At 42.6% G+C, this 71826-nt stretch overlaps 3 protein-coding genes and 4 non-coding genes across 14 annotated transcripts in view; 6 read left to right on the top strand and 1 right to left on the bottom strand.

Moving 5' to 3' along the window:
• LOC120019153 (40S ribosomal protein S7) overlaps window positions 1-152 on the top strand; it is a 5045-nt gene extending 4893 nt beyond the window's left edge. For all 4 annotated transcript variants that reach the window (XM_038962445.1, XM_038962442.1, XM_038962444.1 and 1 more), the window contains exon 7: window positions 35-152. In XM_038962445.1, coding sequence (XP_038818373.1) covers window positions 35-112 — 78 coding nt within the window. In that variant the 3' untranslated portion in view covers window positions 113-152. The remainder of the gene's footprint in view (window positions 1-34) is intronic.
• A 57068-nt stretch (window positions 153-57220) lies between these two features.
• On the bottom strand, window positions 57221-59507 carry LOC120019150 (ribonuclease H1-like). Of its 4 annotated transcripts, none has more exons than XM_038962435.1 (8): window positions 59434-59507; window positions 58994-59095; window positions 58763-58887; window positions 58375-58584; window positions 57954-58053; window positions 57814-57868; window positions 57586-57670; window positions 57221-57420 (listed from the first exon to the last, which is right to left on the bottom strand). In XM_038962435.1, the coding sequence occupies exons 2-8, from the start codon at window positions 59056-59058 to the stop codon at window positions 57236-57238; spliced, it is 825 nt and encodes a 274-aa protein (XP_038818363.1). In that variant the 5' UTR covers window positions 59059-59095; window positions 59434-59507; the 3' UTR covers window positions 57221-57235. The 4 variants fall into 4 exon arrangements, with proteins under 4 accessions (XP_038818363.1, XP_038818362.1, XP_038818360.1 ...); XM_038962434.1 differs by having other exon boundaries at window positions 59425-59503; XM_038962432.1 differs by having other exon boundaries at window positions 59393-59458.
• LOC120019151 (40S ribosomal protein S7) lies at window positions 59498-63384 on the top strand. 2 transcript variants are annotated; one of them, XM_038962437.1, is made up of 7 exons: window positions 59498-59572; window positions 60347-60432; window positions 60537-60608; window positions 61063-61143; window positions 61680-61744; window positions 62641-62791; window positions 63267-63384. In XM_038962437.1, the coding sequence occupies exons 2-7, from the start codon at window positions 60358-60360 to the stop codon at window positions 63342-63344; spliced, it is 522 nt and encodes a 173-aa protein (XP_038818365.1). In that variant the 5' UTR covers window positions 59498-59572; window positions 60347-60357; the 3' UTR covers window positions 63345-63384. The 2 variants fall into 2 exon arrangements, with proteins under 2 accessions (XP_038818365.1, XP_038818364.1); XM_038962436.1 differs by having other exon boundaries at window positions 61063-61206.
• LOC120019775 lies at window positions 60743-60967 on the top strand. The gene has a single exon (XR_005472383.1). It is a non-coding gene; the product is annotated as a small nucleolar RNA SNORA73 family (small nucleolar RNA).
• On the top strand, window positions 61378-61602 carry LOC120019768. Its single transcript, XR_005472375.1, has one exon. It is a non-coding gene; the product is annotated as a small nucleolar RNA SNORA73 family (small nucleolar RNA).
• Window positions 61901-62125, top strand: LOC120019773. Its single transcript, XR_005472381.1, has one exon. It is a non-coding gene; the product is annotated as a small nucleolar RNA SNORA73 family (small nucleolar RNA).
• On the top strand, window positions 62828-63052 carry LOC120019771. The gene has a single exon (XR_005472379.1). It is a non-coding gene; the product is annotated as a small nucleolar RNA SNORA73 family (small nucleolar RNA).
• Window positions 63385-71826: the final 8442 nt, after the last annotated feature.

The raw sequence follows: 71826 nt of genomic DNA, 5'->3' as shown, positions 1-71826 counted from the left end.
GCAGTGGTTAACCAGTGGTTGCCTTTATTTTCAGGTTGAGACCTTCTCCGGTGTCTACAAGAAGCTCACAGGCAAAGACGTTGTTTTTGAATTCCCCGAATTCCAACTGTAGAGTGCAGATGACAAAATAAATGAGTCTACTCTCAATGTCATTGCTCTGTATTCTCTGGGGATAGGGTGGTCAGTCATGCCAATCCCATACATGATGGTCTAGCCCAGGGCTCCAACCCTGTTCCTGAAGAGCTAGCCTCCTTTAGGTGTTTTCCTATCCCTGTTGTAACTAACCTGATTCAGTTTATCAGCTAATTATTAGAATGGGGTGCGCTAGATGAGGGTTGGAGTGAGCCTACAGGACGGTAGCTCTCCAGAAACAGTTGGAGAGCCCTGGTCTACAGACTAATATCCTTTCAGGAAGAAGGACCATTAACTTGAGTAACTGAAGACTTGGAGCAGCTTTGATGACTGATCAGTTGTATTGCCACATCCTACAACTTGTGGTGCTAGGGGGCTTTTTCAGATTGCTTTTGGGCCTCTGTAATGGTAGTTTTCAATGGGGGTTTTTGCACACTGGAAAATGTCCTGATCCAATTATTAAATGTTGAGTGGAATTGACAGGTAATGTATTTGCTTGTGTATAAATCCACCATGGGATATGTGCCCAATATAGGCTATTGTTCACGACAGTCAAGTTTAAGCTTATGTTGTGCAGTGTGAGGCCACTGAGGGAGCTATGGGGCTGCGTGGACCAGCCGTCCATAAATTAACATGGCAGGTATTGCGGCTATACGTTGTATCCTTGTGAGGAATGCTAAAAAATAAGCAGTGGAGTAACCGTAGGTTTTGAGGTATGATGGGGGTAAGACTGTTGTAATAAACATTTGGCAAAAAATCAATGGGTAAATCACTGGCTGCAGGATACATAGCCTGGATGTGAACATGTCCTTTAGCGGAATTACTCGCCCTTTGACACTGGAGACGCTCAACGATCAACCGTTTGACAGTTGCGCTCTGAGTGATGAGGAGCTTGTTCCTATGACAGCTGAAACAAGTGGGTTGGGCAACGCCCCCCTCATATCGTGTGATTCCTGATGATAGTTCTTGATTTTATTGACTGATTGCTATTGTGTGGGATGGTTGAGCCGAAGCCTGGATACTCGGGACTCCTGTCATAACTTTCCCATTACCTATCCAGGCAGTCACCCACCTACGACTCAACATGTACTCAGGTAACACCTCCATGTCAGATACTCCGTGTAGTTACACTATTGCATTCATCAGTTAAAGGATCTGTTAAAGCCCACTGAATGCTACTCCTGCTGTTTGGTTAATGTTTTGCATATGGGGGAGTGCTAGACTGAAGGACAAAGGTTGAAAATTAGCCTGTTGCCTAAAACCGGCACCTTTCCTGAAAATGTTAATGTACACTGTCCCTGAAAAAATAAAGGTCTATGGGCTTGGGTAGAAAGACTGGTATGTGGTTTCAAATGTTATTTAGTTGTATGTACCGGATACGCATGGTATACATCGTACAACGAAACGCTACAGGTTCCTTCTGGACAATGCAACAACAATAAGAAATACAAGATAAGAATACAAAAAGAAAATTACTCTGTAGAATAGAATAAACATTTTAGCATCATTATAGTACAGAAAGGCACAATTCTCCCCCCCAATATTTACACGTAAGTGGGGTGGGCAGTGTATTTTGAGCAGTATAATATGAGTCTGGCAGCAGCAGTTGTGCTTGTGTGTGTAGTATGAATGTACACTTGAGTATACCAAACATTAGGAACATCTTCCTAATATTGAGTAGCCTCAATTCATCAGGGCATGGACTCTACAATGTGTCAAAAACGTTCCACCGGGATGCTGGCCCATGTTGACTCCAATGCTTCCCACAGTCGTGTCAAGTTGGCTGGATGTCCTTTGGGTGGTGGACTGTTTGGGTGGTACACACGGGAAACTGTTCAGTGTGAAAAACCCAGTAGCATTGCAGTTCTTGAAATACATTTTTTTGTCTAGCCCATTCACCCTCTGAATGACACACACACACAAGCCATGTCTCAATTGTTTCAAGGCTTAAAAATCCTTCTTTAACCTGTCTCCCACTTTATCTACACTGATTGAAGTAGATTTAACAAGTGACATCAATAAGGGATCACAGCTTTCACCTAGTCAGTCTATGTCATGGAAATAGGTGTTCTTAATGTTTTGTATACTTAGTATGTGTGCGGAGAATAAGGACAGGTGGTCAGTCCAGTTCAAGTGTTCAGCAGGCTTGTAGACAGAAACTCTCTGAGCCTGTTGGCCCTCATGCTCCGATAAGGGAGAAAACAGCTCATGGCTGCAGTGTGTGGGGTCCTTGATGCGTCGTGCCTTCCTCAGGCACCCTTTAGAGTAGATAACCAGTCAGATCCAGTTGCATCTGGTGGCGCTGGTCAATGGTGGGGTTTGTCTGGGCTACAGCGACGCCCACTTTGGCAACCCACGGAAGAGGATTTTATGTCATTATTGAACTGTCTGCCAACAGTTCAATGGGGCTTCTGTCATACTGAAAAGCAATAATCATTAACTTCAGTATAGATAACACTGGAATATAACATTAAAACAAATAGGGCAACATACTTTACCACAGTTGCTTTTGAAAAATGAAAACGGCTGTCTATCTCATTTGGGGATCTCTCTTTAACACTTGAAGTGCACACATATAGGCAGATGTGCCTATATGTTTCAATCCAGAATCTCATTCTTATTGCATACCATTGGTAATGAATATATCAAAAAGAGCAGTCTATAGAATGGGTTGACCGTAGTATGTCGTACCTTCACAGGTTTGGGAAGATCTGCTAACATGGGTGATGGATGGGAGACAGCGTGTCGACTGGACATGCCCTAAAAGCTGGAGGTAACATCAGAGCTCACAATTTAGCACATGCCATAGAACTGGGTGATGTTCAGTAGGTGGAAGTGGTTTGAGACGGAGCAGGAGGCTGAGTGGCTGTGGCTCATAGTAATGGCCCGATCAGAGCAAATGTAATGGCCTCAAACTCAAGGAAACCATGTGTTTGATGTATTTGATACCGTTCCACCTATTCTGCTCCAGCCATTACCACGAGCCCATCCTCCCCAATTAAGGTGCCACCAACCTCCTGTGAGAAACACTCATCTTGGTTTACATTTCAAAACGTTCTGCTATGATGTGCCATTTTGTATCATCTGGTGATGTGATACGTTGCTCCACTGGTGGATAGGAAGGGCATCCTACAGATACCATGTTATGAGGGGGCCGTCCTCAGACATCCTGGAGTGATCAGCCAAATCGAGATAGACACCAACCACTTGGTAGCCTGGCGGTTAACAGCGTTGGGCCAGTAACCGAAAGGTCGCTGGTTCTCATCGTTGAGTAGTTGAAAAATCTGTCTGTGCCATTGAGTAAGGCACTTAACCCTAATTGGTTTTCGATAAGTGTCCGCTAAATTATGTAAATGCAACCACTTCAAAGGTAGAGTAACACATGTGCATGGACACACACGCTGGTACTCTCGTTCACCCCACTGTACGAACAGATTTTGAGGCCCTGCATAGTTCCAATGTTAAGGGCTTGGTTACATGCTATGACAGTAACAGGTTGGGTTACAAGGTATCACAATGTAACAGGTTGGGTTACAAGGTATCACAATATAACAGGTTGGGTTACAAGGTATCACAATGTAACAGGTTGGGTTACAAGGTATCACAATATAACAGGTTGGGTTACAAGGTATCACAATGTAACAGGTTGGGTTACAAGGTATCACAATGTAACAGGTTGGGTTACAAGGTATCACAATGTAACAGGTTGGGTTACAAGGTATCACAATGTAACAGGTTGGGTTACAAGGTATCACAATGTAACAGGTTGGGTTACAAGGTATCACAATGTAACAGGTTGGGTTACAAGGTATCACAATATAACAGGTTGGGTTACAAGGTATCACTATGGAGACATCAACATAACTTCTCTGTGGTAAACACATTGGCCCACTGTACCGTCTACTGAGATGAAAGTCCTCCCACCAGACAGAGCTTGTGCTACTCTTACTGCATCGTGTGACTTCAACACACAGGAAACTTCCCAGACTCCTGTAAGATAGAAGCATGCTATCTGACCCCTGTGGAGGAGGGGCAGTATGTAAATGGCAGGTGGAGTGGCGATCTGGGAAAGATGTGGCAGGTCCTTCTGCCCCTCCAGAAAGTATGTCCAGCATTTTCCTAGAATTCACTCCATTTGATTCAATGCCTGGGCCTGTCAGAGTGCTGATCGAGGATCAGTTTTGCCTTTTAGATCAGAATAAATAAGATTACATGGACATGGGAGGAAGTGATCCTAGATCAGCACTCCTACTGAGACTTTATCAATATGGGCCCTGTTCATTTTCATCCAGAAAGTGTTTTTCAACATCTTAATCAGTTCAGTATTTAAATGTACATATTCCAGACAGATGGGTAGATGGCAAATATGTGTGTTTCAAAGACTATTAGTTAGGTAAACAATATTGAATGTGTATGTATAATAATTAAATCAAATCAGGTCTTGGCAAATGTGAGGGTGATGTCTGCCATATCTTTGAGCGGTGTTGCGCTGTACACTTTACTCTATTGTATTTGAATCACCCAAGTTTCTGTGAAAGCAAAACGCCATCGAAGTCGACAGTCGATCCAGCCAACGTATTTCTTTTCCTAATGCAATTGCACCTGAATTCTGCTTCAGTACCAAAACAACTCCTACCCTACAAGCAGTGATGACAATAACAGATTTGTCAGGTCACGGCATCAGGTGATGAAGTAGGCAGCAGGACTTGAAATCCGTAACAGTGGACATTTGCATTCATGGCTCATTTCGTCATGCAAGTATGGATGAAAACAAGGTAGACCTTACTAAGTAGACCTTAGGTAGACCTAACAAGGTAGACCTTACTTCTGAAAATGTGAGATTTTCAGAACTGGCTCATTGGATCATGTTTAGGTTACAATGTAGGCCTAGGTACTAAACATCCCTGAAAGTTAAATCAGACAAGCTACCCTACTTAAATGTAGCCTAACTTTTATTTTGACCATGTATGCGACAATCAGTTGGAAGTAGACCGAATTAAAACAGCCTAGTTAGGTACAGTATCTTTGCAACATTGAGTTGCCTTTTGTTACAGACAGGTAAATACTGCCATCTAGTGGATAGGCTTTAGTAAAATTTACGTGCCTATAAACTGCAATATTTTGATTCATTTTTAAACGGTTTGAAAATACTGTTATTGAAGAGAAAAAATATTTATATCCAACTTTTTTAAAAGGTTTGCAGGCATGTATAGCCTGATCATTATTATCAATATCAAACTATAGGTCCAGGCAGGTTTGTCTATAACAAAACAAAACAACTAAAACAGATTGAGCCTTCAATCTCCTATTTCATGTGGATGAAGCTGGTGTTTCTGTGATGCTGAAGACACTGACATAGAAAACTGTATGGGAAATGGGCCTAACTGCAATTTAGCATAGGCCTATTTATGTATTCATTCATCTGGATAGCCCTTTCTTCCCCATTCATTTGAGTAAACATTTTCAGTGTTGCCTACACACTAAATTGACTAAACTTCCAAAAGATATACTGAACAATATCGTAGTCTACGGGCAAGTGTTCTGGAGGGCTGCTGATAATAATGGGGTTTGATTGTAAAGCAGGTTTGGAAAAAGCCTTCCAAAGCTTTTGGGTTTGTCTGAGGTTTTGAGTTTGTCTGAGGTTTTGGGTTTGATGATGACTAATGAATAAAAGCGTAACATGCTGACTAGACCGGGCGTGCGCGTGCGCCATCTCGCGCATGTTGATTTTGTCCAGCCACACCAGACGCGATGAGGACAAGCAGGTTGAAATATCAAAACAAACTCTGAACCAACTATTTTAATTTGGGGACAGGTCGAAAAGAATAAGAAATGTATGGCAATTTAGCTAGCTAGATAGCTTGCTGTTGCGAGCTAATTTGTCCTGGGATATAAACATTGCTTTGTTATTTTACCTGAAATGCACAATGTCATCTACACCGACAATTAATCCATAGATAAAAGGGTAAACCGAGTTTGTTTCTAGTCATCTCTCCTCCTTCAGGCTTCTTCTTCTTTGGACTTTATATGGCGGTTGGCAACCAACTTAAAAGTGCATGAAATATTGGGCAATGTAAAAAAAGAAATTAGTAATCTAAGCGGGCATTTGCTTGAACATAATGCCTCAAAATCTAGGCCTACCATTTTCTCAGTCATTCACAATCATCAAGTTAGCGCTGATTAATGTGATGTCCTTTGCAGGTATCTAATCAGACATGGACCTTTTCGAATTCCTGAATTCTTGTAGGCAGTAAAGAGGGATGATGATGAGGAAGAACCGGTGGCCCAGCACAAAATGGAGGCCAAGAAAAGGAAATGGAAGATTAGTGCCAAGAAGTCAGGGGAACAGGGCACTGACAAGGATGCAGCTCAGAGATTTAGGCCTATACCATGGGTTCTCTATATCTGTCTGTGATGTGCAGGTTGTCATCTGTTTTCAATGAAACTGTAGTCTAATTGTAGTCAAATAGTGTAGTCAGTATGAAAGGTTACATGGATGGTTTTATTCAAATAGACCTATAAAACAATTATATTAAGTCAGTTTCAGAGTATAGTATTGAGAGAGAAACATATAGATTTCTCTTACATTTTCTTGTACTTTCTCAACGGCACTCACATCTTTAGGATTCAGGAATAAACACCTGGGCAGAGGATCTGTAATCGATCTCCTGGAGAAAAAAACCTCTTAAGGCTGCATTCGCCCCAGGCAACAAGGATGAGATGGTTGAGTACTGCTACCCAATCCTCATATCATTCCTGTGCAATCTCACTGATGAGTATGTCATATGTCCTGTGTTTCTGTCGTCTGTGTGTGATATGTGCAACATTTTCCAACATTTATGCAGAAGGAACTAAACACCAACTAAAAACTGAAACATGTTTATTTTTTAATTTTATTTTTTATTTATTTTCGCTCTATAAACGATTCAGAAATCCTATACGTTTCCCCATCGGCCTTTGACATTGGATGTGGGAGTGATGGTATTATTTAATTGAATTCAGAGAAATGGATTAGCCGTGGAATTATGGTCTAATATTACATTCATTAATCTGTCATATCAGACTTGATCCAAGTTTGTCGCAGACAAGAAAAACTATGTTGATCAAATGCTTTCCGTTCATGATCTAAAATATCACAGCTGCATTGACAAACTTTCTTCTGTTTGTTCCATACAGATGACCAAGGAACAACTTGTCAAATTGTGCAAGACCATAGTGACTTTTATTAATCAGACCACTCTGCATATCCTACTGCCGGCCCTGGACTGCATACTGGGGGTGACGGGCTTTGATGAGGACGACACTGACTTACCCAGAAGGGGCGAGATCCTTCGCTGCCTTTGACCAGGAAAGACTGGAGCTCATCGAGGAAGTGAAGTGTATGGAGAAGAAGTGGCACCAGGGCTGGTGGTTTCAGGTCCAGCACGCCCTCTTCAAAGGGGTATGTTCCCCACAAGCTGTTAATGTGTGTGTTGATATCGCTGATCATTTCTCCATTGAAATGTACATATTTCTCAGCTTTCTAGCAGGTGCATTCCACGCCATCTAATGCTGTACAAAATGTTGTATCAACTCACATTATTTGAGCAGATTTGAATTAATGTTGAGGGGGAAAAAATCAACCAAAATGTGAATTATAGTTACAATACTAGACTACATATTTCGTATCTTAATCTTTTGTCACAGAGAATTTTCCTGCTGCATCAGGAGCCTCGTGAGTCCCTGAAAAAAAGCAGTTTTCTTTCTCTCCATGCGGGGTAGTCACTGGGATCAGGGCTTGCTATCAAAATCATTCTCTCTCGCTCAAACGCTAGTCCTAGGTCCTATTCCTGCAACATTCAAATGTACCAAAATGTGTCTGAAATGCAGCCATACACATCAACAACCGTCATTTTATATAACTTAATAACACAAGATAGATATTGGTCTCCACTAGGCTACGACATACAAGTGTATCATAAGGTCTAAATTGTGGCCTGAGCTGGTCTAGTGGTTAGGGTGGCTGCCTTCTGAATGCACACTTCAGCATTGGGTTTGATCAAATATGGACAGTCCGAGGATATTTTACCCTTGATCTTGATAAGAAATGACCATACCAGAAATAGGAAACAAATAAAATAATAACAGTAGGCTACAACAACATTAGTTTCCATTCATACAAAGGGGCGGGTAAATTTCCACAGTAGATTTGCTGTGGTAAATAATAAAATACTTGATTTCTATTGTATGGAATGTTTGCCAATAGACACATCACCATTAGTATGTTCAAAAAGGACTAAGTTGTTCTGATTACTACCAACCAGAGGGCAAACATATTTTGAAACTTTGGTTGTAAGCAGGACTGTAGTACTGACATCATTTTTATATCATTTTTTTTAATGACAATAATGGTTGCAATTGAGATCAGCTGTGCGGGCGAATTTAGCTTGAATTGATGGTTTAACGAGACATCAGCTGGCGATAATCTAATCTAGTGCAATTGATGGTTGTAATACGCCTCTTGTTATTTGATTATATTCCAATAGGCTACATTCTGTAGGCTATCCGTTAGCCAATCCATTGTCACATAATGAACGGTGTGAAACCCCATAATAGGCTATAGTGTATCCCTGGCTGAGTTGATGAGCTGATTTGGGCCATCAGTTGATTGACAGATCAGTAGGCCTACTGTAGAACGATAAACGTTCCCCCAGTGTAGATGCTCATCCATATTTTATAGTTAGGCTATGTATAATTTGGCAATATTGTTCTGGTCTTTGGTGTGGATTGAAAGCCTGTATTCTGTGGCTTTGATATTCAATTTTGTAAAGCTGTGACAAAATGACTTGTGCCTATCCAAAGATGATTTCGTTAAGCTGAGACACTTTTCTTTGATGTGTAAATGATCAGACTATTAATTTTACGTCTTGAATTTTGAATAATAAATGCTATTAACTTCTGGTCCTAATGTAGGATCAGGCTGGTCACTATATCGTCCAGCACTGGGCGCAAACTCATGAGGTTCATGAGCATTCCCCAAACTATAGCCCTAACCTTAACCACTCTGAATGAATGCCTAAACTGGTAACCTTTGAGTTGTTTCTGTTTTAACCCTGTAACCACACGGTATTAACCCTGTAACCATGCTGAAAAAATTTTACATTCATCCATGAGTCAAAGGTCAGATTCAAACTGACTCTGGCATATGTGTACTGGAGTCAGTGGCTGTATCTGCTGGACCACACAGGCACTGAGGAAATCAATAATTTGTTCTGCCTATTATTTGCCTACAACATATAATAAAGCAATTTACTATATAAAAACAGATTTTCCCTAACGAATAATACATATACCTCTACAAATATGTCCATAAGAATTCACAGATGTGCTGTAGCCTGCACGTAACCTAAGGTACATTGTAGGATGGTGTGCATTGTATACAAACACAGCTTCCAGCTGCCCCTGGCTGCGATTCTAAGTATTTCTTCAGATATTAAAATCTTCCTGCCACAGGATTATTTTGCTACTGTGACAAAAGAGGTCAAATTAAGATCTGACATCTATAACAATGTTTGTTGGATTTGTTTTCAAATAATGTATCAGTAAGAGATTGATTTGATCATGCAATGCTTGTTCATTTTGAAGTTCCCAGAGCTCAGTGAAAGTCCACCTAGAGATGTCAGACAGTATCATCAGCAGTGTCCAGGAGCAACTGTCTGACCATGAGATCCTGCCCTCTTGCCCACCTGAGCTGACCGTTGGCCTTATCAAGGAGGTGAACAGCTCAACTCTGCCCTCTCTTTGACTATCAGCAGAACCCTTTCAGGGCGGTCATCCCCTTTTGCCTCTGATACTCAGACAACTGAACAGATGGTCAACATGGTCCAGAGATTTTTCGATGATCACACAAATCCAATGGACCAATTATATGTTGAGTCCTGCATTCCACCTGCAATAGAGGAGGTGATGACTGTTTTTGAAGACGTTGGATGAATTGATAAAAAGAAGATTGGGAATTGGCTAAGCTACTTCGAGAAGTGGCTGTGAAAGTTTAAATGTTGGCATCTGGCAGTGGCCTTGCAGTGGATCACCTGCATACTGAAGACTCCTGTTCCAGAGGACCTGAACATACACTGCCGTTCAAAGATTTGGGGTCACTTAGAAAGTTCCTTGTTACTGAAAGAAAAGCACATTTTTTGTCCATTAAAATAACATAAAATTGATCAGAAGTACAGTGTAGACATTGTTAATGTTGTAAATTACTTTTGTAGCTGGAAACGGCAGATTTCTTATCGAATATCTACATAGGCGTACAGAGGCCCATTATCAGCAACCATCACTCCTGTGTTCCAATGGCACGTTGTGCTAGCTAATCCAAGTTTATAATTTTAAAAGGCTAATTTATCATTAGAAAACCCATTTGCAATTATGTTAGCACAGCTGAAAACTGTTGTCCTGATTAAAGAAGCAATAAAACTGGCCTTCTTTAGACTATTTGAGTATCTGGAGCATCAGCATTTGTGGGTTCGGTTACAGGCTCAAAATGGCTAGAAACAAATAACTTTCTTCTGAAACTCGTCAGTCTATTCTTGTTCTGAGAAATGAAGGCTATTCCATGCGAGAAATTGCCAAGAAATTGAAGATCTCGTACAACGCTGTGTACTACTCCCTTCACAGAACAGCGCAGACCTGTTCTAACCAGAATAGAAAGAGGAGTGGGAGGCCCCTGTGCACCACCTAGCAAGAGGACAAGTACATTAGAGTGTCTAGTTTGAGAAACAGACACCTCACAAGTCCTTAACTGGCAGCTTCATTAAATAGTACCCGCAAAACACCAGTCTCAACGTTAAAAGTGAAGAGGCGACTCCGGGATGCTGGCCTTCTAGGCAGAGTGCCTCTGTCCAGTGTCTGTGTTCTTTTGCCCATCTTAATCTTTTCTTTTTATTGGCCAGTCTGAGATATGGCTTTTTCTTTGCAACTCTGCCACAACGTGCCATTGGAACACAGGAGTGATGGTTGCTGATAATGGGCCTCTGTATGCCTATTGCAAGGCATTGGTGAAAAACCTTGACTCTCTGCCAAGTGCCAAGTTCAAGACTAAAACCTCAAAGACTGTGAGCGAGATTGTACTGAGAAGGTTCAGTAGCATTACATCTGGTTTGGTTCACACTTCCCCTACATTTAGTGCCACTCCCAGCTGAATACGTCTGGCCCATCTGACAGGATCCTTGATTCTGTGACCCCTGGGCTCTTACAGACCAATGTGGATTCTGAGGTATCTAAAATAATTAACAACTTTAAAGATGATGTCAAAGACATTGTGAAGCAAGCTGAATCAGATCAACCAGCAAGCACCCAGAGATATCCCCAAGTGGGACATTGTATGTAAAAGCGGAAACCATTCCATGCAGCTCGTAGACTCTGCGGCAGTCTTCAGGCAAAACTCAAATAATTATTCCTCAGAATGAATGGAGCTACAGCCCAAGGGGAAGCATTTCTGGAGACAATGGACTCCAGTGCTGTGCTCCCAGAACACACTATCTCCAGTGCTGTGCTTCTGGAGCATGCTGGCTCCAATGTTCTGCCTGGTTCAACTCTGGATACTTCTTCACCAAGTAGGAGTGAATCCCCCGTAGCAGAACTCAGCTCATCTTCTCTGTCTGGTAGAAGGGATTCAGCTACCTTTGTAGCAGAGGAAACACCAGAGCAACCTGAATCCAGATTAGATCATACTCAGAGCCGCATCTCTCCTCTTCTCAGTAAGAGTGAACTGCAAGAGGTCAGCTGGTCTCGGTGTTCTACACAAATGCCAGAGTGAGAACTTGCAACTTTTACTGGCTCTCTATGATCCAAACCTAGAGTCCTGCACCAAATAGGTATTATCTCAGACTGTGGCCATGTACAGTTGAGGTGGCAGATTTAGAATGCATATCCTCTGTTGCAGAGAGTTCCTCTTACAACTCCCTTGAAGTCGGTGACTTTTTGAGCAGTTTCATGTCTTACCTAGAAGACATGTCTTTGTCCAGTTCTTCATCCTCTGTTATCGAGAAGCTCTCAAGTGAAGAGTTCCAGATGAAGGCGACTAACAAGGTCACTTAAATACTGACCAAATCAGTCAGTAGCTTACCCAGATCGAGCCAGTCAACATCTCTCCACCAGACAGATTATCAAAGGTCACCAGCAACATCAATCATGTCCTTGAAGCATACAGCTGCAGCAGCTTTTGAAATGGTTGGATCAATTGTGAACCACATGAAGAGCCTTTTCTTTCCTGCAGTCTTCCACTGCTACTTTATGGCACGCAGACTCTAAGCTTCAAGAGCGCGATGAGAAAATCTCCAAAGCTACCGAGGCCGCACCCGAAGGCTCCCAGACTGTTGTGAAAGTATCTGAGAAGAAGATCTGGACAACTGCAAAGACTGTTTTCCACAATCTGAAGATGAAGATGAGAAACTATTTCACACTGAAAAAACAAGCCAAAGCAATGATGGCTCAAGCCAAAGAATCCCTCAGCCATTTTTTGGTTTCCATTCAGAAAGAGCTGTCGAGATCGTAACAAATGGTGACAGCAGGAGAGCCTTCACAAATAGAGAATGTGGTTGAAATGATGCTGGAGTACATTGAGAATATAAGCAGTGATTGTGGTGAGGAACTGGTCTTGCGAGAGCCACAGGGGCCTTTTTCCTCAGTCAAATTAACATCATTAGCCAAATCAACATCTTCAACCAAATCAAGGATGTCGGAGTGGGAATTTGCACTCCCTGGCACTCCAATCTCTTCTGAATTACCCGAGAGAACTCCTCTGCCATTTGTGAGATGCTTAGTCATCGACTGAAAAATGTGGTGTGTGATGCCAGGAAGTCCATGTCTGCTACAGCAGATACCATGAAGGAGGTATATCCAGAGGAAGAAGGGCAAGTTACATCTCACCATGATCTGACAGCCAGGATAGCTAGATTGGAGGAGCTCACATCTCAGGGGAGGATTGGTGCTCTCTCCCGTGATCTTACTCACCAAGTCAATTTCATCATTTCTGACAGCAACTTGACCCCTCTGGTTTTGACAGTGGCGGCTGGAAAGAGTGCATTGAATACAGTCCTTAATTAGCTGAAGAGGAAGGAGGATACAGGGAAGGCCACAGCTTACGAGCTGGTTTGGCTGTTTGCAGAGGAGTCTGTGAAGCGCCTCTTTCTTCCTAGCCTTGTGCCTTCATTATCGTCAATGACTTTGGCTCAGGGAGTCAGTGTGTTGGCTAGCAAGTCCGAAGATTGGATGTCATGCACTTCTTCCACATCAATATTTTGTGGCACAGTTAGTCTGTATATTAATAAAGTTATGGTAAGCCAGATCATGGACTCCGTGGTTTCTGATGCTCAAAGCAACCAAGATATCAGAATCTCTCCAAGAATCTCTGACAGATGTCACTGACCTTGGCAGTTTATTGAGTGGCAATTCTTCCCCTCAGCTGTCTCTCTCCCGTGTCAGTGAGACCTCCACTGTAGCACGACGCTTTAGAGCCAACATTGATGAAGAGAAAGAGGATACCACCAGTCGTTCTGGTGTAGCTCAGAACATTGTTGGTGATCAGATTACAACCAGCCCGGATGTTGTCAAAGATGCCCCACCTCCAACCCCATCCTCTGAAAACTCAGACAGTGATGATGACTTCACCAGCCTCATCAGCATGCCTGTGTTGAGACATCTGTCGAAGATCACAACTCAAACTGATCTGTACCCAGTTGACGTTGCACTCACGTCACAAGACCTAATCCCAAAGGTCCTATCTGTCTTCTGTGCAATGTCAGGCTCCTCTGAGACCCAAGCATATACAGAGAACCTAAAGATTCATAAAGTGTACAGGGCCATGTACAAACATATGTTGGAGGACTTTGGCTTGGAGAAAATCCTTAAATTGGCCGTGTCGACTCAGGACTCATTTGATACGATTCTTGTCAAGTCCTTGAGTAAAGAACTCCTCGACAGATATAATGAGGCATCAATGGCCGCCAGAAGAACATCGTTGGACGCCACCAGACCTGAGGCTGTTCCTCTAGCTGAGGATGTGAAGACTACCAAAGTGAAGTTGTCCTTCCTACAAAGGCTTGCCAGAATGATCAATGTGAGTAAACAACTCTATCGTGACGGTACAAAATATGAAACCATCCATTCATTTATAAATCGGTCTGGTGTGTTAGTTTTGGTTATTATTATTATTATTATTATTGTTTTTATTATTATTATGTTGTTGTTGTTGAGTTGTTTTTTTCTCTTTCAAAACTTCCCCCTCAAAGAAGTGCATGTTTTGTCCCCCCCTAGCACTACACAGCTGATTTAAATAGCCAACTAATCATCAAGCTTTGATGATTTGAATCAGCTGTGTATTGCTAGGGCAACAAACTAAACGTACACCCAGGCACCCTAGATGGTGGTATGGTTAAGGCTATCAATATCTTATGATTAAGTTGAGTGGGCCCCGCCACCCTCAACCTGCATTAATCCCTTTTAAAGGGGTTATCACTGATTACTAGACTTAGAAAAGACAAGTTATTTTCTAATATGATTTGTTACACAAGAAGTCAGAAAGGCCATCAATTCATACAATGATATTTAATCAATTAGCCAATAGGTGGGCTGGTTACTTGCTCTTTGAGGCCCTAATACATGTCATATCTGAATATATCCAATGGGGGCAACATATTTACATTGACGGTTTAGTCATTTAGCAGACGCTCTTATCCAGAGCAACATGGGCAAGGTGCTTTGCTCAAGGGCAAATTGACAGAATTTTTCACCTGGTCGGCTCAGGGATTCGAACCAGCAACCTTACGCTAATGTACCAAAACAGCTGTATGATAATGTACTAAAACAGCTCTGTGATAATGTACTAAAACAGCTCTATGATAATGTATTAAACCACTCTATGATCATCTAATAAAACCGCTCCATAATAAGGTACTTAACAACTCAATGATAATGTACCAAACATCTTTATGATATTGTACTAAAACAGCTCTATGATAATGTACTAAACAACTCTATGATAATGTACTAAACAACTGTATGATATTGTTCTATAACAGCTCTCTGATATGTACTAAAACAGCTCTCTGATATGTACTAAAACAGCTCTATGATAATGTACTAAATCACTCTATGATAATGTACAAACAGCTCTATGATAAGGTACTTGACAACTCAATGATAATGTACCAAAACAGTGCTATGATAATGTACTAAACCACTCTGTGATAATGTACTAAACAGCTCTATGATAAGGTACTTAACAACTCAATGATAATGTACCAAAACAGCTCTATGATATGATACTAAACAACTCAATGATAATGTGCTAAACAACTCTATGATATTGTACTTAACAGCTCTATGATAAGATACTAAACAACTTTATGATAATGTACTAAACAACTCTATGATATTGTAATATAACAGCTCTATGATAATGTACTAAACAGCTCCATGATAAGATACTAAACAACTACATGATGATGTATTAAAAAACAATATGATATTGTACTAAAAAAGCTCTGTGATATGTACTAAAACAGCTCTATGATATGTACTAAAACAGCTCTATGATAATGTACTAAAACGGCTCTATGATATTGTGCTATAACACCTCTATGATAATGTACTAAAACAACTCTATGATATTGTATCAAAAAAGTTATATGATAAGACACTAAACAACTCTATGATAATGTACTAAACAGCTCTATGCTATTGTACTAAACAACTCTACTATATTGTACTAAACAACTCTGTGATATGTACTAAAACAGCTCAATGATAAGATACTAAACAACTCTATGATATTGTACTAAACAGCTCTATGATATTGTACTAAAACAGCTCTATGAGAAGATACTAAACAACTCTATGATAATGTACTAAAACAGCTCTATGATATTGTACTAAAACAGCTCTATGATAAGATACTAAACAACTCTATGATAATGTACTAAAACAGCTCCATGATAACATACTAAACAACTACATGATGATGTACTAAACAACTCTATGATATTGTACTAAAACAGCTCTGTGATATGTTCTAAAACAGCCCTATGATAGATACTTAACAACTCTATGATAATGTACTAAACAACTATATTATGTTGTACCCTAACAGCTCTATTATATGTACTAAAACAGCTCTATGATATGTACTAAAATAGCTCTATGATAAGATACTAAACAGCTCTATGATATTGTACTAAAACATCTCTATGATAATGTAATAAAACAGCTATATGATAATGTACCAAAACAGCTCTATAACACTGTACTAAAACATCGCAATGATAATGTAATAAAACTGCTCTATGATAATGTACTAAAACAGTTCTATGATATTGTACTAAAACAGCTCTATGATATTGTACTAAAACAGCTCTATGATAATGTTACAAACAGCTCTATGCTATTGTGCTAAAACAGCTCTATGATAATGTACTAAAACAGCTCTAAAAGGCTTTGGTATGTCAAATGTGAAAAATGCGTCAATGTGCCCTTGAGCAAGGCACTTAACCCTAATTGCTCCAGGTTTGCCGTTGATAATGGCTGACCCTCGCCGTGATCCCACTCTCCAAGGGTGTCTCAGGGAGAGTAGGCATATGCAAAAAACAGATTTACATTTCACAGATGCGTATAATACACACTTGTACGCTGGGAAATAGACATCACGTATAGGCACATGACTGGGTCATTTTTTGCTCCAATTTCAATGAAGATCTGTGATCTCGCTTCAAATGTGCAACGGAGTCATTAAGAGAGATTTCACCACTGAATATTGTGTAATGTCTGGTGCCAGCATATACTGTTTAGGTAAAGTTGAAGTGGGAAGTTTATATACACTTAGTTGGGGTCATGAAAACTTTTTTTTCAACCACTCCACAAATTCTTTTTTACAAACTATAGTTTTGGTAAGTCGGTTAGGACATCTACTTTGTGCATGACACAAGTAATTTTTCCAAAATTGTTTACAGATAGATTATTTGACTAATAATTCACTGTATTACAATTCCAGTGGGTCAGAAGTTTACATACACTAAGTTGACTGTGCCTTTAAACAGCTTGGAAAATTCCATAAAATGTTGTCATGGCTTTAGAAGCGTCTCATAGGCTAATTGACATCATTTGAGTCAATTGGACGTGTACCTGTGGATGTATTTCAAGGCCTACCTTCAAACTCAGTGCCTTTATGCTTGACATCATGGGAAAATCAAAATAAATTAGCCAAGACCTCAGAAAAAAATGTGTAGACCTCCACAAGTCTGGTTTATCCTTGGGAGCAATTTCCAAACACCTGAATGTACCACGTTCATCTGTACAAACAATAGTACGCAAGGATGAACACCATGGGACCACGCAACCGTCATACCGCTCAGGAAGGAGACGTGTTCTGTCTCCTAGAGATGAACGTACTTTGGTGCAAAACGTGCAAATCAATCCCAGAACAGCAGCAAAGGACCTTGTGAAGATGCTGGAGGACACAGGTACAAAGTATCTATATCCACAGTAAAACGAGTCCTATATCGAAATAACCTGAAAGGCCTCTCAGCAAGGAAGAAGCCACTGCTCCAAAACCACCATAAAAAAGACAGACTACCCTTTGCAACTGCACATGGGGACAAAGATCGTACTTTTTGGAGAAAAGTCCTCTGGTCTGATGAAACAAAAATAGAACTGTTTGGCCATAATGCCCATCGTTATGTTTGGAGGAAAAATGGGGATGCTTGCAAGCCGAAGAACACCATCCCAACCGTGAAGCACAGGGGTGGCAGCATCATGTTGTGGGGGTGCTTTGCTGCAGGTCAGACTGGTGCACTTCACAAAATAGATGGCATCATGAGAACGGAAATTATGTGGATATTTGAAGCAACATCTCAAGACATCAGTCAGGAAGTTAAAGCTTGGTCGCAAATGGGTCTTCCAAATGGACAATGACCCCAAGCATCCTTCCAAAGTTGTGGCAAAATGGCTTAAGTTGTGGGCGGAACTGAAAAAGCGTGTGCGAGCAAGGAGGCCTACAAACCTGACTCAGTTACACCAGCCCTGTCAGGAGGAATGGGCCAAGATTCACCCAACTTATTGTGGGAAGCTTGTGGAAGGCCACCCAAATTGTTTGACCCAAGTTAAACAATTTAAAGGCATTGCTACCAAATACTAATTGAGTGTATGTAAACTTTTGACCCACTGGAAATGTGATGATGAAATAAAATCTGAAATAAATCATTCTCTCAACTATTATTCTGACATTTCACATTCTTAAAATAAAGTGGTGATCCTAACTGACCTAAGACAGGGAATTTTTACTAGGATTAAATGTCAGGAATTGTGAAAAACTGAGTTTAAATGTATTTGGCTAAGGTGTATGTAAACTTCCGACTTCAACTGTATATGTCCTCTGACTGAAACATAACATCATTGAATTAAGCATGGTGAACATAAGTGTTTTTATGTTTGATAACACATCCACCCTACTTTGTTTGTCACCCTAACAATGTTTAATCTAGCATTGATAACAGCCTGTAACAAGCAATTTATTTTCAAAATATCTTTCCAAATTGCTGGTTTACTATCAGAACAGGAGCAGAAAGAGTCACGTGTCTTCTCCTCTATGACAATGCCTTTCATGTCCAGTAGGAGTCACTACAGCACCAGGAAATATTGAAATCCAGCAACTCCCTCAGTAGTGACGCTATCATGACTCTATGCCTCATGTTAAATTGTTCAGATGCAGTGTAAGTTCTCCTCTGAAATAGAGTCGTGTGATTCCTGAAGTCCAATATTGCAAAACAGTGTAGTCCTAGACTCCTAGTCCATACTATAGCATGTCATGCAGGGCTCTAATCCTAATGTAATCAATAGGATATGTCATGCATTGGCTCATTCTCTATAATCCCTCAGCACTAGATGGAGCAATTACATCAAGGTTAGTGCACAGCTCACTGAGGTGTGCGAGCTGTCGATGGTAGGAGGAGAGCTGGCCCTTTATTTCACGTTAAGCACCAGCTCTCACTACTTATAATGACGGTATCCATTTGTGGTTCACTCCTTTTCTCAGAGATCTTCCTCCCCCCTTTTTTTTCTCCTCCTTCATGTTCCTCCTTTCTCCCCCTCTAAGCTATGTGACGTTTAGCTGTGAGACAGAAACATTCTCCTTACCGGCACATTGGTTCAAAGCACTGATCTCCTGGCAGGGACAGGCACATCCATTTTAACCAAGACTTTGTGGGTGTTAAAAGTCCAACAAAACTCAATAAACGAGGAAGTTTTAAAATGTCTATTGGAGGAAAGGAAAAACAAAAAGTATCCTCTGCAGTGTCAATCTCATGAATATGGTACAGTAATGATTTTTTTTATAACCGTTCTTTAACTAGGCAAGTCAGTTTTAAGAACATATTCTTATTTTCAGTGACATCCTAGGAACAGTGGGTAAACTGCCTTGTTCAGGGGCAGCACCGCATATTTTTACCTTGTCAGCTTGGGGATTCGATCTTGCAACCTTTCGGTTACTAGTCCAACACTCTAACCACCTGCCACCCCGTTGATGATGCTGGGTAGGGTAAGTATTGAGGGGATTGGAGACAAATCTAATCTTGACAAAGCACAGCTCTCTCTCTTTCTCTCTCTCCCCCTCTCTCTCTCTCGCTCTCTCTCTCTCTCTCTCTCTCTCTCTCTCTCTACAGCTCGCTCTCTCTCTCTTCATCTCTCTTACTCTCTCTCTCTCTTTCTCTCTCTCCCCCCCCTCTCTCTCTCTCTCTCTCTCTCTCTCTCTACAGCTCTCTCTCTCTTCATCTCTCTTCCTCTCTCTCTCTTTCTCTCTCTCCCCTCTCTCTCTCTCTCTCTCTCTCTCTCTACAGCTCTCTCTCTCTTCATCTCTCTTCCTCTCTATCTCTATAGCTCTCTCTCCCTCTTTATCTCTCTATACCTCCCCCCTCTCTCTCTCCTTCATTTTCCATTGAAACGTTCCTTTTTTTTTATATAGCTAATAAAGAGCCCTTGAGTCAGGTAGGGGATGAATCACCGCAGGATGCTTTTCTGCTCTTGTAGCTTTCACATCCCATCAATGGGTCCGGGCTAGGCTGGGCATACTCATTCACTCTCATTGAGGCCTGAAATACACTGCTTTCAAGTAGCTTACCGCCTCTGTCAAGGGTTCTCATGGTGTAGGAAGATGCACTAGGTATAGTGAAGAGCCCATATCCCAACTCAGTATAAAAAATATGGCTCTGGTGATTGACACACATGCATATATGTAGTAGAGGACAATAATATAATTCCATACATGTATTCTGTTCCAGAGAGAAGTGAACTCATCAAAGCATGAATCACTGTGGGGTGTTCTTATCTTTGGTTTGGTATTAAAAAAGGCTCAACGTTCTGAATGGTGAATTCGCGGAGCTGCTGAGAGAGCTAGAGAGTCCGACTGATTCATGAAATGAGCTTAACTGGGAAAACTGTGATCCGTAGCACATTTCCAGACTTAAGCTTGTGATTTAAAGCATGTTATACCCGGCTGCCAAAATGAGGTATCAAGTATAAATTAAGACCATTTTTAATTCATTATGGAGTAAAAAGTAAGAGCCAGAGGACCAATCAAAGTAGGTCTGGCGATGTCTCTCAGCAGTAGGGATGCAAAATTCTGTGAACTTTCAATAAATTCCTTGGTTTTCCCGAAATTCCAGTTGGAGAATTCCCGTAATCAAGAGGGAATAAGTAGGGAATCCAGAATTCTCAAACCATGATTTCTGGAAAACCAGGGAATTTATTGAAAGTTTCCATAATTTTGCAACCCTACTCAGCAGGAGTATTATTCTGCCACATGCAACCACACAAAGAAGAAGTGTATTGCCTCTAAAGTGAGAGAGAGTGAATATTAAATACTATTACATCGCCTATTTGCCAAGCATTTGTGTTTGTGAAATCCAGTGTTAACTCTATGAGCCAGTGGGAGATTGAGAGTTGTAGAGAACCAGAACTCAGTGTTAGAATGTCCCATCTGTGGGACTCAGAACCTTTGATCCTTAGCTTTAGAGTGTAACGCCATGAACTCTATCTTGAATACTATGTGTGTGGCGTGTATGAGTGTTTGTGTGCGTGCACACATATATTTATTATTTTTTTTACCCCCTTTTTCTCCCCAATTTTGTGGTATCCAATTGTTAGTAATTACTATCTTGTCTCATCGCTACAACTCCCGTACGTGCTCGGGAGAGACGAAGGTCGAAAGCCATGCGTCCTCCGAAACACAACCCAACCAAGTCGCACTGCTTCTTAACACAGTGCTCATCCAACCCGGAAGCCAGCCGCACCAATGTGTCCGAGGAAACACTGTGCACCTGGCAACCTTGGTTAGCGCGCCCGGCCCGCCACAGGAGTCACTGGTGCGCGATGGGACAAGGATATCCCTACCGGCCAAACCCTCCCTAACCCGTACGACACAAAAACAACAAAACGAATAAGATGAACGTGACCGCTATATAAACACTGTGCTAACATGCAACATAACATAGACAATAACCCACAACCCACAATACAAAACAGGCTACCTAAATATGGTTCCCAATCAGAGACAACGCAAAACACCTGTCTCTGATTGAGAACCATATCAGGCCAAACACATAGAAATAGACAACATAGAAACACAAACATAGACTGCCCACCCCATCTCACGCCCTGACCAACTAAATAAAGACAAAACAAAGGAAATAAGGTCAGAAACGTGACAATGTCAGAAAAGTATCATTTGTACAGTTATTTATAAAAAATGTAGATATTTGTTACATTTGACTGTGAAAACCTAGCAGTACTATTTATTTATCTGAGTGTGATCAAATATGATTATTTGTCTCTGAAAGGAAGCCATCAAGTGTTAGATTTGAAACAAATATATGTCTGTCATTGAACAACTCACCTGTCATGATTATATAGTGAAAAAACACACTAATCTCTTTCATAGGTTCTTTAAACAATTAAAGCGAATTTACCAAACATTTCTGAAAATGGATTGATAGCGTGGTGGAAAGAAATTCTTCATTTCCATGTAAGGCCTTCAGGTCTTGGGCATCGATGAAATCCTGAGATACTATATAGACTGGCCAACATTCTTCATCTGTAGAAAGTATTCAGGCCCCTTCACTTCATCCACATTTTGTTACATTACAGCCTTATTCTAAAATTGATTAAATTGTTTTTCCCCTCACCAATCTACACACAATACCCCAAAATGACAAAGAAAAAACTGTTTTTTGGACATTTTTGCAAATGTATAAAAAATACAAAACTGAAATATGACATTTACGTAAGTATTCATACCCTTTACTCAGTACTTTGTTGAAGCACCTTTGGCAGCGATTACAGCCTTGAGTCTTCTTGGGTATGACGCTACAGGCTTGGCACACCTGTTTTTGGGGAGTTTCTCCCATTCTTCTCTGCAGATCCTTTCAAGCTCTGTCATGTTGGATCGAGAGTGTCGTTGCACAGCTATTTTCAGGTCTCTCCAAAGATGTCAGATCGGGTTCAAGTCCGGGCTCTGGCTGGGCCACTCAAGGACATTCAGAAACTTGTCCCAAAGCCACTCCTGCGTTGTCTTGGCTGTGTGCTTAGGGTCATTGTCCTGTTGGAAGGTGAACCTTCACCCCAATCTGAGGTCCTGAGCGCTCTGGAGGAGGTTTTCATCAAGGATTTATTTGTACTTTGGTCCATTCATCTTTCCCTCAGTCCTGACTAATCTCCCAGTCCCTGCCGCTGAAAAACATCCCCACAGCATGATGCTGCCACCACCATGCTTCACTCTAGGGATGGTATTGGCCAGGTGATGAGCGGTGCTTAGTTTCCTCCAGACGTGACGCTTGGCATTCTGGCCAAAGAGTTCAATCTTGGTTTCATCAGACCAGAGAATCTTGTTTCTCATGCTCAGAGTCCTTTTGGTGCTTTTTGGCAAACTCCAAGCGGGCTGTGGAGGTGGACTCCAATCAAGTTGAAGAAACATCTGTGTCAATGGAAACAGGATGCACCTAAGCTCAATTTCGAGTCTCATATTAAAGGGTCTGAATACTTATGTAAATAAGGTATTTATGTTTTTTTTTATTTTTAATACATTTGTAAAAATGTCTAAAAACCTGCTTTCGCTTTGTCATTATGGGGTATTGTGTGTAGATTGATCAGAACATTTAAAAAAGCCAAAACAATTTTAGAGTAAGGCTGTAGGGTAACAAAAGGTGTCTGAATACTTTCTGAATGCACTGTACATAAGGTTGAATACTCTTGACTGAAACATTGTTACTGAAAACCACTTTGATTTGTAAAGTATCAAATCATTACTGTCTAAGAAGACGTAGCATTATACATCATCGCTCTATACTCAATTGGACAAGCTTGGTTAAGTAATGCAGCAAGAAACAAACAATGATCAAGATCAACTTAACAATGTTTCTGGAAAAAGCTTTTGCGGCAGGTAGCCTAGTGGTTAGTGTTGGGACAGTAAACGAAAGGTTTCTGGATCGAATCCCCGAGCTGGCAGTTAACCCACTGTTCCCCTGGCGCCGTGAATGTCGATTAAGGCAGCGCCCCGCACCTCTTTGATTCAGAGGGGTTGGGTTAAATGCGGAAGACACATTTCAGTTGAATGCATTCAGTTGTAAAACTGACTAGGTATCCCCCTTTCCCTTTCCTTAAAAACTTCTTGTCAATAGGGGGGCGCTGTTTTCACTTTGGAAAAATCGTGCCCAAATTAAACTGCCTCGTACTCTATTCTAGATCGTACAATATGCATATTATTATTACTATTGGATAGAAAACACTCAAGTTTCTAAAACTGTTTGAATTATATCTGTGAATAAAACAGAACTAATTTTGCAGCAAACTTCCATACAGGAAGTGAAAAATCTGAAAACGATGCTCTGTTCCAGGGCCTGCCTATTCAATTGCCTAATATTTATCGATATGCATGCACTTCATACGCCTTCCACTAGATGTCAACAGGCAGTGGAAGGTGGAATGGGGTGTCTAGCTTGATCTGAGGCCGAACAAGAGCTTTTGGAGTGACAGGTCTGGAAATGTCTTTGTCTTCTCTGGCGTGCGAAGTACGTCGACATTGGCTTCTGAAAAGCGTTCGGTATACACGGCGGATATCTCCGGCTCTGATTTTATTTGATACATGTGATAATAACATCATAAAGTAGTTTTTTTCAACCGAGTTGTATCAGTTTATTCAACGTTTATTGGGACTTTTGGAATTTTCCGTTCTTTGCATCAAGAGAAGATGGGCATGTTCGCGCCACATGGCTAGCTAAGGTTGCTAATTCGACAGGAGAAAAGGACATTCTAAAACCAAACAATGATTTATTCTGGACCTAGGACTCCTTGTACAAGATTCTGATGGAAGCTCAACAAAAGTAAGAACAATTTATGATGTTATTTCGTATTTCTGTGGAAAATGTTGATTCCTATTCTCTGCCGTTTTGGCGGGCGCTGTCTCGCAATAACGCAAGCTGTTTGTTATGGTAAAGTTATTTAAAAAAATCTAACACGGCGGTTGCAGAACCAGTGTATCTTTCATTTGCCATACAACAAGTATTTTTATGTAAAGTTTATGATGAGTTCTTTGGTCAGATCCAAAATAGCTCTGGACATTCTGGTGAATCGATGCTACATATTCACAATGTATAACCACGGTTTGCAGCTCTAAATATGCAAATTTTCGAACAAAACATAAGTGTATTGTATAACCTGATGTTATAAGACTGTCATCTGATGAAGTTGGTCAAGGTTAGTGATTAATTTTATATATTTTGCTGGTTTTTGCGAATGCTATCTATGCGGTGAATAAATGTGGTTGTGTGTTTGGCTATTGTGGTAAGCTAATATAATGCTATATTGTGTTTTCGCTGTAAAACACTTAAAAAATCGGAAATATTGGCTGGATTCACAAGATGTTTATCTTTCATTTGCTGTACACCATGTATTTTTCATAAATGTTTTATGATGAGTATTTAGGTATTTCACGTTGCTCTCTGTAATTATTCTGGCTGCTTTGGTGATATTTTTGATGGTAGCTGCAATGTAAAACTATGATTTATACCTCAAATATGCACATTTTCGAACAAAACATAAATTTATTGTATAACATGTTATAAGACTGTCATCTGATGAAGTTGTTTCTTGGTTAGTGACTAATCATATCTATATTTGGTCGGTTTTGTGATAGCTACCTATGCGGTAGGAACATGGTGAAAATATGCGGTTGAGTCTTTGGCTTTTGTGGTTAGCTAATAGAAATACATATTGTGTTTTCGCTGTAAAACATTTTAAAAATCGGAAATGATGGCTGGATTCACAAGATGTTTATCTTTCATTTGCTGTATTGGACTTGTGATTTCATGATATTTCTATGCTATTATTTACTTGTGGCGCTATGCTAGGCTATGCTAGTCAGCTTTTACTGATGAGGATGCTCCCGGATCCGGGATGGGTGTTAAGTAAAGGTTAACCAAAAGGTATGCTTCTTTGAATCCCCGAGCCGGCAATGTGGGAAAATCTCCCGTTCTGCTCTTGAACAAGGCAGTTAACCCCCAGAACAACTGCTCCCCGGGCGCCGATGACGTTGATTAAGGCAGCCACCTGCAACTCTCTGATTCAGAGGGGTTAGGTTAAATGCGGAAGACACATTTCAGTTGTGCAACTGACCCGGTAGCCCCTTTCCCCTTTCCCTTCTATTGCTTCTCCCATCAGAAAGTTTTAGTAAATTTGGCGCAAAAGTGTGATTGAAAGTTTTAGTCAGTTTTAGTCAGTTTTGCAAAATTCAGAGAACTTTTAATACATTTTCTGTTTTCCCGGAAGTCCTGGTTGGAGCACAATGTAGCCTGTGCTTCTCCCTTTGTTCATATCCTCTCACCACCCTGAGTTCATGTAGAGCTTCTGCTCTCTGTGGTGTGTGTTCACCGCTGTGGGTGACCTCTACTTTCAAAGAAATAGCTTATGTACCCTGATAACCTTTTTCCCTCTGTCCTCCTGTCCTGCTCTCTACCTCTCCACCTCCCCCACTCAGGGCATTATTTCAATAGCTCCCTTTCACAGTTGGATCATAGGTAAAAGAGGAAGAGTCTGTTGATGAAACAAACCTCAGGCCCCCCCCCCAAAAAATAAATAAAAACACTGTCAGAACCTCAAGGATGACAATAGAACACACAGACACTATTAATATGAATCACATCAAGCTCTTTCTCTCCATTGGCTCTCACCTGCTTTGAGTCTCTAGTTTAATCATTTTTCCTGCCAAATTTCCAGCATGCTACAAAATTCATATTTCAAGTGGAAACGCATAAATCACTCTGCCATTTTCATGGGTGTGAAATAGTAGTGCGAGGAAAACTATTTCTCGGCTCTCTCACAGCAACCTGCCTGGTGTGCACTGGATTTAAATGTTGACGTGTGCTATCTATCTACGTGTCAGGTTGGTTGGTGTGTGTGTCTGTGCACGTGTGCATGTGCGTTGGTGGATGTGTCTGTGTCTGTGTCTGTGTCTGTTCCACTGTCTGAGACAGAGGAGGCGGGTGGGAGGAGCTATATGAGGACATGCTCATTGTAATGGCTGGAATGGAATTAATAGAACGGTATCAAACACATCAAACATATGGAAACCACATGTTTGACTCCATTTAATTTATTCCATTCCAGCCATTACAATGAGCTCGTCCTCCTATAGCTCCACCCACCAGCCTCCTTTTGTCTGAGAAGAACCAGGATGTAGAGATCAGTGATGCAAACTCTCTCTCTCTCTCTCTCTTCCCACAGGAAAAAATACTATAGTATACTGTGGTATAAATACTATAGTATTCACTGTAGTGTTTTTCTGGACTTTGCTGTAGTATTTACCGTTGTATACTGTAGTATTTACAGTTAACTATAGTTTAAATACTGTAGTATAAGAAAACTGTTGTATATACTATAGTAAATAATGTAGTGTTTTACGGATTGTAGAATACTGTAGTGTTTTTTAACTGCGGTATACTGTAGTATTTACTGTTGTGTTTTTGCGGACATTACTGTAGTATTTACTATGGCGGTTTTGAATGATTATCTTTGACATAGAAGTGGAGGCTTTCTCCTTGAGGAAACCTATGGAAGAAATACTATAAGAGCACATGTTCCATAACCTGTAGACTGAGGTCTGATCAGATAGTTCAATGTCTGCTATTTTCTATTCCCTGTATGGAACACAATATATGGTCTATAGTTCAAATCAAATTCTATTTGTCATATGTGCCGAATACAACAGGTGTAGACCTTACAGTGAAATTCTTACTTACAAGCCCTTAACTAACAAGACAGTTTTAAGAAAAATATGTTAAGTAAAAAATACATAAGTAAAAAATATGAAACAAAAGTAGCAAATAATTAAAGAGCAGCAGTAAAATAACAATAGCAAGGCTATATACAGGGGTACAGGTACAGAGTCAATGTGCGGGGACACCGGTTAGTCGAGGTAATTGAGGTAATATGTACATGTAGGTAGAGTTAAAGTGACTATGCGTAGATAATAAACAGAATAGCAGCAGCGTAAAAAAAGGGGGGGGGTAAATATAAATAGTCTGGGTAGCCATTTGATTAGCTGTTCAGGAGTCTTATGGCATGGGGGTTGAAGCCGTTGAGAAGCCTTTTGGACCTAGACTTGGCACTCCGGTACCGCTTGCCGTGCGGTAGCAGAGAGAACAGTCTATGACTATAGTGGCTGGAGTCTTTGACAATTTTTAGAGCCTTCCTTTGACACTGCCTGGTATAGAGGTCCTGAATTGCAGGGAGCTTGGCCCCAGTGATGTACTGGGCCGAACACAGTACCCTCTGTAGTGCCTTGTGGTCAGAGGCCGAGCAGTTGTCATACCAGGCAGCTGTAAAACTTTTTGAGGATCTGAGGACCCATGCCAAATCTTTTCAGTCTCCTGGGGAGAATAGGTTTTGTCGTGCCCTCTTCACAACTGTCTTGGCATTCATGGACCATAATAGTTTCTTGGTGATGTAGACACCAAGGAACTTTAAGCTCTCAACCTGCTTCACTACAGCCCCGTCGATGAGAATGGGGTCACGTCCGGTCCTCCTTTTCCTGTAGTCCGCAATCATCTCCATTGTCTTGACCACGTTGAGGGAGAGGTTTTTGTCCTGGCACCACACGGCCAGGTCTCTGACCTCCTCCCTATAGGCTGTCTCATCATTGTCGGTGATCAGGCCTACCACTGTTGCGTCATCAGCAAACTTAATGATGGTGTTGGAGTCGTGCCTGGCCATGCAGTCATGAGTGAACAGGGAGTACAGGAGGGGACTGAGTACGCACCCCTGAGGGGCCCCCATGTTGAGGATCAGCGTGGCGGATGTGTTGTTACCTACCCTTACCACCTGGGGGCGGCCCGTCAGGAAGTCCAGGATCCAGTTGCAGAGGGAGGTGTTTAGTCCCAGGGTCCTTAACTTAGTGATGAGCTTTGAGGGCACTATGGTGTTGAACGCTGAACTGAAGTCAATGAAAAGCATTCTCACATTATGGTCAGATTTGCCAAATGGAGGGCAAGGGAGAGCTTTGTATGCGTCTCTGTTTGTGGAGTAAAGGTGGTCTAGAGTTTTTTACCCTCTGGTTGCACATTTAACATGCTGATAGAAATTACGGATTTAAGTTTCCCTGCATTAAAGTCCCCGGCCACTAGGTGCCACCTTTGGATGAGCGTTTTCCTGTTTGCTTGGCATGTACTGTAGGTTTCTCACTTATGGATGGCACAAATTGGGAATGGGCAGGGTATACGCAAATTAAATACTGTGGTATTTACTATAGTTAAAACACTGTCATGTTTTTTTTCCGGATTGTAGGCTTTTTGCAGACATTACTGTAGTATTTACTACAGTGTTTGTAGTATTTATGGTAATACTTCACTTGATGCCCAGCGTCATAACAGTTTATGACACTGTCATAACCATGTCATAATATGTCATAACAGCTGACATAACTTGTTACAATATGGTCTTAACATTGTCATGACACATATATTTAGACCTGCTGTGACATATACAGTTGAAGTCGGAAGTTTACATACACCTTAGCCAATTACATTTAAACTCAGTTTTTCACAATTCCGGACATTTAATCCTAGTAAAAATTCCCTGTTTTAGGTCAGTTAGGATCACCACTTTATTTTAAGAATGTGAAATGTTAGAATAATAGTAGAGAGAATGATGTATTTCAGCTTTTATTTCTTTCATCACATTCCCAGTGGGTCAGAAGTTTACATGCACTCAATTAGTATTTGGTAGCAATGCCTTTAAATTGTTTTACTTGGGTCAATTGTTTCGGGTGGCCTTCCACAAGCTTCCCACAATAAGTTGGGTGAATTTTGGCCCATTCCTACTGACAGAGCTGGTGTAACTGAGTCAGGTTTGTAGGCCTCCTTGCTCGCACACGCTTTTTCAGTTCTGCCCACACATTTTCTATAGGATTAAGGTCAGGGCTTTGTGATGGCCACTCCAATACCTTGACTTTGTTGTTCTTAAGCGATTTTGCCTCAACTTTGGAAGTATGCTTGGGGTCATTGTCCATTTGGAAGAACCATTTGCGACCAAGCTTTAACTTCCTGACTGTGTCTTGAGATGTTGCTTCAAATATCCACATAATTTCCGTCCTCATGATGCCATCTATTTTGTAAAGTGCACCAGTCCCTCCTGCAGCAAAGCACCCCCACAACATGATGCTGCCACCCCTGTGCTTCACTGTTGAGATGGTGTTCTTCGGCTTGCAAGCCTCCCCCTTTTCCCTCCAAACATAACGATGGTCATTATGGCCAATTTTGTGTCATCAGTCCAGAGGACATTTCTCCAAAAAGTACGATCTTTGTCCCCATGTGCAGTTGCAAACCGTAGTCTGGCTTTCTAATGGCGGTTTTGGAGCAGCGGCTTCTTCCTTGCTGAGCGGCCTTTCAGGTTATGTCGATATAGCACTCGTTTTACTGTGGATATGGATACTTTTGTACCTGTTTCCTCCAGCATCTTCACAAGGTCCTTTGCTGTTGTTCTGGGATTGATTCGCACTTTTCGCACCAAGAACATTCATCTATAGGAGACAGATAAACGTGGTACCTTCAGGCATTTGGAAATTGCTCTGAAGGATGAACCAGACATGTGGAGGCCTACAATTTTTTTCTGAGGTCTTGGCGGATTTCTTTTGATTTTCCCATGATGTCAAGCAAAGAGGCACTGAGTTTGAAGGTAGGCCTTGAAAGACATCCACAGGTACACCTCCAATTGACTTGAAATGATGTCAATTAACCTTTGAGAAGCTTCTAAAGCTATGACATTATTTTCTGGAATTTTCCAAGCTGTTTAAAGGCACAGTCAACTTAGTGTATGTAAACTTCTGACCCACTGGAATTGTGATACAGTGCATTATAAGTGAAATAATCTGTCTGTAAACAATTGTTGGAAAAATTACTTGTGTCATGCACAAAGTAGATGTCCTAACCGACTTGCCAAAACTATAGTTTGTTAACAAGAAATTTGTGGAGTGGTGGAAAAACAAGTTTTAATGACTCCAACCTAAGTGTATCTAAACGTCCGACTTCAACTGTATTGTGTTATTTTATGGCTGGTTAGGACACCTACAGTGCATTTGAAAAGTATTCAGAGCCCTTGACTTTTTCCACATTTTGTTACGTTACAGCCTTATTCTAAAATGCATTAAAACAATTGTTTTCCTTATCAATCTACACACAATACCCCATAATGACAAAGCGAAAACAGGATTGAGTACCAAGACAGGATTGTGTCAAGGCACAAATCTGGGGAAGGATACCAAAACATTTCTGCAGCATTGAAGGTCCCCAAGAACACAGTGGCCTCCATCGTTCTTAAATGGAAGAAGTTTGGAACCAACAAACTGAGCAATTGGGGGAGAAGGGCCTTGGTCAGAGAGGTGACCAAGAACCCGATGGCCACTCTGACAGAGCTCCAGAGTTCCTCTGTGGAGATGGGGGAACCTTCCAGAATGACAACCCTCTCTGCAGCACTCCACCAATCAGGCCTTTATGGTCGAGTGGCCAGACGGAAGCCACTCCTCAGTAAAAGGCACATGACAGCCCACTTGGAGTTTGCCAAAAGGCACCTAAAGACTCTGAGACCATGAAAAACAAGTTTCTCTGGTCTGATAACACCAAGATTGAACTCTTTGGCCTGAATGCCAAGCATCACGCCTGGAAGAAAACTGGCACCATCCCTACAGTGTAGCATGGTGGGGGCAGCATCATGCTGTGGGGATGTTTTTCAGTGTCTTGGACTGGGAGACTAGTCAGGTTTGAGGGAAAGATGAACAGAGTAAAGTACAGAGAGATCCTTGATGAAAACCTGCTCCAGAGCGCTCAGGACCTCAGACTGGGGCGAAAGTTCACCTTCCAACAGTACAACAACCCTAAGCTCACAGCCAAGACAACGCGGGAGTGGCTTCAGGACAAGTCTCTGAATGTCCTTTAGTGGCCCAGCCAGAGCCTGGACTTGAACCCGATCAAACATCTCTTGAGTGACCTAAAAATAGCTGTGCAGAGACGCTCCCCATCCAACCTGACAGAGCTTGAGAGGATCTGCAGAGAATGGGAGAAACTCCCCAAATACAGGTGTACCAAGCTTGTAGCGTCATACCCAAGAAGACTCAAGGTTGTAATCGCTGCCAAATGTGCTTCAACAAAGTACTGAGTAAAGAGTCTGAATACTTATGTAAATGTGATGTACAGTATATATACAGTATCAGTCAAAAGTTTGGACAAACCTACTCATTCAAGGGTTTTTCTTTATTTTACTATTTTCTACACTGTAGAATAACAGGGAAGACATAAACTATGAAATAACACATGGAATCATGTAATAACCAAAAAATGTATTAAACAAATCTAAATCTAAATATATTTTATATTTGAGATTCTTCAAAGTAGCCACCCTTTGCCTTGATGATAGCTTTGCACACTCTTGGCATTCTCTACCAGTTTCACGAGGTAGTCACCTGGAATGCATTGCATTTAACAGTGGGGGAAAAAACTATTTCATCCATTTTAGAATAAGGTTGTAACGTAACAAAACGTAGAAAAAGCCAAGGGTCAGAATACTTTCCGAAAGCACTCTAGGCCTGCTGTAGAGTACGGTCTGAGTCATGAGTGTCAGTGCATTAGAATCCTAATCTAATGCATTCTGCCTAAAACAAAATCTCTTGCATTGTTCATTTTGTTTTGGGATGTTGCATTGAAGTGGCTAATATTGCATTCATGCTATCACAATTGCCACAGTAAAGGAAAACGTTGATAGTGTTGAGTGAATTTGAATCTCGTGCTTCTCTCTACGGGCTGATACAGTATTTATTCTGCGTGCTGATACAGTATTTATTCTGCGTGCTGATACAGTATTTATTCTGCGTGCTGATACAGTATTTATTCTGCATGGCAGTCCCGGGGAGCTGCACGGCAGTCTCGGGCTACTTTGCGCCCGCTCCCAGCTTAGAGGGAACATTGGTTATGACAATGTTATGACCATAGTATGACAGATTAGGACAAGTTATGTCAGCTATTATGACATGGTTATGACCCTGTCATAATGTGTTATGACACTGGGTGTCAAGTAAAGTGTTACCGTATTTACCATAGCATTCTACAGTATACTACAGAATTATATAGTAAGTACTGTACTATTATATATAACACTGTAGTCTCTCTCTCTCTCATCCTCCTACCACACACACACACACACACACACACACACACACACACACACACACACACACACACACACACACACACACACACACACACACACACTGCCAGAACACACTTAAGCTGCCAACCATTTCATTCTGCTGTCCTATCCCTGTCAGAGACATACAGCCAGTGAACCTCATAGACAGAGCTGTGTGCTCTGCTGGTGGTAGAATGAACAGCGTGTTGACATCTCGTTCTATCTTTAATTAGTTGTTCCATTCTAAAACACCTGTTTCCATGTGCTATCAGGATCATTAATGAGCATGCAGCTGACATAACAACACAACACTAAGCTAATGGCAGATGGATGCCCTTGAGTTGAGAGCTAAACAGTACATAAGCCATTCAACAGCTAGTTAAGAGGCCGATCCATCATTAAGCCACTTATGAAATGAGGTTAATTGTCATGCAGCGGTGCCAATGTTAAAGCAACAGTGAGTAGGAGTATAATGTGTGGAATTGGTTTTCTCTTTAAATGCATCTCTATGACACTGGTTGGTGCTATAAGGGAAATACTTGTAATCTGCCACTCCATATTTGTTCTACTGTATCTCTCCCTGTCAGTACATGGCATCTATCCTATTATATTCTATACTTACAGTAAGCCCACTTTCAAGATTACGTTAAGCATTTAATACACTACATGACCAAAAGTATGTGGACACCTGCTCGTCAAAGACCGCATTCCAAAATCATGGGCTTTATTTAATATGGAGTTGGTCCCCCCTTTGCTGCTATAACAGCCTCCACTCATCTGGGGAATGCTTTCATTCAGCCACAAGAGCATTAGTGAGGTCGGGCACTGATGTTGGGCGATTAGGCCTGGCTCGCGTTCGGTGTTCCAATTCATCCCAAAGGTGTTCGATGGGGTTGAGGTCAGGGCTTTGTGCAGGCTAGTCAAGTTCTTCCACTCAGATCTCAACAAACCATTTCTGTATGGACCTCGCTTTGTGCACAGGGGCATTGTCCTGCTGAAACAGGAAAGGGCCTTCCCCAACTGTTGCCACAAAGTTGGAAGCACATAATCATCTAGAATGTCATTGTATTCTGTAGCATTAAGATGTCCTTTCACTGGATCTAAGGGGCCTAGCCGGAACCATGAAAAACAGCCCCAGACCATTATTCCTCCTCCACTTTAATGTTGGCACTATGCATTCGGGCAGGTAGCATTCTTCTGGCATCCGTCAAACCCAGACTCGTCCATCAGACTGCCAGATGGTCAAGCGTGACACATCACTCCAGAGAACGCGTTTCCACTGCTCCATAGTCCAATGGCGGCAAGCTTTACACCACTTCAGCCAACCCGTGGCATTGCGCATAGTTATCTTAGGCTTGTGTGCAGCTGCTCGGCAATGGAAACCCATTTCATGAAGCCCCCAACAAACAGTTATTGTGCTGACTTTGCTTCCAGAGGCAGGTTTTAACTCGGGAGTGAGTGTTGCAACCAAGGACAGACGATTTTTTAAAGCTTCAGCACTCGACGCTCCCGTTCTGTGAGCTTGTGTGGCCTATTACTTTGTGGCTTAGCCGTTGTTGCTCATAGAGGTTTCCACTTCACAATAATAGCACTTAGAGTTGACCGGGGCAGCTCTAGCATGGCAGAAATTTGACGAATTGACTTGTTGGAAAGGTGGCATCCTATGACGGTGCCACGTTGAAAGTCACTGAGCCTTTCCAAATCATGTCCAATCAATTGAATTTACCACAGGTGGACTGCAATCAAGTTGTAGAAACATCTCATTGATGATCAATGGAAACAGGATGCAGCTGAGCTCAATTTCGAGTCTCATAGCAAAGGGTCTGAATACTTATATAAATAAGATATTTCTGTTTTTTCTTTTTAATACATTTGCAAAAATAAAAAATAAACTGTTTTCACTTTGTCATTATGAGGTATTGTGTGTAGATTACTGGGGAACATTATTTATTTAATACATTTTACAATAAGGCTGTAACATAACATGTGGAAAAGGTTAAGGGGTCTGAATACTTTCTGAAGGTCCTGTGTATGTGTTTATCATTTTATCAAGTTTAATCTACTGTGATTTGTTTTTACGGTAACATAAAAAAAGACCTCTGTCTTCCAGCATGTACAGTACTTTCTGAGGCTGTCCTAATATGGACACCGTGCACACATTGGATCACATTCACATACCTGCCTGTCCTCGTGACTCCCCCAATCACTAAAGCAGCTTAGCAGCACAGTGTGAAATTCCTCTTAAGGCTATAGAGGGGCTTGTCACAGACAACGATTAATTCCCCCTCTGACAGGGGAGAGAGTGAGAAATGATCATGTCTTTGTTTGTTGGTGAACGCCTTCTTTGCCATAAGAAGGTTAAGGTCTATGTATTACATACCAGATGATATGTCCATTAATTGTAAGGGCTTGTCATTCTGTTGAACAAAACCAATGGAACTTCAGTCAGTCAACATAATTACATTTTTAGGAAGTATTGAGAAACCATTGCTGTTGGTGGGTTAAGGACAAAGATGGTGTGTGATTTGTCCTGTGAGCCTGAATGAGACCCACAGGGTTCCTTAAGATATGTATAGAGGAAAACTTTGTGCTGGAATGACAATTAAAACAGTCTCCACTATGCCCACTGTTCTTGTCACGACTACGCACTTAATGGTGCACTATGCAGAAATCGCTCTGCCATTTCCTGGTTGCTAAAAAATAGTTTGCTTAATTTCAGTTTATGTGCCAAAACAAGCCAGTATAGTGTAGAGAATCATCATCTAAACCACTGTAACGTTCGTCTTGTGGTGCATGAACGGACCAAGGCGCAGCGGGTGATGAATACATACTGAATTTATTTACAACAAGACGAAAACACTAACGAACACTAGAACAAACTACAAAACAATAAACGAAGTCAACAGACATGAAACAAATGAACTTACATATAGACGAAGAACGCACGAACAGGAACAGACTACCTAAAACGAATGAACAAACGAAACAGTCCCATGTGGTATACACTGACACAGGAACAATCACCCACAAACAAACAGTGAGAACAACCTACCTTAATATGGCTCTCAATCAGAGGAAACGTAAAACACCTGACCTCTAATTGAGAACCATACCAGGCAAACCATTAACCCAACATAGAAAACACATAACATAGACTACCCACCCCAACTCACGCCCTGACCAACTAAACACATACCAAACAACAGAAAACAGGTCAGGAACGTGACAGAACCCCCCCCTCAAGGTGCGAACTCCGGGCGCACCCCTAAAACTCAAGGGGAGGGTCTGGGTGGGTATCTGTCCGCGGTGGCGGCTCCGGCGGTGGACGAGGACACCACTCCACCACTGTCTTTGTCCACCTCCTTAGCGTCCCTTGAGTGGCGACCCTCGCCCCCGACCATGGTCCAGGAACCTTCACCAACGCCCCTCCTAAATAGAGGAGACAACTCAGGACAGAGAGGTAGCTCAGGACAAAGAGGTAGCTCAGGACAAAGAGGTAGCTCAGGACAAAGAGGTAGCTCAGGACAAAGAGGTAGCTCAGGACAAAGAGGTAGCTCAGGACAGAGAGGCAACTCAGGACAGAGGGGCAGCTCCGGACTGAATGACAGCTCCGGACTGAATGGCAGCTCCGGACTGAGTGGCAGCTCCGGACTGGGTGGCAGCTCCGGACTGGGTGGCAGCTCCGGACTGGGTGGCAGCTCCGGACTGGGTGGCAGCTCCGGACTGGGTGGCAGCTCCGGACTGGGTGGCAGCTCATGACTGGAGGGCAGCTCATGACTGGAGGGCAGCTCATGACTGGAGGGCAGCTCATGACTGGAGGGCAGCTCATGACTGTAGGGCAGCTCTGGCAGCTCCTGACTGGCTGGCGGCTCTGGCAGCTCCTGACTGGCTGGCGGCTCTGGCAGCTCCTGACTGGCTGGCGGCTCTGGCAGCTCCTGACTGGCTGGCGGCTCTGGCAGCTCCTGACTGGCTGGCGGCTCTGGCAGCTCCTGACTGGCTGGCGGCTCTGGCAGCTCCTGACTGACGGACGGCTCTAGCGGCTCCTGACTGACGGACAGCTCTAATGGCTCGGGACAGACGGGCGGCTCTAATGGCTCGTGGCAGACGGATGGCTCAGATGGCGCTGGGCAGACAGATGGCTCAGACGGCGCTAGGCAGACGGATGGCTCAGATGGCGCTGGGCAGGCGGATGGCTCAGATGGCGCTGGGCAGGCGGATGGCTCAGACGGCGCTGGGCAGACGGATGGCTCAGACGGCGCTGGGCAGACGGATGGCTCAGACGTGCTGAGGCGCACAGTAGGCCTGGTGCGTGGTGACGGAACTGGTGGTACCGGACTGGAGACACACACCTCAAGGCTAGTGCAGGGAGCAGGAACAGGGCACACTGGACTCTCGATGCGCACTATAGGCCTGGTGCGTGGTACCGGAACTGGAGGTACCGGGCTGAGGGCACGCACCTCAGGGCGAGTGCGGGGAGAAGGAACAGTGCGTACAGGGCTCTGGAGACGCACAGGAGGCTTGGTGCGTGGTGCCGGAACTGGTGGTACCGGGCTGGAGACACGCACCATAGGGCTAGTGCGTGGAGGAGGAACAGGGCTCTGGAGACGCACAGGAAGCTTGGTGCGTAGTGCCGGAACTGGAGGTACTGGGCTGGGGCGGGAAGGTGGCGCCGGATATACCGGACCGTGCAGGCGTACTGGTTCCCTTGAGCACAGCCTGCCCAACCTTACCTGGTTGAATGCTCCCCGTAGCCCGTCCAGTGCGGGGAGGTGGAATAACCCGCACTGGGCTGTGTTGGCGAACCGGGGACACCATGCGTAAGGCTGGTGCCATGTACACCGGCCCGAGGAGACGTACTGGAGGCCAGATATGTAGAGCCGGCTTCATGGCACTTGGCTCAATGCTCACTCTAGCCCGCCCAGTGCGGGGAGGTGGAATAACCCGCACCGGGCTATGCACCCGTACAGGAGACACCGTGCGCTCTTCCGCATAACACGGTGTCTGCCCGTACTCCCGCTCTCCACGGTAAGCATGGGAAGTGGGCGCAGGTTTCCTACCTGCCCTCGCCACACTACCCTTTAGCCCCCCCCCAATAAATTTTTGGGTGAGCCTCTCGGGCTTCCGTGCTAGACTCGTCCCCTCATAACGCCGGTTCCTCTCTCCGGTTTCCTCCGCTCTCCGAGCTGCCTCCAGCTGTTCCCATGGGAGGCGATCCTTTCCAGCCAGGATCTCCTCCCATGTGTAGCAACCCTTGCCGTCCAAAACATCCTCCCATGTCCATTCCTCCTTCCTGCGCTGTCTCTCTCTCCCGTTACACCGCTGCTTGATCCTTTGTTGGTGGGTGATTCTGTAACGTTCGTCTTGTGGTGCATGAACGGACCAAGGCGCAGCGGGTGATGAATACATACTGAATTTATTTACAACAAGACGAAAACACTAACGAACACTAGAACAAACTACAAAACAATAAACGAAGTCAACAGACTTGAAACAAATGAACTTACATATAGACGAAGAACGCACGAACAGGAACAGACTACCTAAAACGAACGAACAAACGAAACAGTCCCATGTGGTATACACTGACACAGGAACAATCACCCACAAACAAACAGTGAGAACAACCTACCTTAATATGGCTCTCAATCAGAGGAAACGTAAAACACCTGACCTCTAATTGAGAACCATACCAGGCAAACCATTAACCCAACATAGAAAACACATAACATAGACTACCCACCCCAACTCACGCCCTGACCAACTAAACACATACCAAACAACAGAAAACAGGTCAGGAACGTGACAACCACTATGAAATATATTTTACATAAACAAAAATATTGTATTTTCAGCTGTTTAAAGATGGTGTACAAAACCAAACGTAAAAGACACAAAAATTAAACTTAAGAATGGGAAGCATAGAAATAGCACACAGAACAGATCCACTGCTTCTTAGACTTGCTTGCAAAGAGAATGACATATCTATAACTCACATTTCTATGTAACTCACATTTCTTTGGTTGGTTCATCCAAAAAGTTTGAAATTGCTTATACTTTTGCATATACAGTGCATTCGGAAAGTATTCAGACCCCTTGACTTTTTCCCACATTTTGTTACATTACTCTATAATTTATCAAATTGTTTTCCCCTCTCATCAATCTACACACAATACCCCAAAATGACAAAGAGAAAACTGTTTTTTTTTTAGATTTTTCTTCTAATTTATTAAAAATAAAACCTGAAATATTACATTTACATAAGTATTCAGACCCTTTACTCAGTAAGCTTGGCACACTTGTATTTGGGGAGTTTCTCCCATTCTTCTCTGTAGATCCTCTCAAGCTCTGTCAGGTAGGATGGGGAGTGTTGCTGAACAACTATTTTCAGGTCTCTCCAGAGATGTTAGATCAGGTTCAAGTCCGGGCTCTGGCTGCTTGCAAAGACTTGCTTGCAAAGAGAATGGCAGATCTATAAGTCACATTTCTATGTGCATTTGGTTGGATCACCCAGAAAGTTGCATATTGCATCTTCAAAATAGCTTTGTGAAGACCCAAATTATCGATACCAAGCCCCACTATCAGCCTTGATGCATATTGAGTGATACCATATTTTCAATGTTCTTAAAATCTTCACTGGTTACAGTCTGTAGCTTTAATAATGATTTAACATTTACAGTAAGTGTAGCCCTATTGCTACTTGATGTGAGTGCACACAAACAAAATGCTTTAATTGAGAATCATCATGTTGTTTGTAATTTGAGGACAGGAAAAAACAGATGCTTATCTCTTTCTCTCTCTTTCTCCTAACAACCCTTGCCATCTTTTCACAAGCCCTGTGACTGTTTTCTGACTTCAAAAAAGGAGAGGAAAAAATACATGATGAGGCTCACATGATGGTGAGGCTGTGTGGAGGGAGGGAGACAGCGAGATAGACCTGGGAGACCGGAGAGTCAGGACAGGGAGGAGGGGAGGAGGGAGGGAGACAGAGAGATAGACCTGGGAGACCGGAGTGTCAGGACATGGAGGAGGGGAGGAGGGAGGGAGACAGAGAGATAGACCTGTGAGACCGGAGTGTCAGGACAGGGGATCTGAGAGGAGAGGAGAGGTTGAGAAGGGAGAAGGGGGAAGAGGGGAGGGCAAGAGGGATGAGGTCTGTGATTCTGAATGGACAGTTTCAGAATTCACAATGAGACTGTGTCCGAATGGCCGTTGCCTTTGTTCATAGGCTGCCACTGATACAGGAATATGGTATTTTAGACAGACACGCAGACACAGTCGTGCTTTACATGCACGTGCACACACACACACACACATACACCAAACAGGGCTGATTGGGAGGTAAATGGGATAGTATTTTGACGGAGTATGTGCATTTTATTCCAGAGGAGTCATTATTTATGCATTAGTGATGGGGATCTTTGCATCCATCACCTCCCCCCAGCTGACACCGCTTCTGGATTCATCATACACTACATTTACATTCCGCTGTTGTGGGGAAAAGTGTGTGTGTGTTTATCTCTGTATGTGTGTGTGTGTGTACTGTGGTGTGTGTGTGTGTCACAGGGAAAAAAATAACAGCAACATTGGCTGGAATGTTGCTGAATTATGAAAATTGACTTAAATGTTCTCTGCTGCTGAATTCTCTCCATAGGGGCACATCGAAATGAACAGGACTGTATACTAGTCACCCAGAGAGCACTGAGCAGGTTTTGAGTGTGGGATAATGGATGGAAACAGGGTTGTTTACAAACTGTAAATGCTGTTATAGTGCATATAAACAATTGTAATGTCATGCTGAGAAGGCGGACATTTAAAGGTGGAGTATTGACACTTTACCTACAATAGAACAGCCTGTTGTCTAGATTAGATTTTGCTGCACTGCAGTCTGTATACATATTGCTACATTCTGTTAAACAACATCCAGCAGGAGCAAATTAATAAGCAGTTGAGGGACATAACAGCCCAACATCATCTAACAAATTAAACACCATAGCAAAAACAAGTTAAGTTGAAATTTGGGCTTAAATCACAAAATTGGCACCCGAATGCGTGAGTTTTTACTTAAACCCCGTCCCCATACCGAACCAGGAGTCCAGAACAGCATCTTAAACCCCGTCCCCATACCGAACCAGGAGTCCAGAACAGCATCTTAAACCCCGTCCCCATACCGAACCAGGAGTCCAGAACAGCATCTTAAACCCCGTCCCCATACCGAACCAGGAGTCCAGAACAGCATCTTAAACCCCGTCCCCATACCGAACCAGGAGTCCAGAACAGCATCTTAAACCCCGTCCCCATACCGAACCAGGAGTCCAGAACAGCATCTTAAACCCCGTCCCCATACCGAACCAGGAGTCCAGAACAGCATCTTAAACCCCGTCCCCATACCGAACCAGGAGTCCAGAACAGCATCTTAAACCCCGTCCCCATACCGAACCAGGAGTCCAGAACAGCATCTTAAACCCCGTCCCCATACCGAACCAGGAGTCCAGAACATCATCTTAAACCCCGTCCCCATACCGAACCAGGAGTCCAGAACAGCATCTTAAACCCCGTCCCCATACCGAACCAGGAGTCCAGAACAGCATCTTAAACCCCGTCCCCATACCGAACCAGGAGTCCAGAACAGCATCTTAAACCCCGTCCCCATACCGAACCAGGAGTCCAGAACAGCATCTTAAACCCCGTCCCCATACCGAACCAGGAGTCCAGAACAGCATCTTAAACCCCGTCCCCATACCGAACCAGGAGTCCAGAACAGCATCTTAAACCCCGTCCCCATACCGAACCAGGAGTCCAGAACAGCATCTGCTGGGCGGCCTGACTGACAGAGTGAGAGAAAGAATGACAGAGCGAGATTAAAAAGGCAAATAAAGGCGGCTCTCCCTGGCCTTCCCCGGCTCTCCCCGGCTCTCCCCGGCTCCAAGAGCATCTAATCTTAGCAGATTCAGTCCCTACTGAACTCAGTCACTCACAATTAGGGGAGAAAAAGGGACAAGGCCCTAGCTGTATTGTCAGTTATAACCACTCCACACTGTTGGATACAGCTTTGATACTGTACATACTAGACCAGAATGCATTGGCCCCTAACTGTGTGTGTGTGTGTGTGTGTGTGCGTGCGTGCGTGCGTGCGTGCGTGCGTGCGTGCGTGCGTGCGTGCGTGCGTGCGTGCGTGCGTGCGTGCGTGCAAGTGTGTGTCTAACAGAAACATGTTCCCGAACTGTGTTTCAGTGTCATCTTTCTTGACAACCCCCCCCGAGGCCCAATGTCTAGCTAGTGGACAAACACAAGCACTGCACTGTATCATGCAGGAGAATACACACTAGTGAACGGACCCACCTTCTACTTGACAAAGTGCTGTGTACAACACAACACATATTTGAGCAACCTTGCCGTGGGGAGTCCACACTGCTCAGTTTACCTGAGGCCCCCTCATTCTCCTGCAGAGAGGCTCTCAGGGTGGAGTAGTACAATAACATGCTGTAGACAGCAACCTTTGAAGATAATGACAACTGGTGTGTGTGTGTGTGTGTGTGTGTGTGTGTGTGTGTGTGTTAGCATCATTAGCATCTTCAGATGATGACATGGTGAGCGAGTTAAATGTCTCTCTCTACAGTATGTCCTTCTGTGACAGTGAACCTGCATTACAAAGTAACAGTGTGTTCTCTTTATAATAACAGTTGGAGGCTATTCCTTCCAGAAATACATGGTGTTAACCCTGAGGTGTGCACATCCGTGACTCAGTATTTGGAATTTTCAGTGGAGTATTTCAACAAACAAAATGATTAATGCCTAGTAACAGTAACTTGTGGAGAACAAAACATGAAGAACACCTGCTCTTTCCATGACATAGACTGACCAGGTGAATCCAGGTGAAACCTATGATGCCTTATTCATGTCACTTGTTAAATCTTATGTTCCTAATGTCTGGTGTACTCAGTGTATATATAGAATACTGCCTTGGACATCTCTCTGGCTGTCTCTCTCTCTGTCGCGCATACATTATCAAATGAAATTGTATTTGTCAAATGTGCCGACACGTGTAGACCTTACTGTGAAATGCTTACTTACTGTACATGCCCTTAACCAACAATGCAGCTCAGGAAATAGAGTTAAGAAAATATTTGATAAATAAACTAAAGTAAAAATTAAAATTAAAAGTAACAATAAAATGGCATAACAATAACGAGGCTATATACAGGGGGTACCGGTACCGAGACAATGTGCGGGGATACAGGTTAGTCGAGGTAATTTGTAGGTAGAGGTAAAGTGACTATGCATAGATAATAAACAGCGAGTAGCAGTAGTGTAAAAACAAAGGGGGGGTGTCAATGTAAATAGTCCTGGTGGCCATTTAATTAATTGTTCAGCAGTCTTATGGCTTGAGGGTTAGAAGCTGTTAAGGAGCCTTTTGGATCTAGACTTGGCACTTGCCTTGCGGTAGCAGAGATAACAGTCTATGACTTGGGTGGCTGGAGTCTTTGACTATTTTTTGGGCCTTCCTCTGACACCGCCTAGTATAGAGGTCCTGGATGTCAGGAAGCTTGGCACCAGTGATGTACTGGGCCGTTCGCAATACCCTCTGTAGCACCTTACGGTCGGATGCCGAGCAGTTGACATACCAGGCGGTGATGCAACCGGTCAGGATGCTCTCTATGTTGCAGCTGTAGAACCTTTTGAGGATCTGGGGACCCATGCCAAATCTTTTCAGTCTCCTGAGGGGGAAAAGGTGTTGTCGTGCCCTCTGCACGACTGTCGACGAAGGTGTTCCTAATGTCTGGTGTACTCAGTGAATACTGCCTTGGACATATCTCTGGCTGTCTCTCTCTCTGTCTCTCGTACAGAAAGTTTTCCTAATGTCTGGTGTACTCAGTATATATATATAATACTGCCTTGGACATCTCTCTGGCTGTCTCTCTCTCTGTCTCTCGTACAGAAAGTTTTCCTAATGTCTGGTGTACTCAGTATATATATATAATACTGCCTTGGACATCTCTCTGGCTGTCTCTCGCTCTGTTTCTCGTACAGAAAGTGTTCCTAATGTCTGGTGTACTCAGTGAATACTGCCTTGGACATCTCTCTGGCTGTCTCTCGCTCTGTTTCTCGTACAGAAAGTTTTCCTAATGTCTGGTGTACTGGTGCATTTGTCATATTTTTCTATTCCCAGAGCACACATGGAACTCCTTTTTTATGTCTTGAAGTCAATGGAGCAATTGACCCTTTATTGAAAGTAAAAACAAATCTGATTTATGTTTTGATTGAATCAAAAGCAAACAGTACATTTTCAGATATTAACTCGGTCAAACATCTCCATGCAGAATCCCATTCAACACTTTTATCAAATGCTGCTTTGATTATATTATTTAGCACTCTGAGCTGAAAAGCAATTAGCATTTTCTTTTCTTTGTTTATGCCTTTAACGAAAACCCATAATTACAAATAATTACCCTCACAAAATGTGATGGCTTGGGGCCTCGAAAGAGTTGAGATGACGCAACAACGGTGGGATTAAATATTCATTTTGATTAGGACATAATTAGGACAGCCAGTGCTCTTGATGTTTGGTGGAGAAGAGGAGGAAGACTAGGAGCAAAGTAAGAAGTTGATGATGTTGAGGAGGAGGGATAATGGGGAGGAGGAGGAGTAGGAAGAGGAGGAAGAAGAGGAGGAGGAAGAACGAGAGGAGGAGGAGAAAGGCCCCCCAAAGGCCAATGCTTTTAAAATAAAAACGCCTCATCACATATACAAAGTCCTATCATTAAAACAACTAAGAGAGTTACAAATATGATTCTGCTCTCCATGTATTCTGACCCTGATTTAAATATATCGGTGGGAAACTGAGTGTTTGCGGTATTTTAAACATGATTTATTCATTTCATCTCAGAAAGCTGATGACCTCCAGTCAACATAATAGTCTGCTCTGCATCTCTCTCCTCAACGAGAATACACATTATTTTCAGGGCCATTTCAGCATAAAGTTCTGTCTTCCTTACAAGTCTCCTAAAAAACTGTTGATACTACGTCTTGTAAGATTACCTCCTAAAATCCTATTTCCTCAACACAGGCAACCACTGTTCTGTCTAGATTACAGCTGTCACAACACACTCCATGTCTCCAAGTCCTTGTTTGAGCTTCAGCTGAACTTGTGATTTAGAATATGTCTGGAGGCCTACTACAAGCCCAGGGCAGTTTAATGTAATAGGAGGTCCTCTCACTGTGAGATAACAGTATAAAATAGACAACCTTTACATTTCAGTTTGAACTCATCACAATCTTTCATCTAGACTGTCTGATTCACCATGGCTTGCAGACTGAACACTGTTCTATGATGACCTGTTATGGGTATACGGTTCTGCTTTCTACTGCTGGAGATTGTTTTCCCTATCTGCACCTGTCAGTCATGCCACCATTTTCCCATCTGCCAAAGCAAGGAGCTATCTATCATGACCTGGTAGGTAACATAGGCCCTTTTGTCCAATAACGTCTGTGAGAAGAGAGGACCCTCGTAATGTCACCTTAGGCCCACTCGTTCTGATGCAGGACACTGGTGATAATAACAGGAGTAGACAGGACACTGGTGATATCAGGAGTAGACAGGACACTGGTGATATCAGGAGAGGACATGACACTGGTCATATCAGTGTGGTCTGTTCCTTGTCATTGATGTCCAACTTGTTCCAACTACAGTGCTTCCAACTTCAAAATGTATGAAATTCTTATCTAAGTAACAACATTGCCAAATATACTCCTAAACAAATGCAGTAAAATGTTTAATATATGTATTTTATAAATCAGATTTCCCCTCCCATTCTCTGTGCTGTTCTTGCATCACTAGGTCTCTCCTCCCTATTTGATTGTTCAGAGGACACATCGGGGGTAATTGATCATCTCCACATCTCCAGAAGCAGAACTCCCTTGGCGGGTGAGAAGGGGAGAAAGAGGGAACGAGCCACCTCATTGTCAGGAAGAGAGGAGAGCATGGCGATAAGGCAATAAGGCGAAGTGCTGATAAGGGGCTTTTCATCCTCATTTCCACTGTCAATCTGATTGTATGAGTCTCTGTGTCACTGTTCAGAAACACAGCAAGCAGGAAGTCAATGGTGACAAACGAGGATGGCTGAACTCTCATCTGTTACGCAGAGTAGGTAGAATTGAGAGGAGAGAGGGAGGATAGAGAGAGAGGAGAGAGAGAGAGGGAGGAGGAGAGAGAGAGGAAGGAGGAGAGCGAGAGGAAGGAGGAGGAGAGAGAGGAAGGAGGAGGGGAGGGGGTAGAGTTTCAACTTCGTCAGCAGGTTCCTTTAACAGAAGACTGGCACTGCTTTGTGCCATCACGGCGATGGCAGGCCAGGAGCCCGAAGGAGAATAGTACAAGGATTGTACCGTCTTCTTAATGTGTGTTAAATTTTCAATATGCTGTGTCTTCACCTTATGGGGAGGTGAGACAGAGTGCAGTGTGTAACATGAATTAAACATGTACGTACCGGTAGCTTTGACCATCCACTGAAGGATATGAGTAATAGTGTAAATTTACACTGAAAACACAGGCTACTTGTCTTCTTAGAAGGGAAGAGAGAAAAGACAAGTGAACATGTGTTGAGGATTCCAAAGACACGTGAACATGTGTTGAGGATTCCAAAGACAGTGAACATGTGTTGAGGATTCCAAAGACAGTGAACATGTGTTGAGGATTCCAAAGACAAGTGAACATGTGTTGAGGATTCCAAAGACAAGTGAACATGTGTTGAGGATTCCAAAGACAGTGAACATGTGTTGAGGATTCCAAAGACAAGTGAACATGTGTTGAGGATTCCAAAGACAGTGAACATGTGTTGAGGATTCCAAAGACAGTGAACATGTGTTGAGGATTCCAAAGACAAGTGAACATGTGTTGAGGATTCCAAAGACAGTGAACATGTGTTGAGGATTCCAAAGACAGTGAACATGTGTTGAGGATTCCAAAGACAAGTGAACATGTGTTGAGGATTCCAAAGACACGTGAACATGTGTTGAGGATTCCAAAGACAAGTGAACATGTGTTGAGGATTCCAAAGACAAGTGAACATGTGTTGAGGATTCCAAAGACAAGTGAATTTAAAGAAAATAAACTATGAGCTCAAATTTAGCTGTTGAGGTTTGGCATTTGCTACTTGCATATAGGACATACACACTAGGTTGACAGAGTCCATTTCAGTGTTGAAGAAAAAGAGCTGAATGTTCGATATCCCAAAATGCAACCTACAGGGCTTTTTAGTGTAAATCACTCTGGATAAGTGTCTGCTAAATGACTAAAATGTACATGTAAATTGTAGTTTCTAAAAAAAGACAGGAATATAAAAGCAGACGTAGGTTGATAGAGCGTGTGAATGCTTCAGTATGACACCTGTCTCTTTCATGGAGAAAGGGCGGGCGGGCGGGCGGGCGGGCGGGCGGGCGGGCGGGCGGGCGGGCGGGCGGGCGGGCAGGCAGGCAGGCAGGCAGGCAGGCAGGCAGCGGTGGAATTGAAGGATGTGGGTAGTGGGTATCGACATATTGATTGCAAGGGCCTTGTGGTGATGGAAATGCTCTGCATTCTCTAAATTGTATGGACTAAAGAGTAATCTACCAATTTAAAGTGTGTGTTAGTGTGTATGTGCGTGCGTGCGCTGTAAAAAAGGGCATGACTGATAATAACCGCATGGTATTTGAGTTGAAATATGGAGCGATCAGAGGTGTTTATCCCAGTCAAAGCTATGGGGGCCTCTGATCGCAGAGAGCTGTGATAGAAAGCTCACTACAGTTCAAAATTCAAATGCAAAAAGCCTGCCCTGGACTAGGATATCTTAAATAGAATCTCATGCTCAAATATTCACCGTCTTTCTAGAGTGAGTGGTTCAACCTTTCAATGTAAATTCAATAGCTATTCAATTGATGCCATGATTTACATGAATTCATCAGGGTTGGGGATGGATTACAAAAAAATGGTAACTTTAATCCGTTACGTTACCAGCAAAAATATTGTAATCGGATTACAGATACTTTTGAATAACTAGATGATTACTCCGAGTATTACTTTTAAATTCAGAATGGATGTTTGCGAAAACAAATCTTTGACACTTCTCTGTTTTCTTCAAATCAGCATTGAAAAAGGATCACGTTTTTTCTTTTTGGTCAACGTGAGCGAGTCTGACCATAATTCAGAGGCAACTATGATGACACATCAAATGTGTTTGATGGATCGCGGGAAAAGAGCAGGAATAGTCTTTTGTAGGCTACAGTCCGAGCTATGTCTTCCAATGGTGCGACTGCTGTCGGCATGCAAATAAATGCTTGGAGGTAAGGATGACGATGTCACTTATTATTGATATCTACATAGCGCATTGATGTGAATCACACTGCTGCACTCTCATTTAGCTATTTGCGCCTTATGGATTGTGGTTGTTCTGGATGCCTGTTCACAAATCTAAATGTGTATTTGAACCCAATAATGGTTGAATTCAAGAAGTTTAAGCTGCCTATCAATCATTGTTTTTGAAACCGCTGGACAGCCAGTGAAAAATGTGCTCTTGCAACAGCTGCATAGTGAGGATCCCAGCCTATGGATTAAAAGTGGGGCTTTTATTGCTCAATCTAATTCATGCTCATAAACTCATAAGAAAAATAAATCTATAAGCCTAATGCACATATGCTCAAACTCTTTTTTTGATAAATTTATAGGGCAATCTGTAGTTGCTACATACGTTTTTGGACTTATAAAATATATATTCATTGATTCTTGAAGAATGTAACTAATACATGCCACATGAGCTTAGTTCAACTGTCATACTCCATGAGAACCCAAAATAGAAGCTTGTTTTACTCCAATGTTTGGAAACATTGTAAATGTAAACAAACACTGAATAGCCTAAAAACATGGTTAAAACAATCATTTTGATATCATGGATGGTCAGTCCTTGCATCCATAGCTCTGTCTATTAATCTGAGAGCGGTTACATTTCTCCAGGCCCATCCCTCAGCTTTTTACCAAAACAGCGGATTTTCCCTTTAAACAGCTGTATATTATCAAGATATCAAAGTGTCACAAAAAAAGGTAAACAATAGGCCTACAGCAAATGCAGCATATGGCATTAATTTTTCACATGTAAATAACACTTTTTAGTACTGCTCAAGGCATGCCATTCCATGAGCTCAGCATTTATTTTTCAACTTGAATCATGTCCTCCATGACAACAAAATCATAAACAACAGAGTTGGGCTGCCTAATAAGTCCTTAGTTTTGGGGTTATGCTCAGGTTAAACAATTTGGCTAATCTGTACTTCCATATTTCCAAGTCCTATTCTTGAAGATCAAGGTGTTTAACATTTATTGGAATGACTGGAATTCTGATAGACTTTGGTTTTTAATGTAAACATATCATGTAATCATATTATTATAGTATTATATGTAGTAGAAAGCGATGGGTTAGAAGAAACTCATAAAGTAAAACTTAACATCCATATATGGCCAGCTATGTAAACTTTAACATTGATTTATTGTTACAGCTCTCGTTGGTGGTAGGAAGAGTGGACCAAAGCGCAGTGTGGAAAGTGTTCATGATTCTTTTATTTCAAAAAACACTCAAACAAAATAACAAACGTGAAAACGAAAGTGCACAGTTCTGTCAGGCAGAAAACACGAAACAGAAAACGAGATCCCACAAAACCCAAAAGGAAAATGACAACTTATGTATGATCCCCAATCAGAGACAACGATAGACAGCTGCCTCTGATTGGGAAACAAACACACACGGCAAAAAACAAAGAAATAGAAAACATAGACTTTTCCCACCCGAGTCACAACCTGACCTAACCAAACATAGAGAATAATAGGGATCTCTAAGGTCAGGGCGTGACATTTATCCTGCAATAGATGTCGTTCAATTGGTAACATACATTTTCTAACATGTCTTCTTCTAACGCCTCTTAAGGGGAAAGTGATCTAAATGTAACGGAATGTAATCAGATTACGTTACTGAGTTTAGGTAATCCAAAAGTTATGTTACTGATTACAATTTTGGACAGGTAACTAGTAACTTTATCAAATTACATTTAGAAAATAACCTACCCAACCATGTTGCATTGGTGTCATAAGTGAGAACTCAAACTCCAGGAATGGAGTTCACTTTGATCAGGATTCATTTAGTCCATTAGATTCCATTTTGTTACGTTACAGCCTTATACTAAAATTGATTAAATATTATATAAGATATAAGAAAAGAAAATGTTGAAAAAGTCAAGGGGTCTGAATACTTTTCTAATGCAGTGTATCTGTCATGTTTCTAAATGTTTGGTCATTCTACCCTCTCTGACATTGTTTCTAATGCAGTGTATCTGTCATGTTTCTAAATGTTTGGTCATTCTACCCTCTCTGACATTGTTTCTAATGCAGTGTATCTGTCATGTTTCTAAATGTTTGGTCATTCTACCCTCTCTGACATTGTTTCTAATGCAGTGTATCTGTCATGTTTCTAAATGTTTGGTCATTCTACCCTCTCTGACATTGTTTCTAATGCAGTGTATCTGTCATGTTTCTAAATGTTTGGTCATTCTACCCTCTTTGACATTGTTTCTAATGCAGTGTATCTGTCATGTTTCTAAATGTTTGGTCATTCTACCCTCTCTGACATTGTTTCTAATGCAGTGTATCTGTCATGTTTCTAAATGTTTGGTCATTCTACCCTCTCTTTGACATTGTTTCTAATCCTAATCAGTTACAGATAATTTTCTGAAACATTGATACAGCTTCTGTCACATTAACCTTTACAAAAGACCAAAATATGTACTCTATGGGCCGGTTTCTGAGACTAAAAAGCATAGTTACAGTGGGGCAAAAAAGTATTTAGTCAGCCACCAATTGTGCAAGTTCTCCCAGTTAAAAAGATGAAAGAGGCCTGTAATTTTCATCATAGGTACACTTCAACTATGACAGACAAAATGAGAAAAAAAAATCCAGAAAATCACATTGTAGGATTTTTAATGAATTTATTTGCAAATTATGGTGGAAAATAAGTATTTGGTCACCTACAAACAAGCAAGATTTCTGGCTCTCACAGACCTGTAACTTCTTCTTTAAGAGGCTCCTCTGTCCTCCACTCGTTACCTGTATTAATGACACCTGTTTGAACTTGTTATCAGTATAAAAGACACCTGTCCACAACCTCAAACAGTCGCACTCCAAACTCCACTATGGCCAAGACCAAAGAGCTGTCAAAGGACACCAGAAACAAAATTGTAGACCTGCATCAGGCTGGGAAGACTGAATCTGCAATAGGTAAGCAGCTTGGTTTGAAGAAATCAACTGTGGGAGCAATTATTAGGAAATGGAAGACATACAAGACCACTGATAATCTCCCTCGATCTGGGGCTCCACGCAAGATCTCACCCCGTGGGGTCAAAATGATCACAAGAACGGTGAGCAAAAATCCCAGAACCACACGGGGGGACCTAGTGAATGACCTGCAGAGAGCTGGGACCAAAGTAACAAAGCCTACCATCAGTAACACACTACGCCGTGCAGTGCATCTCCTCCTCATGGACTGCACCAGATTTGGCAGTTCTTGCTGTGAGATGTTACCCCACTCTTCCACCAAGGCACCTGCAAGTTCCCAGACATTTTTGGAGGGAATGGCCCTAGCCCTCACCCTCCAATCCAACAGGTCCCAGACGTGCTCAATGGGATTGAGATCCTGGCTCTTCGCTGGCCATGGCAGAACACTGACATTCCTGTCTTGCAGGAAATCAGACATACTGCTCGTTCTGTGCTGGGTGGCATTGTCATGCTGGAGGGTCATGTCAGGATGAGCCTGCAGGAAGGGTACCACATGAGGGAGGAGGATGTCTTCCCTGTAATGCACAGCGTTGAGATTGCCTGCAATGACAACAAGCTCAGTCCAATGATGCTGTGACACACCACCCCAGACCATGACGGACCCTCCACCTCCAAATCGATCCCGCTCCAGAGTACAGGCCTCGGTGTAACGCTCATTCCTTCGACGATAAACACAAATCCGAACATCACCCCTGGTAAGACAAAACCTCCGACTCGTCAGTGAACAGCACTTTTTGCCAGTCCTGTCTGGTCCAGCAACGGTTGGTTTGTGCCCATAGGCGACGTTGTTGCCGGTGATGTCTGGTGAGGACCTGCCTTACAACAGGCCTACAAGCCCTCAGTCCAGCCTCTCTCAGCCTATTGCGTTTAGTCTGAGCACTGATGGAGGGATTGTGCGTTCCTGGTGTAACTTGGGCAAATGTTGTTGCCATTCTGTACCTGTCCCGCATGTGTGATGTCCGGATGTACCGATCCTGTGCAGGTGTTGTTACACAAGGTCTGCCACTGCGAGGACAATCAGCTGTCCGTCCTGTCTCCCTGTAGCGCTGTCTTAGGCGTCTCACAGTACGGACATTGCAATTTATTGCCCTGGCCACATCTGCAGTCCTCATGCCTCCTTGCAGCATGCCTAAGGCACGTTCACGCAGATGAGCAGGGACCCTGGGGATCTTTCTTTTGGTGTTTTTCAGAGTCAGTAGAAAGGCCTCTTTAGTGTACTAAGTTTTCATAACTTTGACCTTAATTGTCTACCGTCTGTAAGCTGTTAGTGTCTTAACGACCGTTCCACAGGTGCATGTTCATTAATTGTTTATGGTTCATTGAACAAGCATGGGAAACAGTTTAAACCCTCTAAAATGAAGATCTGTGAAGTTATTTGGATTTTTACAAATTATCATTGAACGACAGGGTCCTGAAAAAGGGACATTTCTTTTTTTGCTGAGTATATATACACTGCTCAAAAAAATAAAGGGAACACTAAAATAACACATCCTAGATCTGAATGAATGAAATATTCTTATTAAATACTTTTTTCTTTACATAGTTGAATGTGCTGACAACAAAATCACACAAAAATGATCAATGGAAATCAAATTTATCAACCCATGGAGGTCTGGATTTGGAGTCACACTCAAAATTAAAGTGGAAAACCACACTACAGGCTGATCCAACTTTGACGTAATGTCCTTAAAACAAGTCAAAATGAGGCTCAGTAGTGTGTGTGGCCTCCACGTGCCTGTATGACCTCCCTACAATGCCTGGGCATGCTCCTGATGAGGTGGCGGATGGTCTCCTGAGGGATCTCCTCCCAGACCTGGACTAAAGCATCCGCCAACTCCTGGACAGTCTGTGGTGCAACGTGGCGTTGGTGGATGGAGCGAGACATGATGTCCCAGATGTGCTCAATTGGATTCAGGTCTGGGGAACGGGCGGGCCAGTCCATAGCATCAATGCCTTCCTCTTGCAGGAACTGCTGACATACTCCAGCCACATGAGGTCTAGCATTGTCTTGCATTAGGAGGAACCCAGGGCCAACCGCACCAGCATATGGTCTCACAAGGGGTCTGAGGATCTCATCTCGGTACCTAATGGCAGCCAGGCTACCTCTGGCGAGCACATGGAGGGCTGTGCGGCCCCCCAAAGAAATGCCACCCCACACCATGACTGACCCACCGCCAAACCGGTCATGCTGGAGGATGTTGCAGGCAGCAGAACGTTCTCCACGGCGTCTCCAGACTCTGTCACGTGCTCAGTGTGAACCTGCTTTCATCTGAAGAGCACAGGGCACCAGTGGCGAATTTGCCAATCTTGGTGTTCTCTGGCAAATGCCAAACGTCCTGCACGGTGTTGGGCTGTAAGCACAACCCCCACCTGTGGACGTCGGGCCCTCATACCACCCTCATGGAGTCTGTTTCTGACCGTTTGAGCAGACACATGCACAGTTGTGGCCTGCTGGAGGTCATTTTGCAGGGCTCTGGCAGTGCTCCTCCTGCTCCTCCTTGCACAAAGGCGGAGGTAGCGGTCCTGCTGCTGGGTTGTTGCCCTCCTACGGCCTCCTCCACGTCTCCTGATGTACTGGCCTGTCTCCTGGTAGCGCCTCCATGCTCTGGACACTACGCTGACAGACACAGCAAACCTTCTTGCCACAGCTCGCATTGATGTGCCATCCTGGATGAGCTGAACTACCTGAGCCACTTGTGTGGGTTGTAGACTCCGTCTCATGCTACCACTAGAGTGAAAGCATCGCCAGCATTCAAAAGTGACCAAAACATCAGCCAGGAAGCATAGGAACTGAGAAGTGGTCTGTGGTCACCCCCTGCAGAACCACTCCTTTATTGGGGGTGTCTTGCTAATTGCCTATAATTTCCACCTGTTATCTATTCCATTTGCACAACAGCATGTGAAATTTTTTGTCAATCAATGTTGCTTCCTAAGTGGACAGTTTGATTTCACAGAAGTGTGATTGACTTGGAGTTACATTGTGTTGTTTAAGTGTTCCCTTTATTTTTTTGAGCAGTGTATATATATATATATATATACACACACACACACATACACAGTGCCTTTGGAAAGTGTTCAGACCCCTTGACTTTTTCCACATTTTGTTACGTTACAGCCTTATTCTAAAATGTATTACATTTATCTTTTTCCTCAGCAATCTACAAACAATAACCCATAATAAGAAAGCAAAACAGTTTTTTTTAGAAATGTTTGCAAATGTATAAAAAAAAACATGTATTTAAGTATTCAGACCCTTTGCTATGACACTTGACATTGAGCTCAGGTGCATCCTGTTTCCATTGATCATCATTGAGATGTTTCTACAACTTTGAGTCCACCTGTGGTAAATTCAATTGTTTGGACATGATTTTGAAAAAGCACACACCTGTCTACATTAGGTCCCACAGATGACAGTGCATGTCAGAACAAAATACGAATCATGAGGTTAAAGGAATTGTATGTAGCTCCGAGACAGGATTGTGTCGAGGCACAGATCTGGGGAAGGGTAGCAAAACATTTCTGCAGCATTGACAATCCCCAACAACACAGTGGCCTCCATAATTCTTAAATGGAAGAAGTTTGGAACCACCAAGACTCTTCTAAGAGCTGGCCGCCCGGTCAAACTGAGCAATCGGGGGAAAAGGGCCTTGAAACCAAGATTTAACTCTTTGGCCTGAATGCCAAACGTCACGTCTGGAGGAAACCTGGCACCATCCCTACGGTGAAGCATAGTGGTGGCAGCATCATGCTGTGGGGATTATTTTCAGCGGCAGGGACTGGGAGACTAGTCAGGATCGAGGCAAAGATTAATGGAGCAAAGTAGAGATCCTTGATGAAAACCTACTCCAGAGCACTCAGGGACAAAGGTTCACCTTCCAACAGGACAACAACCCTAAGCACACAGCCAAGACAATGAAAGAGTGGCTTCGGGTTGAGTCTCTGAATGTCCTTGAGTGGCCCAGACATAGTCCGGACTTAACTGGATCCAACATCTCTGGAGAGACCTGAAAATAGCTGTGCAGCAACACTCCCCACACAACCTGACAGAGCTTGAGACAATCTGCAGAAAAGAATGGGAGAAACTCCCCAAATACATGTGTGCCAAGCTTGTCGCGTCATACCAAAGAAGAGTCGAGGCTGTAATCGCTGCCAAAGGTGCTTCAACAAAGTACTGAGTAAAGGGTCTGAATAGTTATGTAAATGTGTGAAGTACATTTTTTATAAATTAGCAATAATTTATAAAAACCTGTTTTTGCTTTGTCATTATGGGGTATTGTGTGTAGATTGAGGGTAAACAACTATTTAATCAATTTGAGTAAGTCTGTAACCTAACAATGTGGAAAAAGTCCTAAAGATACTGTGTGTGTATGTGTAATATATATCTCACACACAGTACCAGTCAAAAGTTTGGACACACCTACTCATTCAAGGGTTTATCTTTATTTTTACTATTTTCTACATTGTAGAATAATAGTGAAGACATCAAAACTATGAAATAACACATGGAATCATGTAGTAACCAAAAATGTTAAACAAATTAAAAAATATTATAGATTCTTCAAAGTAGCCACATCAAGTTGCCTTGATGACAGCTTTGCACACTCCTGGTATTCTCTCAAGCAGCTTCATGAGGTAGTCACCTGGAATGCTTGAAGGAGTTCCCACATATGCTGAGCACTTGTTGGCTGCTTTCCTTCACTCTGTGGTCCAACTTGAAAAACAAATTACATTCCCACTAAGCGCAAACCAGATGGGATGGCGTATCGCTGCAGAATGCTGTGTTAGCCATGCTGGTTAAGTGTGCCTTGAATTATAAATAAATCAGAGACCGTATCACTAGCAAAGAACCCCCGCACCATCACACCTCCTCCTCCATACTTCACAGTGGGAACCACAGATGCAGATCATCCGTTCACCTTCTCTGCGTCTCACAAAGACACGGCGGTTGGAACCAAAAATCTCAAATTTGTACTCATCAGACTAAAGGACAAATTTCCACCGTTCTAATGTCCATTGATCGTGTTTCTTGGCCCAAGCAAGTCTCTTCTCCTTATTGGTGTCCTTTAGTAGTGGTTTCTTTGCAGCAATTCGACCATGAAGGCCTGATTCACGCAGTCTCCTCTGAACAGTTGATGTTGAGATGTGTCTGTTACTTGAACTCTGTGAAGCATTTATTTGGACTGCAATTTCTGAGGCTGGTAACTCTAATGAACCTATCTTCTGCAGCAGAGGTAACTCTGGGTCTTCCTTTCCATTGGTGGTCCTCAAGAGAGCCAGTTTCATCATAGCGCTTGATGGTTTTTGCGACTGCACTTGAAGAAACTTTCAAAGTTCTTGTCATTTTCCGGATTGACTGACCTTCATGTCTTAAAGTAACGATGGACTGTCGTTTCTCTTTGCTTATTTGAGCTGTTCTTGCCATAATATGGACTTGTTCTTTTACCAAATAGGGCTATCTTCTGTATACCACCCCTACCATGTCACAACAGAACTGATCAGCTTAAATGCATTAAGGAAAGAAATTCCACAACTGAACTTTTAACAAGGCACACCTGTTAATTGAAATGCATTCCAGGTGACTACCTCACGAAACGGGTTGAAAGAATGCGAAGTGTGCAAAGCTGTCATCAAGGAAAAGGTTGGCTACTTTAAAGAATCTCAAATATAAAATATATCTTGATTTGTTTAACACTTTTTTGGTTACTACATGATTCAATATATGTTATTTCATAGTTTTGATGTCTAAACTTATTCTACAATGTAGAAAATAGTAAAAATAAAGAAAAACCCTTGAATGAATTGGTGTTCTAAAACCATTTTCAAATCAGGAGACCTCACATATTTCTATATTTTAGTCATATCGAGAGCAGCTTACATTAGTAAGCCCATACATTTTCACACTGGTCCCCCGTGGGAATCGAACCCACAACCTCTATCAACTGAACCACACAGGACACGTGACCCAATCATCATCCATAGTTTGGGAAACTATGTTCTATTCTTTGAAACCCACTACACTTGAAGTGAAAATATTAACAGATATGTAGAGCAACAGGCGTCATTGATATTTACCCATACAACCTCCAGCTCTTCATTTAACTTGTCAAGTTTTTCAAAGTCCTCTTTGTTGATGATAGGGCCACCAGATTTGAGCCTCCAGTTGTTCAGCTTCCAGTTCTTCACCCAGCTGGTGACGCCTGGAAGAAACATCACAATAGTCATTAAGATAGTCGCATTAGCAGGCCTAGCAAGTAACGTTAGATGCTGCATCATGCCTGCAGCATCACACAAAGCCATGTCACAATCAGTCAGTCCTTTGCTGATTGAGTGTTAGTAAAGTGCTATAAGCAGCACACACGTACCATTAATGGTGAACTTGCTGTCTGTATAGAGTACCAACTTCTTGATGTCCATCTCTTTGGCCTGCTCCAAGGCTTTACAGGCTGCCTGTGCCATTCAGAAGCAAAATGTGGGATTAAATCTCTGTGGGGTTACAATCCAAAGGTTGCTGTGGCAATTCCATTCAAATAACAGCAATCTGGTTAAGAGAGTTCAGAATTAAAACAAATAAGACAAACACGGGTACTTGCCTGTAATTCTGCCCTCTGGTTGGTCTGTCTTCCATCCAGTGGTTCTGCTACATTCCTACAGTAAAGAGTCCACATGAAAACCAACCCACTGTAGTGTCAAACAGTCTATGAGTTATAACCACAGACCCAGGCCTACTCACAGAGGATGGTCACGTCCCCAGTACACCCCGATCCCAGCTCGTGCTCCGGGCTTCCCATTGCCTGAACAGCAGCCGTCTGTGTACACCACCACTGCATCACCTGGGAAAAGACTGTTGTCTTAATCATGTTTAATTGGTTTTCAATCATCATTATAGGATATTTGCTGCTACTATAAGCTATATTTGTAAGTTTGGGGTTTATTTGTGCATAGGTATGTGTATATATGACAGTCAAACATTGTGTTTTCCTTCTTGATTCTTTGCTTTATTTATTATTACTTTTTGATGTGTACTGCTGTATTTACTGATTTTATGTTGCCTTATATGGAATATACTAAAAATAATTGTTCACAAAAAGTATGTTTTACATTTCTAAACCAAAACAAGAAATACGATTTGAAGGAGTAACAGGTATATTTACCCATGTAGGTGAATCCATCAGAGCTCTTTGAAGATGCGCAGCTGTCTTGAGATGCCTCCTGGGAAGGCTTAGCTCGTTTGGCAGGGGACACCACCTCCTTCTCCTTCTCCTTCTCCTCCTCCACGTGATTATAGTGTCTCTTCTGACCAATGGGAATATACTCAAGGGCCTCCGGGGCCCTTCTTGGGAGTGTTGCCTCATAGCTGGTTCCTGAAAGATAATACCTTGGTCTGAGTAGAAGTCTGATTCTGCTGTGCCTGAATGGTGCACTACTTGTCTAATGACAAGATAGGCTGCCCATTCCTAAAGCCAGTAACAACAGTACCCATTGTATTGTCATTTTACAAGTACAGTGACCCATAGAGAAAGAACATAGCCATCGATCTACCCTCTGACACGTCTGGTGTTATCGACGTTGCTTTGCCTCTGACGAAAGCCCAGGCATCCTTTTCAGCAGCAAACTTCTTGTAGCTGGCATATGGGAACTTGTCTACTTGGCTCTTACATTCATCCCTGAAAAAGTAAACACATGATATTCAATGTGAATAGAAATGACAAAATGTGTTTAAAGACACAGTGGTAACTAGCTCCCTAGCTGGGTAACTACTACACAGCTCACCAAGTTTGGTAAACTCCAGGATTGAATCCTTTCCTCACAGCGTAGAAGAATTTGCCTTTCACCATCTCCTCTGTGCCAATGCAGACTTCCCTGTGTATTATACTATAAAGAACGGGTAACCTGAACATCACTTAGACCAGCAATTACTTAAAAGTGGAAGCACCGGTCATTGTCTTAATTTCAGAAATGTGAACAAGTTGAACAAACTAACTAGCTATGTGTTAAAATGCAAGGACAACTATTAGCTAGCCATCATTGGAAACAAATGCAGGTATGTAAACAGTGGCTAGCTTGCTAGACCACTAACCCAAAACAAACACATTTTGCTAGCTACTACCTGACAACCGTAATGTCAACACACAACTCTAGAAGTTAGCTATACATTTGAACATGACCTACGCTGACATGCTTATTTTGGACTCGGTATTTACATTAATTACTTCAAAGTTCACGATATCTGCTGCACTGATCTGTTGGCGTTAAAAATCATACTTCCGTGTTCCCATGATTCCTTCCACGACGTACTTGTATACTTCTCTCGCGAGATTCCTGCCTCTTCCCTGGCCGTCGTTGATCGAGGTAGGTCAAGATAATGCTCCCACTGGTCGGAATTTCTTGTCAAACTGTTGTAAATGTGCACAGAATTTCCTCGTTCTTGTATCAGAGTTCATCTAAGACTGTTGATGCGTTAGATTATTATATTTAAGGTTTTGGATGGCCGTTGTGTAATGAATTGTATGAAGTGTTTCAGGATAGACCTCACATGAAAACTGGAAGGAGCATAGCTGGCGCGTTGAGGCCCATGTGTTCTTGTAAGAATTGCCTGTAGTTCGTCGACTAGTGGCTTTTTAACCGTTTTAATATTTTCCTTTTAAGTGTCCTGACAGTTGTTTAGCCTGAAGTATGGTTGAGTACTGTCTGAGTTCGTTGCTAGCTAACGTTAGCCATTTGATAATGAACCTGGTTTAAAGACGGCAAACTGGCTAACGTTAGCTAGCAAATGTTAAGTAGTTAACTTGGAACATGCGACCCTATCTCCTTGTACATTGTTTGATGCAATAATTACTTGTTAGGTTGTTTATGATGGCATGGTTGCTAGCTAGCTAACGTCGTTTGTATTTTAAATCTGTAAGTGAAATCAGCCATTGTCGACTTCGTTTGATCAACCTTAGCCGATAGCGCTAGCTAGTAACTGCATGCCTGATGGTGTGATGGAGTCGGCATGGACCACTCGGCTAACGTTGGTTAGTTTCAGTGTCGATACTACATTACCTGAAACAGTGCATGATGTCCAAAGACATGCAGGACTCGGGAGTATGCTCAAATGGTAGTCTTGTCTTTCATTCATTCCAGAGACATAGGCCATGTTCAGTACCAGCGCCAAAATCGTGAAGCCCAATGGCGAAAAGCCAGATGAGTTCGAGTCTGGAATTTCCCAGGTAAGCTATGGCAAATCTGTCAATATATGGCACTTTATAGAAAACTTCCTTAGTCGCTTGGCTAATGCTGTATGCAATATTCAACATATCAGCCTTCTTTCTAGGCTCTACTGGAGCTGGAGATGAACTCAGACATGAAGGCTCAGCTGAGGGAGCTGAACATCACTGCTGCAAAGGTAAGGATCCTATACTACATGTCTTGAACTTGCCTTCATTCTGACTGTTTGCTCAGACCATTTTTGGATAACTGAAGATGAATGTGGTAGGAGTTTGTCTGATGTAGTAAAAGGAGCTGTGTTTGAGTTTAACCCCAACGTGGACATCCTGTGAGGTTGCTCTCGCATCGCTCTGTCCTTGTGGCGTATGGGAGCGTAGTACTTTACAGTGCTGTGACGTACAGTCCCGTTCCACGACGTTGGAGAGCAAGCTTTGTCCCCGGCCTTCGGGCTGGTGAGGACGGCGTTCTGTATATTCCTACATCTTCCCAGAGCCCTTTGGGCCATGACTGGGGGGCTAAACCATGCAGTGCATAGAATTTCTTTCAGACAGCTGAAGCACTCAAAGCATCTATTGAAGTGTTTGTATTTGCCTCAGTTTGTGTTCTAACTGAAATGCTATCCTCTCCCTCAGGAAATTGAAGTTGGTGGTAGCAGGAAAGCCATCATCATCTTTGTCCCTGTGCCCCAGCTGAAATCTTTCCAGAAGATTCAGGTGCGACTCGTGAGGGAGCTGGAAAAGAAGTTCAGTGGAAAACACGTTGTCTTCGTTGCACAGGTTAGGGTGATGTTGTCTCGCTGTCCTGTTTTCCACAAGTTGCAGGGGCAGTTTGCAGAGCTGTTGCGGTGACCCCGCTGTCGGTTAGCTTGGTTCTTTTGGAGAAGTCTATTAACAGACATCTTTAGTGCTCAAATATACATGTTTCTATGCTGTGAGTGTAGTATAATATCAACGTGGACATCCGGTGAGGTTGCTCTCACATGGCTCTGTCCTTGTGGCGTATGGGAGCGTAGTACTTCACAGTGCTGTGACGTACAGTCCCGTTCCACGACGTTGGAGAGCAAGCTTTGTCCCCGGCCTTCGGGCTGGTGAGGACGGCGTTCTGTATATTCCTACATCTTCCCAGAGCCCTTTGGGCCATGACTGGGGGGCTAAACCATGCGGTGTACATGATTTATTTAGAATGCTTGTTGGGCTTTAAAAGTCTGCCTGTGTAAATTGGTAATCCTTGATATTTTTTGAACTTGCAGAGGAGAATCCTGCCCAAACCAACCAGGAAAAGCCGTATCAAGAATAAGCAGAAGCGTCCCAGGAGGTGAGTTCTGTTGTCAGACCTGCATGTCCTCGACTATATACTGTATGGAAGAGAATGGATTGTAGTTTTAAAGTTAGAGCAAATGGGTGCTAGGTTTAGAAGTTCAAATTGTTGTGCCATATTTGATGCTGCCATACTTGCACACCGTATTTGGACCCAACGTGGACATCCTGTGAGGTTGCTCTCGCATCGCTCTGTCCTTGTGGCGTATGGGAGCGTAGTACTTTACAGTGCTGTGACGTACAGTCCCGTTCCACGACGTTGGAGAGCAAGCTTTGTCCCCGGCCTTCGGGCTGGTGAGGACGGCGTTCTGTATATTCCTACATCTTCCCAGAGCCCTTTGGGCCATGACTGGGGGGCTAAACCATGCGGTGTACAATTGTACTAACACCATGTCGTATGCTTTTAATGGGATTTTATAATAGGTTATTATATAGCTACAAGATTAAACGGGGACAAACCATATAATGCAACATCAACTTTCCTTCCTATTACCTTGCGTTACCCTACGAGTAGGTGTTTTAACCCCAGTGTCCTGGCTAAATTCCCAATCTGGCCCTCGTACCATCATAGTCACCTAATCATCCCCAGTTTCCAATTGTCTCATTCATCCTCTCACCTGTAACTACTCCCCAGGTCGTTGCTGTAAGTAAGAATGTGTTCTCAGTAAACTTGCCTGGTAAAATACATAAAAAAATAAATTAAAAAAAATCAGATTTCAAAATACCTGTATAGCTATTTGATTGTTGCCCTTTCCATACATGCATACAGACATGCATAAATAACCTTCCTATGATTTTGAATGAGACTGATTGTAGGAAAAATAGTTTTCAAGGTTTAGAACAAATCTGTAATTACCTCAAATGTCTAATGCACGTTGTGATTTGTTTCTCCAGCCGTACTCTGACCGCCGTGCACGATGCCATCCTTGAAGACCTGGTCTTCCCCAGTGAGATTGTTGGCAAGAGGATCCGCGTGAAACTGGACAGCAGTCGGCTCATCAAGGTCCACCTTGACAAGGCTCAGCAGAACAATGTGGAACATAAAGTGAGTCGTGTCGCAGTTTGTTAACCCACCTTATCCCCAACGTGGACATCCGGTGAGGTTGCTCTCAAATGGCTCTGTCCTTGCGGCGTATGGGAGCGTAGTACTTCACAGTGCTGTGACGTACAGTCCCGTTCCACGACGTTGGAGAGCAAGCTTTGTCCCCGGCCTTCGGGCTGGTGAGGACGGCGTTCTGTATATTCCTACATCTTCCCAGAGCCCTTTGGGCCATGACTGGGGGGCTAAACCATGCGGTGTACAACTTCTCCTGACTGATGTCTCAAATGGTTTATGTGCTGCAAATGTCTTGTGCCAAATGCATGAATTTTGTGTTGTCATATGCAATTGATATATTGATCATCATAACCTGTAAATGTTGCAGTCTATGCAGTGGTTAACCAGTGGTTGTACAGATCATCATAACCTGTAAATGTTGCAGTCTATGCAGTGGTTAACCAGTGGTTGCCTTTATTTTCAGGTTGAGACCTTCTCCGGTGTCTACAAGAAGCTCACAGGCAAAGACGTTGTTTTTGAATTCCCCGAATTCCAACTGTAGAGTGCAGATGACAAAATAAATGAGTCTACTCTCAATGTCATTGCTCTGTATTCTCTGGGGATAGGGTGGTCAGTCATGCCAATCCCATACATGATGGTCTAGCCCAGGGCTCCAACCCTGTTCCTGAAGAGCTAGCCTCCTTTAGGTGTTTTCCTATCCCTGTTGTAACTAACCTGATTCAGTTTATCAGCTAATTATTAGAATGGGGTGCGCTAGATGAGGGTTGGAGTGAGCCTACAGGACGGTAGCTCTCCAGAAACAGTTGGAGAGCCCTGGTCTACAGACTAATATCCTTTCAGGAAGAAGGACCATTAACTTGAGTAACTGAAGACTTGGAGCAGCTTTGATGACTGATCAGTTGTATTGCCACATCCTACAACTTGTGGTGCTAGGGGGCTTTTTCAGATTGCTTTTGGGCCTCTGTAATGGTAGTTTTCAATGGGGGTTTTTGCACACTGGAAAATGTCCTGATCCAATTATTAAATGTTGAGTGGAATTGACAGGTAATGTATTTGCTTGTGTATAAATCCACCATGGGATATGTGCCCAATATAGGCTATTGTTCACGACAGTCAAGTTTAAGCTTATGTTGTGCAGTGTGAGGCCACTGAGGGAGCTATGGGGCTGCGTGGACCAGCCGTCCATAAATTAACATGGCAGGTATTGCGGCTATACGTTGTATCCTTGTGAGGAATGCTAAAAAATAAGCAGTGGAGTAACCGTAGGTTTTGAGGTATGATGGGGGTAAGACTGTTGTAATAAACATTTGGCAAAAAATCAATGGGTAAATCACTGGCTGCAGGATACATAGCCTGGATGTGAACATGTCCTTTAGCGGAATTACTCGCCCTTTGACACTGGAGACGCTCAACGATCAACCGTTTGACAGTTGCGCTCTGAGTGATGAGGAGCTTGTTCCTATGACAGCTGAAACAAGTGGGTTGGGCAACGCCCCCCTCATATCGTGTGATTCCTGATGATAGTTCTTGATTTTATTGACTGATTGCTATTGTGTGGGATGGTTGAGCCGAAGCCTGGATACTCGGGACTCCTGTCATAACTTTCCCATTACCTATCCAGGCAGTCACCCACCTACGACTCAACATGTACTCAGGTAACACCTCCATGTCAGATACTCCGTGTAGTTACACTATTGCATTCATCAGTTAAAGGATCTGTTAAAGCCCACTGAATGCTACTCCTGCTGTTTGGTTAATGTTTTGCATATGGGGGAGTGCTAGACTGAAGGACAAAGGTTGAAAATTAGCCTGTTGCCTAAAACCGGCACCTTTCCTGAAAATGTTAATGTACACTGTCCCTGAAAAAATAAAGGTCTATGGGCTTGGGTAGAAAGACTGGTATGTGGTTTCAAATGTTATTTAGTTGTATGTACCGGATACGCATGGTATACATCGTACAACGAAACGCTACAGGTTCCTTCTGGACAATGCAACAACAATAAGAAATACAAGATAAGAATACAAAAAGAAAATTACTCTGTAGAATAGAATAAACATTTTAGCATCATTATAGTACAGAAAGGCACAATTCTCCCCCCCAATATTTACACGTAAGTGGGGTGGGCAGTGTATTTTGAGCAGTATAATATGAGTCTGGCAGCAGCAGTTGTGCTTGTGTGTGTAGTATGAATGTACACTGAGTATACCAAACATTAGGAACATCTTCCTAATATTGAGTAGCCTCAATTCATCAGGGCATGGACTCTACAATGTGTCAAAAACGTTCCACCGGGATGCTGGCCCATGTTGACTCCAATGCTTCCCACAGTCGTGTCAAGTTGGCTGGATGTCCTTTGGGTGGTGGACTGTTTGGGTGGTACACACGGGAAACTGTTCAGTGTGAAAAACCCAGTAGCATTGCAGTTCTTGAAATACATTTTTTTGTCTAGCCCATTCACCCTCTGAATGACACACACACACAAGCCATGTCTCAATTGTTTCAAGGCTTAAAAATCCTTCTTTAACCTGTCTCCCACTTTATCTACACTGATTGAAGTAGATTTAACAAGTGACATCAATAAGGGATCACAGCTTTCACCTAGTCAGTCTATGTCATGGAAATAGGTGTTCTTAATGTTTTGTATACTTAGTGTGTGTGCATGTGTGCGGAGAATAAGGACAGGTGGTCAGTCCAGTTCAAGTGTTCAGCAGGCTTGTAGACAGAAACTCTCTGAGCCTGTTGGCCCTCATGCTCCGATAAGGGAGAAAACAGCTCATGGCTGCAGTGTGTGGGGTCCTTGATGCGTCGTGCCTTCCTCAGGCACCCTTTAGAGTAGATAACCAGTCAGATCCAGTTGCATCTGGTGGCGCTGGTCAATGGTGGGGTTTGTCTGGGCTACAGCGACGCCCACTTTGGCAACCCACGGAAGAGGATTTTATGTCATTATTGAACTGTCTGCCAACAGTTCAATGGGGCTTCTGTCATACTGAAAAGCAATAATCATTAACTTCAGTATAGATAACACTGGAATATAACATTAAAACAAATAGGGCAACATACTTTACCACAGTTGCTTTTGAAAAATGAAAACGGCTGTCTATCTCATTTGGGGATCTCTCTTTAACACTTGAAGTGCACACATATAGGCAGATGTGCCTATATGTTTCAATCCAGAATCTCATTCTTATTGCATACCATTGGTAATGAATATATCAAAAAGAGCAGTCTATAGAATGGGTTGACCGTAGTATGTCGTACCTTCACAGGTTTGGGAAGATCTGCTAACATGGGTGATGGATGGGAGACAGCGTGTCGACTGGACATGCCCTAAAAGCTGGAGGTAACATCAGAGCTCACAATTTAGCACATGCCATAGAACTGGGTGATGTTCAGTAGGTGGAAGTGGTTTGAGACGGAGCAGGAGGCTGAGTGGCTGTGGCTCATAGTAATGGCCCGATCAGAGCAAATGTAATGGCCTCAAACTCAAGGAAACCATGTGTTTGATGTATTTGATACCGTTCCACCTATTCTGCTCCAGCCATTACCACGAGCCCATCCTCCCCAATTAAGGTGCCACCAACCTCCTGTGAGAAACACTCATCTTGGTTTACATTTCAAAACGTTCTGCTATGATGTGCCATTTTGTATCATCTGGTGATGTGATACGTTGCTCCACTGGTGGATAGGAAGGGCATCCTACAGATACCATGTTATGAGGGGGCCGTCCTCAGACATCCTGGAGTGATCAGCCAAATCGAGATAGACACCAACCACTTGGTAGCCTGGCGGTTAACAGCGTTGGGCCAGTAACCGAAAGGTCGCTGGTTCTCATCGTTGAGTAGTTGAAAAATCTGTCTGTGCCATTGAGTAAGGCACTTAACCCTAATTGGTTTTCGATAAGTGTCCGCTAAATTATGTAAATGCAACCACTTCAAAGGTAGAGTAACACATGTGCATGGACACACACGCTGGTACTCTCGTTCACCCCACTGTACGAACAGATTTTGAGGCCCTGCATAGTTCCAATGTTAAGGGCTTGGTTACATGCTATGACAGTAACAGGTTGGGTTACAAGGTATCACAATGTAACAGGTTGGGTTACAAGGTATCACAATATAACAGGTTGGGTTACAAGGTATCACAATGTAACAGGTTGGGTTACAAGGTATCACAATATAACAGGTTGGGTTACAAGGTATCACAATGTAACAGGTTGGGTTACAAGGTATCACAATGTAACAGGTTGGGTTACAAGGTATCACAATGTAACAGGTTGGGTTACAAGGTATCACAATGTAACAGGTTGGGTTACAAGGTATCACAATGTAACAGGTTGGGTTACAAGGTATCACAATGTAACAGGTTGGGTTACAAGGTATCACAATATAACAGGTTGGGTTACAAGGTATCACTATGGAGACATCAACATAACTTCTCTGTGGTAAACACATTGGCCCACTGTACCGTCTACTGAGATGAAAGTCCTCCCACCAGACAGAGCTTGTGCTACTCTTACTGCATCGTGTGACTTCAACACACAGGAAACTTCCCAGACTCCTGTAAGATAGAAGCATGCTATCTGACCCCTGTGGAGGAGGGGCAGTATGTAAATGGCAGGTGGAGTGGCGATCTGGGAAAGATGTGGCAGGTCCTTCTGCCCCTCCAGAAAGTATGTCCAGCATTTTCCTAGAATTCACTCCATTTGATTCAATGCCTGGGCCTGTCAGAGTGCTGATCGAGGATCAGTTTTGCCTTTTAGATCAGAATAAATAAGATTACATGGACATGGGAGGAAGTGATCCTAGATCAGCACTCCTACTGAGACTTTATCAATATGGGCCCTGTTCATTTTCATCCAGAAAGTGTTTTTCAACATCTTAATCAGTTCAGTATTTAAATGTACATATTCCAGACAGATGGGTAGATGGCAAATATGTGTGTTTCAAAGACTATTAGTTAGGTAAACAATATTGAATGTGTATGTATAATAATTAAATCAAATCAGGTCTTGGCAAATGTGAGGGTGATGTCTGCCATATCTTTGAGCGGTGTTGCGCTGTACACTTTACTCTATTGTATTTGAATCACCCAAGTTTCTGTGAAAGCAAAACGCCATCGAAGTCGACAGTCGATCCAGCCAACGTATTTCTTTTCCTAATGCAATTGCACCTGAATTCTGCTTCAGTACCAAAACAACTCCTACCCTACAAGCAGTGATGACAATAACAGATTTGTCAGGTCACGGCATCAGGTGATGAAGTAGGCAGCAGGACTTGAAATCCGTAACAGTGGACATTTGCATTCATGGCTCATTTCGTCATGCAAGTATGGATGAAAACAAGGTAGACCTTACTAAGTAGACCTTAGGTAGACCTAACAAGGTAGACCTTACTTCTGAAAATGTGAGATTTTCAGAACTGGCTCATTGGATCATGTTTAGGTTACAATGTAGGCCTAGGTACTAAACATCCCTGAAAGTTAAATCAGACAAGCTACCCTACTTAAATGTAGCCTAACTTTTATTTTGACCATGTATGCGACAATCAGTTGGAAGTAGACCGAATTAAAACAGCCTAGTTAGGTACAGTATCTTTGCAACATTGAGTTGCCTTTTGTTACAGACAGGTAAATACTGCCATCTAGTGGATAGGCTTTAGTAAAATTTACGTGCCTATAAACTGCAATATTTTGATTCATTTTTAAACGGTTTGAAAATACTGTTATTGAAGAGAAAAAATATTTATATCCAACTTTTTTAAAAGGTTTGCAGGCATGTATAGCCTGATCATTATTATCAATATCAAACTATAGGTCCAGGCAGGTTTGTCTATAACAAAACAAAACAACTAAAACAGATTGAGCCTTCAATCTCCTATTTCATGTGGATGAAGCTGGTGTTTCTGTGATGCTGAAGACACTGACATAGAAAACTGTATGGGAAATGGGCCTAACTGCAATTTAGCATAGGCCTATTTATGTATTCATTCATCTGGATAGCCCTTTCTTCCCCATTCATTTGAGTAAACATTTTCAGTGTTGCCTACACACTAAATTGACTAAACTTCCAAAAGATATACTGAACAATATCGTAGTCTACGGGCAAGTGTTCTGGAGGGCTGCTGATAATAATGGGGTTTGATTGTAAAGCAGGTTTGGAAAAAGCCTTCCAAAGCTTTTGGGTTTGTCTGAGGTTTTGAGTTTGTCTGAGGTTTTGGGTTTGATGATGACTAATGAATAAAAGCGTAACATGCTGACTAGACCGGGCGTGCGCGTGCGCCATCTCGCGCATGTTGATTTTGTCCAGCCACACCAGACGCGATGAGGACAAGCAGGTTGAAATATCAAAACAAACTCTGAACCAACTATTTTAATTTGGGGACAGGTCGAAAAGAATAAGAAATGTATGGCAATTTAGCTAGCTAGATAGCTTGCTGTTGCGAGCTAATTTGTCCTGGGATATAAACATTGCTTTGTTATTTTACCTGAAATGCACAATGTCATCTACACCGACAATTAATCCATAGATAAAAGGGTAAACCGAGTTTGTTTCTAGTCATCTCTCCTCCTTCAGGCTTCTTCTTCTTTGGACTTTATATGGCGGTTGGCAACCAACTTAAAAGTGCATGAAATATTGGGCAATGTAAAAAAAGAAATTAGTAATCTAAGCGGGCATTTGCTTGAACATAATGCCTCAAAATCTAGGCCTACCATTTTCTCAGTCATTCACAATCATCAAGTTAGCGCTGATTAATGTGATGTCCTTTGCAGGTATCTAATCAGACATGGACCTTTTCGAATTCCTGAATTCTTGTAGGCAGTAAAGAGGGATGATGATGAGGAAGAACCGGTGGCCCAGCACAAAATGGAGGCCAAGAAAAGGAAATGGAAGATTAGTGCCAAGAAGTCAGGGGAACAGGGCACTGACAAGGATGCAGCTCAGAGATTTAGGCCTATACCATGGGTTCTCTATATCTGTCTGTGATGTGCAGGTTGTCATCTGTTTTCAATGAAACTGTAGTCTAATTGTAGTCAAATAGTGTAGTCAGTATGAAAGGTTACATGGATGGTTTTATTCAAATAGACCTATAAAACAATTATATTAAGTCAGTTTCAGAGTATAGTATTGAGAGAGAAACATATAGATTTCTCTTACATTTTCTTGTACTTTCTCAACGGCACTCACATCTTTAGGATTCAGGAATAAACACCTGGGCAGAGGATCTGTAATCGATCTCCTGGAGAAAAAAACCTCTTAAGGCTGCATTCGCCCCAGGCAACAAGGATGAGATGGTTGAGTACTGCTACCCAATCCTCATATCATTCCTGTGCAATCTCACTGATGAGTATGTCATATGTCCTGTGTTTCTGTCGTCTGTGTGTGATATGTGCAACATTTTCCAACATTTATGCAGAAGGAACTAAACACCAACTAAAAACTGAAACATGTTTATTTTTTAATTTTATTTTTTATTTATTTTCGCTCTATAAACGATTCAGAAATCCTATACGTTTCCCCATCGGCCTTTGACATTGGATGTGGGAGTGATGGTATTATTTAATTGAATTCAGAGAAATGGATTAGCCGTGGAATTATGGTCTAATATTACATTCATTAATCTGTCATATCAGACTTGATCCAAGTTTGTCGCAGACAAGAAAAACTATGTTGATCAAATGCTTTCCGTTCATGATCTAAAATATCACAGCTGCATTGACAAACTTTCTTCTGTTTGTTCCATACAGATGACCAAGGAACAACTTGTCAAATTGTGCAAGACCATAGTGACTTTTATTAATCAGACCACTCTGCATATCCTACTGCCGGCCCTGGACTGCATACTGGGGGTGACGGGCTTTGATGAGGACGACACTGACTTACCCAGAAGGGGCGAGATCCTTCGCTGCCTTTGACCAGGAAAGACTGGAGCTCATCGAGGAAGTGAAGTGTATGGAGAAGAAGTGGCACCAGGGCTGGTGGTTTCAGGTCCAGCACGCCCTCTTCAAAGGGGTATGTTCCCCACAAGCTGTTAATGTGTGTGTTGATATCGCTGATCATTTCTCCATTGAAATGTACATATTTCTCAGCTTTCTAGCAGGTGCATTCCACGCCATCTAATGCTGTACAAAATGTTGTATCAACTCACATTATTTGAGCAGATTTGAATTAATGTTGAGGGGGAAAAAATCAACCAAAATGTGAATTATAGTTACAATACTAGACTACATATTTCGTATCTTAATCTTTTGTCACAGAGAATTTTCCTGCTGCATCAGGAGCCTCGTGAGTCCCTGAAAAAAAGCAGTTTTCTTTCTCTCCATGCGGGGTAGTCACTGGGATCAGGGCTTGCTATCAAAATCATTCTCTCTCGCTCAAACGCTAGTCCTAGGTCCTATTCCTGCAACATTCAAATGTACCAAAATGTGTCTGAAATGCAGCCATACACATCAACAACCGTCATTTTATATAACTTAATAACACAAGATAGATATTGGTCTCCACTAGGCTACGACATACAAGTGTATCATAAGGTCTAAATTGTGGCCTGAGCTGGTCTAGTGGTTAGGGTGGCTGCCTTCTGAATGCACACTTCAGCATTGGGTTTGATCAAATATGGACAGTCCGAGGATATTTTACCCTTGATCTTGATAAGAAATGACCATACCAGAAATAGGAAACAAATAAAATAATAACAGTAGGCTACAACAACATTAGTTTCCATTCATACAAAGGGGCGGGTAAATTTCCACAGTAGATTTGCTGTGGTAAATAATAAAATACTTGATTTCTATTGTATGGAATGTTTGCCAATAGACACATCACCATTAGTATGTTCAAAAAGGACTAAGTTGTTCTGATTACTACCAACCAGAGGGCAAACATATTTTGAAACTTTGGTTGTAAGCAGGACTGTAGTACTGACATCATTTTTATATCATTTTTTTTAATGACAATAATGGTTGCAATTGAGATCAGCTGTGCGGGCGAATTTAGCTTGAATTGATGGTTTAACGAGACATCAGC

This window comes from Salvelinus namaycush, chromosome 24 (genome assembly GCF_016432855.1).
Source record: "Salvelinus namaycush isolate Seneca chromosome 24, SaNama_1.0, whole genome shotgun sequence".
NCBI classification, from domain to species: domain Eukaryota; kingdom Metazoa; phylum Chordata; class Actinopteri; order Salmoniformes; family Salmonidae; genus Salvelinus; species Salvelinus namaycush.
The sequence above is the reverse complement of the archived record's forward strand: the minus strand, read 5'-3'. Positions and strand labels throughout refer to the sequence as shown.

Coding starts and splice junctions, on each gene's coding strand:
- LOC120019151 (XM_038962436.1), top strand. CDS start 60,358: ATGTTCAGTACCAGCGCCAAAATCGTGAAGCCCAATGGCGAAAAGCCA. Junction 61,745..62,640: donor AAGCAGAAGCGTCCCAGGAG/GTGAGTTCTGTT, acceptor TTGTTTCTCCAG/CCGTACTCTGACCGCCGTGC. Junction 62,792..63,266: donor AGAACAATGTGGAACATAAA/GTGAGTCGTGTC, acceptor CTTTATTTTCAG/GTTGAGACCTTCTCCGGTGT.
- LOC120019150 (XM_038962431.1), bottom strand. CDS start 59,121: ATGTTCAGGTTACCCGTTCTTTATAGTATAATACACAGGGAAGTCTGC. Junction 58,888..58,993: donor CCTGGAGTTTACCAAACTTG/GTGAGCTGTGTA, acceptor TTACTTTTTCAG/GGATGAATGTAAGAGCCAAG. Junction 57,869..57,953: donor TGGGGACGTGACCATCCTCT/GTGAGTAGGCCT, acceptor TCTTTACTGTAG/GAATGTAGCAGAACCACTGG.